Here is a 54,149-nt window from a genome sequence, read left to right on the forward strand (position 1 = left end):
CAGCTTAGGCCCAATCCCCTGGGGAGCAGGCCTAAGCCAGCAGGTGGTCATCCCCCGAGGGGTCCCAGACTGTGAGAGGGCACAGGCCGGGCTGAGGGACCCTGCCCCCCCTGCCGAGTGCACAAATTTTTGTGCACTGGGCCTCTAGTAACAATAATAATAGAGCATAATTTTGCTTTTGTAATTCAGATCTACTAGTGAGAAGAAAGGAATTTTATTCAAATGATAACGTTGCTTAATTGAGCTTCAAGGTTAGTGTTCCCAATCATCAAATTATTGCAAATGTAAAAACCTCTTTTAGCTTGTGGGCCAAACAAAAATAGGTAGTAGGCCAGATCTGGCCCAGGCCACAGTGCACTGACCTCTGGCCTAGATAATTTACATGTTGTTATGGGCTCAGTCAGTTCAAAAATCTTTCTGCTTTCTTTACAAGCCCTAACTTAAAGACTCCCCACTAAAATACAAACTGCAAGGTAGGGATTCACTTGTCTATTCATTGATGTATACCAAGCACCTGGCATATAGGAAGCCCTTTGTAAATATTCCTCTTATGAAGCAATGAATAAAATATTTTCTGCTATTTTATGTATAGACATTTGGGTTAGGTAAAACCTAACTAACTCTTAAAAATCAAGATTCTGGGAGTCCACAGCAAAAAAGAACAAGGAATCCTATTTCACTTACTTCTGGGCATTCCAGTTGTTTGGCCCACAAACAATCATGACCACTAATGACTGGTCTACTCAAGTGAGAGCATGCTCCATGTCTAAAGAAAATTTAATAGAAGGACATTTTAAAATAGGGGTAACTCAATGCATTTAATTTTTTTGACAATTAACAAATGACCATTTGTTTTTGGTGACATCATATTGGTGATTCAGAGAAAATTAATTTCAAAACTATTATTCTAAGACATTAGCCACAAAATGCTATTAAACTCACAACTTTAGCTTTGACCTCATTAACAGAAGCTACAATCTTTATACTATAAATATCCCCACATCTTGTTACTCATATTTTATCACTGGAACAGAGGAGACTTACACCTGCCTCCAGAACAAATAGAATTTTTAGAATCAGAGGATAGTTCAAATATTTTTCTAGTTCAATCTACTTTAAACACAATGAAAAGAAGAGAGCAAAAGTAGGTGATTTGCCTGTGTGTCTCATGTCAGTTAATGGCAAAGCTACCATTAGACCAGTTCTTAGTTCTCAACTCCAACTATGTTGCCATGAAAGATGAGTTATAAGGAAAATTAGTTTCATTCTACTAGTTATTAAGTTTATGGGTTTAATAGCTCAGACAAGGATTTAGCAAACCCCTTATTTTCATGATTAATACAACCCCTAGAAAGATAACATATACAACTGTTTCAGCAAACACTAACAAAACTTTTACATTTGGGCCAGTGATAATGTTGTCTGTTTTACATTCAATACGCCAATAGTCAGAAATTGATTAATTTTTATGAAACACTTGGTTGGGAGCAGGGTGCAGATGATAATTTCCAGAGAACAGACTGGGCACAGTTTGGGAACCAACTTGATTACAGAGGCAATAAGGCTATCCAAATATTTGTTCCTTGTCCCATCTGTCTCCCTAAGGCAGCACATTGCAAATGAGAGGGAGAAGGCCAAGTTCACACACCCAGTGTGGCATTTTTTAAATTTAGTTATAACTCTCGCTGTCATACTGATGATATAACATATTACCACTAATCTGATAAAATGATAACGCCCTAGAGTGAATGCTGTTTTAATTGCATAATGTTGTAGATGCTTTATATGTGTCTGAATTAAACCTCATAACAACTATATAAAGGAGCAGGTGCCATAGATCACATGAATGGCCTAAATTCTTCATCTCTCCATGCATTCATGTCCTTGTGCCATGTGACTTTGCAGTTCTCACTAATGAGGTTGTCTATTTCCTAGCACTTTAATCCTGCAGTCACAAATATGCCTTCCTTTGGCTAATAGAATCGTAGTGGGTGTGATAAATGCAGAGTCTTCAGAAGGTGCTTAGACAGTTCCTTTTCCTTTCTTACTCTGCCATGGCCATAACACGTGGCGGCTAGCCTACTGGAGCCAGAGTCAGCAAAGTTTTTCTGTAAAAGACCAAATAGCACATCTTTTTGGTTTTGTGGGCCACGTGGTCTCTACCGCAACTATTCAACTACTCAACTCTACCATCGTGACACAAAAGTAACCATATAAGATATGAAAATGAATGAACACAAGTGTGTTCCAATAAAATCTTATTCATAAAAACAGCCCATGGGCAGGATTTGATTGATGAGCCATGGTTTTCTGACCCTTGGGCTACAGAATGAGACACATAGAGTTGAGTTGCCACAGTAATACTAGTTGAGGTCCTTTGGAATCAGCCAAGCTCCAGTCAATTCCCAGCTATGTGAGTCAGCCAGATACCTCCAGGAGCACTGCCTGGCCAACCTGTAGCTTCTAGCAGACACATGAGCAAACCCAGCCAACGTTAGCTCAACTTTGCAGAATCTTTTGCAAAGCCATTGAGTCATGGGTGATTGCTACATAGAATTATTATGGCAAACGGTTATTAATACACTTGTTAAAGTATTAATTTTGTCATTTTAGAACAAAAGATGGGGCTTAAAGAGGTTAAATACCTTGGTCATTCTCTCAGGCACAGAAAGTGTCAGAGCCAAGACTTTGGAGTGTTCTACTATACTAAACTGTTTCAGCCCTTTACTTTTCCCTTTATTTTAGGTGGTTTTGCTTATACAGAGGTATAGGTATAAATAATTTAGGTTAATAGATTAAGAATTTTAGACAGCTACATCTCACTCTCCACTGATTCCCCTCGTAGCTTTTAGCTATTAAGTCATGTCACCCTGGCTTAAAGTTTGGAATATTTTCTTTAAATTGCTACCACAGACCCCCTTGTGATGTATCATAGTCTATATTGTCCTGGTTCATATTTTCCAAAACTTCAGTAAAAGGAAATAACTTAAATGGCCCACTCTTGCACACAGCTCCTCTCTCTCCATTTCACTGCTCCCATTTTATGCAGGGCTGTCAGGGATTTCTGAATTAAATGTGACTTAGGGCCTGCGCTCGCTGACTGAGGAGGCTCATAGGTCCTATAGCTCATCCACAATCTTGTACTTGAGCTGTCAAGCGTGAGAGATTGGTGCCAAATTCAACCCAACATAGCCCCTTCCCAGTCGTCTGCCTTCAACAACTCCTCCTTGTCAAACCCAACAGTTTACATAGGATATATAGTGAATAAAATGCCCTGAAAGATACGAATGTAGAGGTGCTTCCTCCGCTGATAGCAGGAACACCTATCAGCTTCCCACAGGGCTGACAATTCCGGCTGGCAGGGGAGAGATGATCATAGGATTTTTGTGCTGCTGTTTCTAAATGGATTGTAGAGACTCCCAAGGCAAATTGCCTCACTCCTCACCATCTGCCTCCAAGAAGAGGGGTGTGATGCAACTAACTATGCAATTCAAAAACCTTTTTTTTTTTTTTGGTATTTATAAAGTAGAATCCTCAGGTGAATGGTTTATAGAATCCATGCAGGATTCCTTAGGCTTGAGTTGCTCTCTGCCTTAAAGTTTAATGTTTAAGGCACCAGAAACTTCATGCCCCTCTAACTGCTGGAGAAATGTCGGGCTTTAGAGTCATTAAATGTTAGTGGGAGGGTAGCTGTTGGTGGTGCTTAGGTGTTTCTTGAGGAACCAGAGATTCTATAATGACTCTGAGTTAACCTCCTAGCTGAACACAGCATAGACATGCCAAGTCACTAGCAGCCAGGTTAGTACGATCCAAGAGATAGACTCTTTGTGTTTTAATATGATAAAAGGAAGCATGTTTTAATCAAAAGAGAGATTATATAGCCAAGGAAACAGCGAGTAAGAATATAAAAATACGCATTGACTGTGTCTGTCTAAAGCACACACAATGTGAGGGGGCTCGTGTTATTGTGATCTTGCCAGTCCCATTTGCAACTCTTCCTAGTGTGGAGATGAATGCAGGGTGCTACAGACAATGGACTGTATTCTGCTCACATTCATGAGATCACCTATCTTGAAATGGATGTGTCAGAGTATCTTAGTTTTATGCCATTTAATATTTGACTCATCAAGCTCTCTTTGGTTGAGACCCATACTCACCAAGCATGCTTTTTTATCACATGAGCCTACCTGCAATGTGCAAAGCACTGAGTCATGGAGTAACTTTGGTTCCTTTGGTCTCACTCCCTCAGAGAAAATCAACACAGACTTTCTGATCATGATTTAGCTTCCAAGGCAGCTTGAACACAGGGGCAGAATGGACTGACTTGGGATATAGACCATCAGACCATGGAACAGTTACAAGACAGTTTCATGAATTCCCTGCCATTCCTTTTTTTAAAAAATATATATATTTTTTATTGATTTCAGAGAGGAAGGGAGAGAGATAGAAACATCAGTGATGAGAGAGAATCATTGATTGGCTGCCTCCTACAAGCCCCACACTGGGGATTGAGCCCACAACCTGGGCCGACTAGGAATTGAACCTTGACCTCCTGATTCATAGGTCAATGCTAAACCACTGAGTCATGCAGGCCAGGCCAACCTATACTTTTCAAAAAATGTGAAGTCCATAAAATGCAAAGGAAAAAAAAAAGTTAAAGAACTCTTTCATTTTATTAAAAACTAAATAGAAATGATAACCAAATGCTTATGTGGCTCGTGTTTGATTCCTGAATCAAAAATAAAGCAGTTATAGAGGACATTATTAAAAAATTAGGGAAATTTAAATATGAATTACATATGTATATATATGAATTAATGTTATTGCATTAATATTAAATTTCTTGGGTGTGATAATGATATTGTGGTTATTTAGAGATTGTCCTGTTCATAGGAAACACGTGGTGAAGTATACTGACATCTGCAACTTACCTTCAGATTGTTCAGAAAAAACACTGAGTGGTTGAGCTAAAGCAAATATAGCAAAATGTTAACAATTAGTAAATCTAAATGAAAGACATATGAAGGTTCATTGTATTACTTTACACTTTTCCATAGGTTCAAAGCTTTTGAAAATACAAGTTGGGAAAAATAAAAGCAAATGAAATTACTCTTTAAATTCTTTATTTCATACGTCCATTTCAGCAATATTGAAATAGGTTTCTCATACATGCACTCACTCTCTTTATAAGTTTAATATATGAAATGGTGAACAAATGTTACAAATTACAATCAAAATGTATAACCAAGTACTTTTAGAATAATTAATAGATTTAAGAATTGCGTTAAATTTCTAGTGCAAATATAACACAAGAGTAAAGGACATTGGTGATGTTAAGATTCAGTCTAGGTTTCTCCCATCTTAATTTCTCTGCTCCCTCCCACTTAAAATCTTAAAAAGTTTTCATTATAAATTGGAAATACAGAATTCTTAGAAAATAATAGGGTGATGAGTTGTATGATTCTCCTTACAGGTACAATCTAGTCTTCAGCAATCTGTAAGCCATTGACAAAGTAACTCCATATCCAACGAAAAAAGCCAAAGCACGATTTGGCTGGGGAAGGGGTAACAAATATGAAATTGTGTGGTAGATCCGTGCTCCAACAAAGAGTCTGAAGTGCAGGACAGCTGTAGAGAGATCTGGACCACTTAAGGAATAGAGAAGGCCAATCCCAAGAAATGGCACAATATTTTCAAGGTCATTCAGGTGGGCCCTGTGGACAAAGATGACTGGTAAAACACTACTTTCAAAATCAACAGAAACATATTCATTTCCCCCTCTTCTCTACAACTAAGCGTGTGTTAGTGAAACTGAAACATGCAAAGACAGATTCATATTATTTCTCTCAAATTGCCTTGCTTCCTTACTTACCTGGTTTTAATTTAGAAGGTCTCATTATATTTGTTTCTTTTTATTTTTAGTGTATCTCGACATATAACAGAGAAGGCACTTCCCACTCTCAAGAATATTAAAACTGTATCTATATAGTAAATCTCACTTTATTTTTGTAGATATGAAATACTGTTTCTTCCAGGGTTCATACAATAGCAATTCAAGATTCTTCTTATAAAAACTCTTCCTCCCAAAGCAAGATAATCCTTTTGGTTATGATCTTTCTAAAGACTCCTCCCTCACTTCTGCTCGTCTTACTGAGACAATCCTTGCTCACTCGCCCTAACCACAGGTTGCAAAGAATTAATTTACCAATTTAATACCAAGAATTTCATGCTCTCAACATCCAAAGAGCAGAATATATAACTAGCTTTTCAACTATGGGTAAGATCTGAGCCAGTGTATCCTCAAATTACAAAAAGAATTAGCTAAGTGAGGGGGCAAAGTAGAAAGAATACACAAAAATGACAATAGAGAGAAAGATGTGTTTCCTAAATTTTATCTTTATACCACAGCTAGAAGAAAAAAGTACAATTTAGCCACAATTTTCTTCCAATTCATGGCACCTTGGGTTTCTCTGGCAGGAATGTGAATACAAGGCACATCTATTACTGACTTGATATTTTTTAAGCACTTAATTTTAAAATCTGATGTTCCTGTTTAAGTCTCCAGAATTAAAAGTTACTGCAGAATCTAGAGTAAAAATAAAGATTTTATAGAGTTTACCAGCTATTGATACATATTTCAAAATGAAAAATATTTTTGCTTTATGTTACTCTTTTCTTTTAGAAAAAAAATAGAATAGTGGCCTATTGTGTTCTAAATGATCTTCCCGTCTTTTCTTTCCTCCTGTTTTCCATAGATTGTATCTAAGGTTGCCTGACAGAGATGATGACACATAAAGGTATAAAGAAGGTGACAGTAATCAAGAGAAGTAATGGTTTTGAAAGATTTAAATTAAGAATTGCTTGTTCCTAAATAAAAGCAAAGCCAGAAAGATATGAATGTTCCTGTCCCCTTTATCATGGAACCACCCAATGGCTCCTGAGAGTAAAGTGGGCAAGAAAGGATGGAAATACCATTTTCTACTAAAGAAGGGCCTGCTTCACCAATGACATCAGGGGTATTTATTTCACCCTCTGAATTCTGCTGAAAATCTTCACCTTCAATCATGAGCATGTTAGTTTTCTCCTTCACAACATTCCAAAAGGACAGATATTTCAAATTTGGAGAAGACACTTCCCCTGCCTTTACCCTTTAGTTGCTCCAAGTCACTGGTATCTTCTTGGAGGGAGCTAAGCATATATCTGTGCCCCAGCGTTATACCTGCTGCATAAGGGACAGGGCCCTGGGTCACGTGGCTTCCATCCTATAAACTGTTGGGAAAACACTGGATTTTCAAAGGCAAAAGAATGAAACTAGACCTTATCTTACACTGTATAGAGAAATCAACTCAAAATGGATTAAAGACTTGCATGTATGATCTGATACCATAAAACTCCTAGAAGAAAGCAAAGCATAGAGGGTAATCTCCTTGCATGGCAATGATTTTTTTTTTTGGGGGGGGGGCGGGGGGGAACACAAAAGAAAAGGCAACTAAAGCAGATAAAACAAACAAACCCACAGGTGGAACTATATCAAACTAAAAAATTTCTGCTCAGCAAAAGAAACTATCAATAAAATGGAAAGGCAACCTATGTATTTGGGGAAAATATTTGCAAACCACATTATCTGATAAGGGGTTAATATCCAAAATACAAGGAACCCATATAATTAATAGCAAAAAAACAAAAAACAAATAACCCAAATTTAAAATGGGAAAAGGACTTGAATAGACATTTTTTTCAAAGATACAAATGGCTAGTAGGTACATGAAAAGGTGCTCAACATCACTAATCATCAAGGAAATGCAAATCAAAACCACAATGAGTTATAACCTCACATCTATTAGGATGATTATTATCAAAGAGACAAGAAATAATAAATGATGGTGAGGACGTGGAGAAAAGGGAAACCTTGTACACTTTTATAGGGAATGTAAACTGGTATAGACACTATGGGAAACAGTATAGAGGTTCTTCCAGAAATTAATAATAGAACTACTATATGATCCAACAATCCCACTCCGCATGTATATTCAAAGGAAAAGAAAGTATTGTCTTAAAGAGATGTGTATAGTCCCATGTTCATTGCAGCATTATTCATGACAACCAATTTATGGAAAGAACCTGTGTCTGGCAATGAAGGAAAGGATAAAGAAAATGTGATATACATACAGTGAAATATTATTCAGCCTTAAAAAGGAAAGCCTGTCATTTCCAACAACTTGAAGAAACCTGGAAGGCATTATGCTAAGTAAAATAAGCCAGACAGAGAAAGACAAATATTGTATGGTGTCACTTTTATGGGAAAAATCTAAAAATGAAACAAAGTCAAACTTATAGAAATAGAGTAGAAGTGGTTGCCAGGGGCTAGGGGTGAAAGGGAACAGTAAGGGGAGTTTTGTAAAAGGGTACAAACTTTCAGTTACAATATGAATAAAGGACCTAGCCAATTTGGCTCAGTGGATAGAGTATCAGCCTGCAGACTGAGGATCCCAGGTTCGATTCGTGTTGGGGGCACATGCCCGGATTGTGGGCTTGATCCCCAGTAGGGGGCATTTAGGAGGTAGCCAATCAGTGACCCTCTCTCATCATTGATGTTTCTGTCTCTCCCTCTCCCTTCCTCTCTGAAATCAATAACAGTATATTTAAAACAAAAACGATGAATAAGTTCTGAAGATAGAATGCAGAATGTATTACATGATGACTATAGCTGATAACACTGTACTGCATAATTGAAATTTGCTGAGAGTAGGACTTAAATGTTCTCACCAAAAAACAAACAAACAAACAAAAAACAGAGAAGGGTAACTATGTGAGGTGATAGATGTGTCAATTAGCATAGTGGGGGGAATACTTGCACAATAGATATGTATATCAAGTCATAATGTTGTATATCTTAAATGTCTTCCAATTTTATTTGTCAATTATACCTCAGTAAAGCTGAATTTTTTTATTTTCCTGACTTTATGACAAAAATTAAGAAAAATACCCCCAGAATAAAATTCAATGTGCTTTTTAAGATCAGTATATTAATTGTATTGTTAGGAAGCTGTGTAGATGATATCTTGGCTTATTGCTTTTCATTGTTCACTGCATTCTCAGTACATTAAACATAATATCTATAAAGGAAAGAGAGAGGAGAAATATATCCCTCATTTATATTTTGTATCTTATGCAAAAGTACCTAGTTCTTCATCTTTTTACATAAGTTGACAATTTCACCTCTGGAGAAAGACAACAAAACTGTAAGAATCTACCATTCTCATTTTACCTCCTACCCATCATTAGTTTTGATATATTCCTGCACAGAGCAAAATCATTAATCCCAAGAAAGTGCACAGAAATATAAAAAAATTGGCAATAGGTGTAACTGCAATGGTAGTTGAAAACTTCTAGATTCCTAATTTTCTGTAATTATTATATGGACTAAGTACGATGATTGACTTTTCATCCTTCTTCTTCAAAACCCCAACACCCTCACTGAATTCCTTGACCAAAATTCCTTGACCAAGTAAACAATTTCAGGGATAGTGGGTTTACCTTCGTACACGTTCTACTCTGTCATCAACCCGAAGGTACTTCTTGGCATTTTCTCCTTTGCCGAAGCTTGCACAGTCTTCCGGGTTGGCAAAAACCTATTACAAATACCAAGAAAATATCCTTCAAATACCAGATAACATTGTGGTATTCTAAGTTATATTCATTTTAACATTAGAAACAGGCATCCAGGATGGCCCTATGGAATGAAAATTTGGAGCAATCGATCAAACACAGTAGGAGATGAGAGCATCTATAGCTTAAATCTGAATTTTTATTAACAGTGCAAAAATTTTTTGAAAAGAGAGGCATAAATAAGAACTTTAATAAAAACCAATATATAACAATAGTGAAAAGGAAGCAAAATGGAAAAGAGGGCATAATTCTAAGTCATCTAGACTATTATTATGGTGAACTGGCACTTTTTCATAGTGGTATTCAGGCACCTTCTCTCAAGGGCATTAACACTTCCAACTGATTGCTCACCTGGAAGTCATAGGTTTACTTGCTAAAGATATTAGAAGAGCAAGGGGCAATAAATGTATTCTATACTTTGTTAGAATATGTGTACCTCTTTTTCTTCTTCTGAATTAACTAAAACTTCAGGTTGAATAATATAGTGAAATATAAGTAGCTGATTACATTCCTACAAATACATGATCCAGGGCATATGTTCATGTATTCCTTTCTATAATTATTACGCTATTTGAAATGATTTCCCCATTCCTTAAAACTATGTGCACTTTAAAAATACTTAAGTATAGTCGATTGTTTAATAATTTATAATAAATTAATGAATAAAAAACAAAGTATAAAATTAGCCTTAATTTAAGCTCAGAAATCTCATAAATATTATAGTATTTTTCCTAATATGATATGAGTATTTATTCCAGATAAAGATGCTGAGGAGATCTGATGGGCAGGAGTGTGATACAGCATCAGCTCCTGAGGTCAGGGCTGCCCATCTTGCTCCTAGCCAATATGTGAATTTTGAGTCAGTAAATAATTGTATTATAATGGAAAGTATATGAGATTTGAGTTTAAACAAATATGAATTTGCACCTCAGCCTCACTGCAGGGATGTGAAACCTTGGGTAAGCTTTACTCCTCTGACTTTCAGCTCCTCAGCTGTAAAGTGAGGACACTAATGAGGATCTCACATGATTATGTGAACTGATTCCATGATCTGTTACATGTAAAGAGCACCATGACTCCTGCCACACATCAGTAGCACTCTACAAATTCGAATTCCTTGGTCCTTTTCTCATAAGACAGGGTACCTTTCTGCTATCCCTGGTGTCACTGTGCTTCTGGAGGATGAGGGGACCTGGTGGGAGGCAGCTATTTTATAGCCAGCTGCTCCAACACCTTGTCCCATTAGAGAGTTAAACACAGGTTAGTTGTCCCATTAAAATGTAAATATCCTTGGGGAAGGAATTACACCTAAAGACAGTACAAGGAAATACCTTAGGAAGGACTATGACCTCTAGATAAAAGCAAGGCTCTGGAGGGCAAAACCCAGGACAGGCGCTGAGAAAGAAATAGGTGGTTTTCCTGAAAAAGAAATTGCTAAATAGGCACAGGGACCACAACAGTGAAATTCATTTCGCTTTGTCAAGGTAGATTTGCTCAACTCTCCTTACTGTGTTGTCATACTCCTTGCTTGAATACAGGATGGTGCTCCAAATTTTTCTACCACTTTCCCCCATGCCTCCAGTTTTGCTTTGTGGTTTGTTTGTTTTTAATCATAATTATAATGCTGGGTATTAATAGTATTCATTTAAGAAATCAGAAATATACAAAATTCAAATGCCTTGTCCCACAAGAAGCTCTACCATGGGAATAACTTAAATTTTGTCCCCAAAGGCATATTATGACCTGTAACAGAGATGAAAATACCAGTTAATTGTCTGAAAAATGACTATTTTTGTTAATGCTAGTTGGCAAAAATAACTTCAAAATCACAGAGAGTTTCCTTGAAAACTTTGATACTCCAGAAATCTCAGATGCTGAAGCAGCATGACAAAAGGTAAAATCCACAATGAAAAAAACCATTTACTAGTTCCTGGGGGAAAACACCTGTTTCATAAATACATAAAATCCATCTGTAGCAAATGACGGCATACTTTATTTGCAGCATTAAACAATGTGCTATGGGCTTTACCAAGAAAAAGGGAAATTAAGAAAATTGCTTTTCAGAATTCCAACTCTTAAAAGTAAAAAAAAAAAATTTCCTTCAGATTTCTTACCTTTCTTGTCAATCTATAGAATGCAGTTGCAGTACTCATGAACATCATTTTTGAAAGAACAATCGTCGTATAGGAGGCAAATGCCATCAATACTTCATTTTCCATTAGCTGGGCAAGGTCAGCCATTTTTTCAACTTTGATCTGGAATAATAAGCAAGATTTTAAAAAGCAGACATAAATACCCCAAATACCTTGATGAGCACTTGGTATAGAGTACTAACCACACTGTTCTTTCAAATATCTTGGGTTATTTACAGAAGAAATAATCATTTAATTTTTCTAAAATTTCAAAATAAGCAGTATTATTTTTTTCTAGTTCTATGTCATTAAACTTGAAGACACCAAATGAGTGGAATGAAAATGAAAATGTAAGGGCATTATAAGACAAAATAAACAGGCAAAAACACTGTAAAGATAGATTAAAGTCATATTTTTACATCAAGATGAACCACAAATTGGACACAAAAGACCACAGTTCGTGGACTAAGCTCTTTAGAAATATCAAATTATGTAATAGTAATACCATTAATGTTTGATTAGGAATGCCTAACTTCTTATATAAGTTTTGCTTTAGAAACCAAACCTACAGCTTTTTGTCATTTCAGTAGTATTCAGGATCTCAAGTTCCAAGAATTGAATTCCAATTACACTAATTTCTTATTAACCTTGGTTGAGAGATTTGGCCTCTCTAAGGCTAAATTTCTTCACTTATAAGATGGGACTTGTAATAGTTCCTAACTTACTGGGTTGTTGTCAGGATTTAACTGAGATAGCATATACTTAGGCCAGCACCATTAAAAACCCTCAATAAAATTTATTACAGCCTTATCATGATCATCACTATCACCATGATCATGGTCATCATTATTACCAACACAAATGAAGATAAAGAGGCAGGATAAGGGAGCCAAACATAAGATAGGCTTGCAAATGCAAGGGGGAAAATTGGCATTTATGCTACTTTCATCGAAGGAATAAGGGAAGGAGGATTAGCTTTACATAACTCTTTAGGTTACTTCACATGCCATATCTACTTCTATCTAAAAGATGTCAAGAGTAAATTGAATGTATCTATCTTAGCCTAGAGTTGAACCTATAATTGGGAGTGTACTTAGGAGGAAAACTAAGGCACACTGGTGATACTGAAGTCAAAGTGGGTACGGATTTAAGGTAAATCTTAACATTTAAACTCCTCACATGACCTGGTAGTCATAATTTTTAACCTCTTTGTGTTCTGTTATCACCCTGCTATCTGCTTCTTCTATCTCTTTCACATTAACACACATCTTTTCTCATACCCAAGCTTAGACACTATTTAATGGAGTGCATTCTCTTCTACACAAAGTTCATTCCTGTCTTGAAAATTCAACCCCTGCATGTAAATGTCCTATACTAACCTCTGTCAAACTCTAATCATTTTCTCCGCCTACCAATAATCTATAAATTTATATATCTTTCTCTATTCTGTTACTGGTCATATAGTTGTCTATGCGCTACTGAGGAATGTGATATATACAACATACACAGATATTTAATTTTATGTGTCACTGTGAGTCCAACTATGCCATGTACTTTATGTGCATTGCCTTCCATAATCTTTGTACCTATAATATGAAAATCCTCATAACTAGATCCATTTTACATTTGAAGACAATGGGAATTAGATATGTTAAGCAGCAAAGTGGGAGTACAAATACACGTCTCTGACCTCACATCTCATACCTGAACCACACCGTACTGTCTCCTTCAAGAGATGGCAAACTGCTTCATTCTGATTCAACACTGACTGAATGTGTACTCTGTGGTTGGCACTGTTGGTTCCCCTTAACATCTGTTACCTTCTTTCCTCTTCCAATTATGTTACAAGGGGGCATTTTTATTCCCATTGTGCAGATAAACCAAAGTTGCCTAAGTAACCCCTATTTTAAAGGGTAAGCCAAAAAAGTACTCAGATTTAGGCAAACAGAAATGATATATTCTAGTTAAAAAGAACAAAAACAAAATACATATGATAAATTAATTCACCTCCACAAGTCAGTAGTCTTGAAAGCACAGTATGTGCGATAAATTCTCTGTGCAAGGTAATACTTTTAGTAACATTCAGCTGCACTTGTTCTAAGGGCTGAGGGGTGAAAACCATGAATAGACTGCTCTATCCTTCAGAGCTAAGTAATTAGCTTAATAAGAGAACCCGAAGTCCTATGCTTCTGGAAAGAGATCTGAAATATTGAGGAAGTTCATTTCTTAAAAAATTAAGATAATTTTATCCAGTAGAAAGTGTTCCTATTTAACAATCATTTTAAAACTATAACAGCAGGTTTCTACTAATGTTCCCAGAATGAAAAAAAATTATTTATCAATGAATATCAGAGAATGTTCTCTCCTTGGTGAAAATTGGTATGGGAAGAGAGAAAGTGGAAGCCTTCCAGAACTGTTGGGAAAAGAACACACAAATGTCAGCAGTTGGAGCAAACAGGCAATGGGAAGCTTCTTTCGATGTGAACAATATATTGAGGGTGCACTTCACACAGTTTCTCAATCACCAAAAATGTGGCTTAACTCCCCAGGCCTGTGGTTTTGGGAGAAGGGCCAACACACAGTCTCTGATGCCACACCCTGTTTATGTAAGTCTATGACAACATCTTCTACTAACAACACACCCGAGGGCCAGGTGAGGAGGAGTAAAGGTAAGACACAAGAAACAGGAGTCACTGATAGCATGAGAGAAGGTGCTGCTGGTCTAGACTTTTCTTTTTCTTTTTCCAAAGCTGATTTGCAATAAGTTGCCTTGAGCCTACATCATGGCTGGGCCCTGCACTCAACGCAAAATTACTGAAAAAGTTTTGCCGGAAAAAGTCGCCAGGAGAAAGGAGGGCAGTATACAGTAGTAGTAACAAGAGGGTAAAATGTGAGATGATTTTGAGTATTTTAGGAACGAGGTAGAAATAATCTAAGTAAAGTAAGCAGAGCAAAATATGAAACTTGGTTATAAATGACAGAAAACAAAGTATTACAGTGTATGGTGTGTTCCTTTTATTGGCCATCATTGGTTGACATAATAGAGAATATCTCAATCTGTCTCACCAGAGAGAGGGCTCAGTCCCCTCATATGGCTGCGTCTGCCTTTGAGAGGACAGAGGGCAGAGAGAGTGCTGAGCACACACAGACTCTAGAGCCAGACTGGGGTTCAGGTGGATCTCGGCTCTGTCACTTCCTAGCTGTGATTTCACTTCTCCAGGGCCTACTTACCTTACCTGTAAAATGAAATCAGTAGTACTTCTTACCTCACAGGAATTTTGTGAGCATTAAATGAGTCATGTGTCAAGTACTGAGGAAAGTACTGGACCTGGGAAGTGCTCTAAAAGCATTGGGTAAATAAGCTCCTACTTTGGCGCTGTTCTGGGCATCGAGCATATAATTTTAGGGTTTTCTAAAACCTTTACATTATCTCACTTGATTTGGAAAACTCTACTACAGTCAGAGCACCTAATATTTGTCTCCACCTTTAACATATAAGGGAAATTGAGGCCCAGAGAGGTAGAGGGACTAATTTGACCCAAATTCACAATTGAGGAGCCCACACTGAAACCCAGTTTTCTCAAGTGTTTAACTCGGGGTTGGTTAAACACTTTCAGGCTGACAATTCAAGATTACTCTGGTCTTTTGGGAGAATTTTTCTGTCAAATGCCACCCCTATCCCAGGTGAGTCTTCATTTCTCAACTGAAAAATATTCCGCTTATCTTTACAGGTTCTTAGCCAAAAAGAGCAAAGTTCTTATATTCATGGTCGCCTCTCTATGCCAATATTGTGAAATACGCGGAAAAATCTGGGAACACATCCTCAGGGCCATGACTCTGCAATTTTATACTTTCTGAAACCAACAGAAGGCTACCCACAAGATAAGGCAAAAAGATAATTGAGGGCCCTCCGTTACTGTTTATATAAGTTCTAGAATTTCCTGAAGGATTGAGGTGCCTGCAGACTTGGTCTCCTAGGGATCAGAGCCCAGGTACTGGGAGGAAATTGCTGGTGGCTGGGGGGTGGGGGGAAATGTGGGGTGTTCTGGGGGGGGGGATAGCTTCCTTTTCCAACCTCAGAGATTAAAAAGCTCCACTCCAAAAGCAAAATCTTAGAAAAGTGGCACTTGTTTGTCACAGAGAGCAATATGCAAATGTGGACCAATTGCCATTTTAAAAAGTGACTCAAGATAGTCAACATGCAATAGTCCTTTGTTTTTGGACACAGCAAAGGACAGCAAAGCCCCCAAACAACCCAATCTCCCAGGCCAGAAGCCCGCAGGGAATGCCAAGGAGTGTCTAGCTTGGTATTCGCAGCAGGCCAGGGCCCTGAGAACTCCAGGCTGCGAGCTGGACGCCTGGGAAAGTTTCCCTCTGACCATAAACAATGCTTGATTGCAGCCCACTTGGCGCTCCCTCGGACAGAAAGCAGGGACAGGAACAGGACAAAGCAACAGTGGCGCCGGCACTACCAAGAGGCCTCCAGACTATTTCAAAGGAAACGGGAAAATGGAAGTCACTCTTCTCTCCACCCTCCCTCCTACACACCCCCCCCCCCCCCCCCCCCCCAGAAACAATAATCTCTGAGGCCTTCACTCCCAAAGAAGGTCCCCTTCTCGGTTACTCCTTCCACATGGCTTCCCCCTCCAGGTTGGGGGATGGAGAGCGCCTGCTGGGAGTTCCAGCCTTAGCCTTCCAGTTAACCGGCCATAAAAATACCACAGGGTCTAGCTCAGGTCCTCCTGCACTTTACAATTTAATTATTTTTATATCACAGGGTCTAGCCCAGGTCCTCCTGCACTTTGTGGTGGTTATTACCATTTTAAACGTGCTGACGTTTCTCTGCCTATCAAAGTGAACGGGGAGCACAGGCCCTATCTTTCAGAAGGTCCAAAGGCCAGTTTGACCACGAAATAGAGCCGCTGTGGGACTTTACACCCTTGGGGTGAACAGAAGTTGCTTAAACTGCGGCGACTTCATATGCATTACTACAACTTGCACGTGCTTTTTCTGCCCCCAAAGTCCAAGGCGGGGGGCGGGGGGGCTTTCAAAGTGGATGAGGATAAGGAGTAAATCACCACTGAAACAGGAAAAGATGACTCCAGTTTCCTTCCTGGGGTCTGACAACGGGACTCTTTACCTGCAAGGGTACAGGAGCACGACTCCCTTTCAGAGGGACCCACTGAACAGCACAGAGTCAGCAGCTAAATGGAGCAAGGAAGTTGCAGGCTGGCGCAGACGTCTCCAGCCTCCAGCCGCCACCCACCTTCCCCTTCCGGCCCCCCACCCTCTCCAGAGCCTCTCCCTCCGCACCCCCACCCGGCCCGTACCGTGGGTCCCGTGGATCGCAGCAGGAGCGAGGCAGCAGACCTGTCCCGGCAAGCGGGTGGCTGAACTGGGGGGACTTTCACTGCGCTCGGGCGGACCGGACGCCGGCGCCACGCCCACTCTGGCTAATTTCCTATTAATTTGCTCTCCAGCGCTACAAGCAAGACTCCCAGCCTCGGCAAGTCCCGCCCCTAAATCGCCTGACTTTTCTTTCCCAGAGTAACCACCGCCTACTGGTTCCCCTCTTTGAACACTTGTATTTGGCGCCTGAAGCCAGCAGCTCTCCTTCTTGAAATGCCATTTGTCCTATTCCGTGGGGCGGGGACGTTAGCGATTGAGTGGGAATGGGCAAGCAAGGTAAAGGCGGGTAACTTTTATTTAGCTGGAAACATTGTAAAAAGATCGCAATGTGGAGTCTTGAAAACATTAAAAGCTTTAGAGAACATTTACATCTCCGGGGGGGGGGGGGGGGTAAACATTGTGTTCCCTTGAACTTCACTTGTCCTGCACCCCGGCAAGGCAAAGGCTAGCTTGGACACATGTAAACATTTAGTAAATCTCATGGATATTGTTCCAAATCTGTGATCGCAGACAACTTGCTTCCTCACTCAGTCCCCTTAGGTTCAGAATCCAAAGCGGAAGTGGAGATTATGGTAGTTCAGTTCATTACACAATCAGTTTACTATGCCTTTTACAGGGACATTCGTGGAATGCATTAGGAAGGCAAAGCTATTCTAACATCCACATCTACATTAAGGGTATTTCCAAGCTTCCTCACCCCACAATGTTTATGGATCTAGCTCCCAAGGTTTATCTAAAAATGTTTAAGGATTTATGTTTTCAATCTATGTTACTTCTCTCCTGTAATACTTCTCACACATTTACCACCTGCTATGTGTAGTATGTTACCTTTTTCTTTTTAGTCCTAATGTTACCTCCTTTAGGCTTTAAGGAGTGCTCCCATATCTAGCTGTCTTGGATTTGATTGACAAGTCCAAGCTCTACCCCCCAAAAAATAAATTAATGAAAAAGGAAATAAGATTTAGCAATTTGCTTTAGGACAGAGGAATTAATCACAGACCTGAGAACAATTTCTATATAAGCATATCCGTAGATAATGGGAAATCTAGCATCAGAAGACATTAGCACTTCATTTTCATGTCTGGATCTTTTGAAAACAGTATTTATTCGCCTATCTTGTTAAAGGACATGGGAACCTGGCTGTGACACTAACTAGAATAGGGCAGGATTTGAGATAAGTATGTTCAGAATTCTCACCACAGGAGTTTAGTACTAGAAGCATTAAAAGACTCTTTTCATGCATTTATTGTAAGGTGATATGACCCAAATGTTATGGATAACTTTACAGAAAAGGTACAGGCAGCTAAAACAAATAATTGGCTCAGCAAAGTTCCAGATGAGGAGTTTTGTTTGTTTGTTTGTTTTAAATATATTTTTATTGATTTCAGAGAGGAAGGGAGAAGAGAGAGATAGAAACATAAGTGATGAGAGAGAAAATCATTGATCGGCTGCCTCCTGCCCACCCCCTACTGGGGATAGAGCCAGCAACCTGGGCATGTGCCCTTGACCAGGATCAAAACCGGGACCCTTCAGTCTGCAGGCCGACTCTCAATCCACTGAGCCAAACCAGCTAGGGTTCCAGATGGGCAGTTTTAACTGCTTCTGAAAAGAAAAGGGGCACCTGACTCATCTGATGCTCACTTATAACATGTATTCAGACTTAACAATCAATGAATAAATACTGAGTTCCTGCTATCAGTGAACAATGATTGCCTATCTGTTATATATCTGACACTATCTTTGGTATAATATTAGCACTTGACTGTAATCAATTTACTACAACAGCCATTTATGAAGTAAATACAAGGTGCTTGGCTTGATGCTAAAATCTGAAACCAAGATAAATAAAATCAATTAATTGTGCTCAAAGAGTTTCAATTGAGTAAACACAGAGCCAAAAGAGTAAACAGTTGCCACTGAACTTGAGGAAGAAAAGATTTCAATTTAAAAATGAGAGTGAAAATTGGGCATAAACTAGGGCAATAACAGGGAAAAGGTTGTAAAAGAATTTACACTTCCTATTCATCTTTGATATATGCTCTTTAATCAGTGAAGAAGAGAAAGAGTTATTACTTGGCTTGCTTTAGTTTGGATAAAAGGAAAGGTTCAGACTTTGAACCCTTTTCCTCACCACCATTTCAAGCCTATATGGAAATCTATCAGGGACACTGGATCCAAGCTTTGGGACAAATAATTCCCTGGTAAATATTAAACCATCTCAAAGGGCATTGATTTGGGCTGGGGATAGCAAAGGTCATTCATTCAGCAAAGAGTAGCTGCCACAACAAAGAAAAAGGAGATCAAATCCAAAAGGTCTGGAAGAATAAAGCATTAGAAGTTTAGTAGTTCTTGCCTTTTCAAAACTAGACAAAAGAGAAATATCAAAAAGGAGTACCATCATCACTAGTCCAGGTTTCCAGTAAGTAGGAAGGCCTCAGGCACTACAACAATGATCCTTTTAATTATCTTAGATCTTTATTTCTCTGAAATACACAGATTAGGTGTCCCCACAATCTGAAACGAAGAGTGCATACCCTTCTTTAAGATTTCAGAAAACATGTTTTAAGATTAAGGAAGACAAAAAGTAAAATAAAAATATGCAACTTTCTAAACATACAGTTATTGTTTTAGAATTATAATCTATGTTAAAGGTATACTAGATTGTTCATCTCCCCCAACAACCCTATAAGGGGGTTCTTATTTCTCTTATTTTAGAGATAAATACTCTGAGATCCAGAATAATTTGGAACTTGTACTAACTTCAAAAATAAACTCTGGCCCTAGCTGATTTGGCTCAGTGGACAGAGCATTGGCCTGCAGACTGAAGGTCCCAGGTTCGATTCTGGTCAAGGGCACATGGCTGGGTTGCGGGCTCGATCCCTAGTAAGGGGCATGCAGAAGACAGTCAATCAGTGATTCTCTCTCATCATTGATGTTTCTATCTTTCTTTTCCTCTCCCTTCCTCTCTGAAGTCAATAAAATATATATATTTGGGGGGGAAAAAGAATGGAAAAAATAAACTCTGAAACTAATACATATCTGCAGGACAAAAAAGTAGCCACATTGAGAGGACAAAGCTAGAAAAAAATATTATAAAACTCATGAAGTTAATCCAGAGAATATGGTGTAGGATAGACAAGTAAGTCAAAAGAATAGATTAGGAACCAGACACAGAATCACACCAATTGGTCAATTGATTTTCAGCTAAGGTACCAAAGCAGTTCAATGGAGAAAGGAAAGTTTTCAACAACTGGATAGCCATGTGGAAAAATACTTCAAACCCTAGCTCACACCATACACTAAAATGAATTCAAGATGAACCATAGACCTAAAAGCTAACATTATAAACTTCTAGAAGAAAATATCTTCATGACATTGAGGTAGGCAGATATTTCTTTTACCAGATACAAAAATAATCTATAAAAAAATGATAAATTGGACCTCAGAAAAAAATAAAATCTTATACTTAGGAATAAACTTAACCAAAGAGGTAAAAGACTATACTAAGAAAACTACAGGATGTTGAAAAAACAGATAAAGAAAGCTATAAACAAGTGGATGAATATACTGTGTTCATGGATTGGTAGAATCAACGTCATTAAAATGTCCATACTACCCAAAGCAATCTATAGATTCAACGCAATCCCTATTAAAATACCAATGGAATATTTCACAGATCTAGATCAAACATTCCAAAAATTTATATGGAACCGAAAAAGACCCTGAATAGTCACAGCTATCTTGAGAAAGAAGAACAAAGTTGGAGGGGGTCACAATTCCAGATATCAAGTTATACTACAAAGCCACTGTACTCAAAACAGCCTCATACTGGCACAACAACAAGTATATAGAAGAACAGAACAGAGAATCCAGAAATCAACCCAAGCCAGTATACTCAATTAATATTTGACAAAGGAGGCAAGAGCATTATGCTAAGTAAAATAAGCCAGTCAGAGAAAGACAAGTATCACATGATTTCACTCATATGTGGAATATAATCCTATGTAATAAAAGCATAGCATGCAAATTATCTCCTCCACTGGGAGTTGTCTGAGATTTCGACCAGGGGGCTGGGCCAGCTGGGGAAAGGGAGGGAGGCCCCGGCTGGCAGCTGGCAGCTGCTAGGAACCCTGCCAGTGCACAAAGTTTGTGCCCTGGGCCTCTAGTGAAAAAAAATACACTGATGAACAAAGTAGATCCAGTGACATAGAAGCATGGAACAGACTGGCAAATCTCAGAGAAAAGGTGGAAAAGGGTGGGTGAGTGGGAAGAGATAAACCAAAGAACTTGTATGCATATATGCATATCCCATGGACAATAGGGTGATGAAGGTATAGGGTGGGGACAGGGGCGGGCTGGAATAAATCAATGAGGGGGAGAAGGGGGACATGTGTAATACTTTCAATAGTAAAGATTTTAAACAAGAGAGAGAGAAAAAAGAAATCATTAAGAAAATGAATAAGCAAGCCACTGAATGGGAGAAAATATTCTCAATACATTTATCTGACAAAGAACTTATATGCAAAATATACCAAGAACACCTATCACAATAATTGAGACAAAAATTACAGTTAAAATAGAAAAATATACAAAAGATTTGAACAGACACTTCACAAAAGAATATATATTAATGGCTGAGAAGCATATAAAAAGGTGTTCAACATCTTTAGTTTTCAGATATAATGCAATACAAAACCACAAAAAGATACTTTTACTCGAACATTAGTATTGCAAGAATAAAAATTGAGACAGGATAAGATATTGATGAGTCTGTGAAACAAATGGGATTCTCATGTGTTGCCTGTGAGAGTATAAAATGAAACACACATCCTAGGTAAGTTGTCTCCTAGTTTCTTATAAACGTAAACATAGACCTAGGCTATCACCCAGCAAGTCTACTGCAGGGTATCACTCAAGAGACATGAGGACATAGAGAAATAAAAAGGATAGCTTACAAATTTCTTTGCAGCTTTATTCATAATTACCAAAAACTTGGAAAATGTAAATGTCCATCAGCAGAAAAATGGAAAAATAAATTGTGGTATATTCGTATATGAATGTTAACTACACCACAATAAAAAATAATAAACTACTGATACACACAATAATATGATCAAGTGTCAATACTATTAAGTAAAAGACTACTAGTACATTCTGCATGATTTCATTTATAAAAAGTTCAAAAACAAGTAAAACTATGATAATAAAAGTGAGAAAGATGGTTATTTCTAGTGAAATGGGTAACGATGGGCTACAAAAGAGCATTAAAAAACTTTTTGGAGTGGATGGAAATGTTCAGGATATTAGTTACACATAAGCACTGTATACATTTGTCAAAACTCATTGAACTCTGCACTTAAAATCTGTGTACTTCACTGTATACAAATTCTACCCTGATAACAAATGAATTCTTAAAAATTCATTAACTGTGGAAGTTGGCAATGAGCTATGCCTAAAATAGTGACATATTCACCTTTATACACTCCATCTTACTATTGCATGGGGAGTATTAAAGGGCAAATGTATGTAAATATATTTATTGAGGATCTGATAAATCCTAATGTGTTTCTGTGTTTCTCCCTCTTCTAAGGAAGTGAAAGATTGTTTTTCCCAGAAGAGGGATATTCCCAAATGCAATTGCCTTCCAGGGTTAAGAAGGGCATCATCCCTTTCATTTCAAGCAGTCAAGCAACAATCCCTGATCTTGCCAAGAGTCTCTGGCAAATGTTTCAGGCAATGTGGAGACGTAATTCTTCATTTGTGAGATTAACGTTGACTTTTTCATCATACACCACTACACTGATTCATGGACCCTACAGTCCCAGGAGGCATCCTGACACTCTTCACAAAAATTTAGTTTCAAACTCTGGTTAACTTACCGTCATCTGGTGCCCTGAAAGGTTGCCAATTCAATTCCAGGTCATGGCACATGCCCAGGTTGTGGGCTCAACCCCCAGTAGGGGCCCAAGATTAGGTAATCAACCCACTCAGTGTAGGTGATATATTGGAGACTTTAAAACAATGTATTCACAGAAGCAAACCTGAACCTATTATTTCAAGTTTAGAAAACAAGCAACATGCACCATTTGTTAATATCTCCATAATTGCTTTTTTTGACATCAGATAAGCTCACTGACAACAATGACCAGGATGTACTGATAAAAGTTACCAGCGTTTCTATCACAACCCCCTTTTGGAAATAGTAGAGCCTCCCATGTGCTGAGAGAAATCTTGGCAGATCTTGTAGAAGCTATTCTTTTCTGCCAAACCGCTTTAAAATTCTTCCTTTTCTCAGTCTCGATTTAGTAACTTTAGATCTCTGCATTATGTTGTGTTTTACACGGAGCTATTGACTTTAGCTAAGGAACCGTGAACAAGAATTATTTTGCATGACTAAGCTCTGGTACACCATTGTCAGACAGGCACTTTACAGTACCACCGGCTTCAAAATTTAGAACAGAACTGTCAAGCAAGCACATGCTTACACCAAAGATTTCTATTTTCAAGCTACAGGCATGAGGTCTATGATGTGCAATAATAGAGTGAATCTTTGAATTCTTGTGAAAGCTCTTGATTTGACAGTCCTGGAAATGAAAGCCTGTTTCTTTCTAGAACAGATATATCAGTGGGAGCAACAGTACAAATTTTCAAGCAAGGCTGATGTATGGCATTAATGCTAAAAAAGGGAGACTCGGCCACTGAGATTTTTAAATGGTATTAAGAAGGATTGTATTGATGGTGCGCAGAGAAAAACTTAACCCAAACTGAGAACATCTGATTTTGCTCATCTGAGTTGGACATCTTTCCAATCATTCAATATAACTGTTACGGAGTTAACAATTTATATTATCTAAAAATTTTATCCTAGAAGTAATATAAAACTTATATAAATGTTTCTCAACAAAATAATGCAAAGTCAAAGAATGGAAAACATTTTAGCAAACATTAATACATTTTATATAAATTAAATGTATCTTACCCTTCAGCATGGCCAGGTATGGCCCATCAGGAACATAGGGCCAAACAATTTCTGTTTACAAAGTTGACCTTTTATCCCTTTAAATTTTTGTAGCACTTCGCTTTTTTTACAATTTTTTTTCTACTGATAATTTGATTCTTAACTTTTGGACAAATATTATCTTCCCTGTGTAGATTAGGAAACGGAAGAATAGAGACTAAATGTCCTTGAAAGGCCATATGGCAATGAAACAATAAAGTGGGGGAGAGAGAAGCATGGTTGACCATGCTCACAGATACCTGTCTTTAAATATTTTATATTTAATTTAATATTAAAATATTTTCAATATTGCTCTTTTTTTTTGGCCCAGGAAAGTGTTTAGGCTCTCCAAATGAATTCATACTAATATATTTATTATTGATGATTTATAAATCAGAATTTCAACTTATTAAATTAAAAAAGAGAGTTCTGCCCTGGCCAGTGTGCGTCAGTTGGTTGGGCGTCATCTGGTGCACTGAAAGGTTGCCAATACAATTCCAGGTCACAGCACATGCCCAGGTTGCAGGCTCAATCCCCAGTAGGGGCCCAGGATTAGGCAGCCAATTGATGTTTCCCTCTCACATTGATGTTTCTCTCTTTCTCCCTCTCCCTTTCTCTCTCTAATGTTGACTTTTCAAGCATACACTACTACAATCATAGTTTTTAAGCACTTCCATTGATCAAACTACTCATATCTACTTCATAAATTACTCCCATTCTAGGTGGAAAACCAAATGAGAAAATAAATTGTCAAGAAAAATAGAAATGCCTCATCCAGCTGCATTAGAACTTGGAGAATTATCTCAGGTTCTCTTCAATGAATACCTTCCAGGTGACCACAGGAATATTACCACAAATTTGTTTTAGCCTCTCTCCCCACCAGTACAGCACTGCCTATTTGGACTTCCTGAAGCACAGCTCTGATCAAGCCACACTTCTACTTGCAACTTGTAGTAGAATTTAAGAAACTTAATGATTTCAACCAGTATATATTTCCAATCTCAACTATCGGATCATAATCTTGTAGTAAAAGTGAAGTACATGGGAAATTGAATGAGTCTTCCTGCCTGCTTTGGACAACTTCTGGGTTGGCACTGTTACCCAAAGGAGTACTTACGTTATTAACTCAAGCTTCTCTCTTTGAAGAGTTTGAAAGATTTGTTGGAAATCATTAAGCAAACATTTTGGAAAAAAACAATAAATCTTAGTATATTTTTGTAAACTTGTAAAATGTGTAATTTACCATTTCCTGACACCCTCAAAAGAAGTAGGCAACTAAAAAAGAGAGTTTAAATAGATCTCCGGTAAATAAAAGAGAGATAAAAGGAGGAGAGGGTTCTTAGAGCAAAAACCAGACCATTAGGTCACCAGGAGTAGTCGAGGAAAGGGCTGAGAAAGAGAGGAGCTGGCTGGTGAAGAAGAGGCGCTTCAGAAGAAGACACATAGTTAAGTGAAGATTTTTATCAAGATTTCAGGGATAGTGTGTATTGTGACCATCCTTCTCCTTTCCCATACAGTCTTCAGTAGAGTATCCAGCTCTTTCTAAAGTCTTAGGGAGTTGATTTTCCTTCAGGATCTTATGAGAGGTTTTGAGTTGGGCTCCTACCAACAGGTTGAGGATGTAGGGGCCCCTTGAGCACAGCCATGTCTTTCTTGAACAACTCATAAACAATGAACATCCAGCAGGCTCTGATCACAGTTCCAGTTCCTCCTTGGGAAGAAACTGGCAATGATTAAATTCAATAACTCAATAATTGGGAATGACTTGATTTAGATGGATTTTTCGCCTATATGTTCTATTCTAGTTTTGTTCAGCAAATCTATGCTACATCTTGTTTTAGAATCCTTATTGTTGGTAAATGTTTCCCTCCACGTCCCGCGTGGTTCAGGGTTCAGGATCTGGAAGAAGAGCTGCACACAAATGAAAGAGAAAAGACACGAGATAATTTGGGAATATTGGGGGCCAGGCGGGCAAGTAAGTCCAACTCAGGAGGAAGGACTTCCACCGGTGCTCAGGCCATACCAACCTTTTATAGTCAGAGGTAAACAGGACAGTGGTCACCATAGTTACACAGTTCTTGTGAGTTTCACTTGTTTTGACCATAGTTACACTTCCTGCACTTCCCTCAGCCCATTAGCTTCCCAGATAAGATCTAGGGAGTGTTATAAGGTCAAGCCTAATTATGCTAAGAGGACCCGTGCCCTCTAAGCTGGGACTTGTTTGTGACTTTGCCAACAGGTCGGTCCGAGGCTTAACCCTATATCTGTTCCCCACACCTTATTGTGAAGTTTCAATCTTTACTTGGACAATTGCTCATAGTGCAATCTACATAGATGGAAGTCTATCTCTGACCTCAGTGGGAAGGTTGTTTTATTTTTTTTTAATATGATCTTTAAGTACTGACTGGCTATGAATGATGATGCTCTCCAAGTCTGCCATCTCTTTGTAAGATCAATGACTTTCAATTCTCTTACTCACCGGGGATGGTAAAGATAGGGGTGAAGTGTAAACTCCTATTATGAGTTTGACAGGAGTCAAAGCTCCTCCTTTGACAGACAGTGAGGATTTGTTTGAACCTGAAGGTACTTACATCTTTCTGTCTCTGGACTGATTTTGCAGTTGAAAGCATTCTAGCCTCCATATGCCTATCTCTAAATTTACCACCCCCAGCCTGAGCAGCACATCTAGATTCCCCGCACCCCCCACCCCTCCATTCTGTTTGCTCTTTCTTGCTCAACCCATAGGGAAAATTTTTGAGTACATCCTATCTTGGTCTTCTAAGAAAGAATTGGAGTGATGTGTCTCTCTCTCTCTTTTACTTTCATGCACACAAGTCTACAGGTAATGATGTAAGACAACAGATAACTAAGTGCTCAAATGAGTAGAACAGGCAATACAAGCTTCAATGGTTTAGAAAGGAAAAATCAACATGGGTTAAAATAAACAGAAAAAGTGCTTTTGAAGAAGACAGCACATTTTGGTAACTTTGGATAGACAGGAGGGGGACAATGTGAGTAAAAGAATAGACAGAAATATAGAAAGATTGACCTGGATTGGTAAGAAAGAAAAGAAAAGAAGAGAAAAGAAAAGAAGAGAAAAGAAAAGAAAAGAAAAGAAAAGGAAAGAAAAGGAAAGGAAAGGAAAGGAAAGGAAAGGAAAGGAAAGGAAAGGAAAGGAAAGGAAAGGAAAGGAAAGGAAAGGAAAGGAAAGGAAAGGAAAGGAAAGGAAAGGAAAGGAAAGGAAAGGAAAGGAAAGGAAAGGAAAGGAAAGGAAAGGAAAGGAAAGGAAAGGAAAGGAAAGGAAAGGAAAGGAAAGGAAAGGAAAGGAAAGGAAAGGAAAGGAAAGGAAAGGAAAGGAAAGGAAAGGAAAGGAAAGGAAAGGAAAGGAAAGGAAAGGAAAAGAAAGAAAGAAAGAAAGAAAGAAAGAAAGAAAGAAAGATTTGTATCCCCTGATTCTTGTAAGATTTTTACCACTGGAGTTAAGATGAATTATTTTATAGGATTTATGAACATAATTTTAGTCACAAATCCTTCAAAAATTTCTGGTTTGGGTTTAATTGGTATATGGCCACATCTTTCTTTTTATTTGTTAGCCATTAAGTGAGCTTTAGGTGAAACCATGAAGTAGGCAATAGCTCATTGGCAGAAAAAGTCAACCAAGCTTTTCTCGATACCTAGAAAACATGAAAATGCCTGCAGTGCTATCCTGGATCTGTCTAATAGTCAGTTGCCCTGGTCCTGTTATGAAAGAGCACGGTAGTTGCCTGCAACCTGAGGTTGATCTAAAAATGTTTGGGCTCCTTCACTATCTAACTTCTTTCTAAATACTTGATATAACTTTTTTAAAAAAGATTTTATTGATTTAAGAGAGGAAGGGAAAGGGAGAGAGAGATAGAAACATCAATGATGAGAGAAAGTCATCCTTTGGCTGCCTCTTGCACACACCACACTGGGGATCGAGCCTGCAACACCCCGCATGTGCCCTGACGGGGAATTGAACCATGACCTCCTGGTTCAACACTCAACCACTGAGCCATGCCAGCCGGGCTTTGATATAACTTTTAAAGTTACACTTATAAAAATACCCAACCCAAATTCAACTAGACATGATCTATTAACTCACATAATTGGGTAGTCCACAGGTATACCTAGTTTCTATAAGGGTTTAGATCAAGTTTTATAAAAATAAAATTGGGATCTTTCTCTATCACTCTGCTTTGCTTTCTTAATGTCTTCTAGATTCCAAGAAATCTCTTCCCTGATATTTGCAAGACAGTCTTTTCCTTGGAAACACATTAAGTCACACAGATAATCTTTCTTGGTCCTAATTGGTTTTGATTGGGTCAAGTATCCATCTCTAAAATCAGGTAGATGAAATACATTGAATGGCTTATACTGCCATGGTGGTTAATTTTTTGTGTCAACTAGGAAAGTATTTATGGATGAAATTAATATTTATATTAGTGAACCTTGAGTAAGAAGATTGTCCTCCATATTGTGGGTGGGCCTTAGTTGAAGAACTAAATAAAATAAAAAGACGGACCTCCCAGAACAGAAGGAATCCTCTAGCAGACTACCTTCAGTCTTCATCTGCACCATAGGTCTTTATTCACACCATTGGGTTTCCTGAGTCTCCCAGCTGCCAGCCCACACTGAAGATTTTGGACTTCCTAGCTCCCATCATCACATGATCTATCATTTTCTCTATCTATCTGTCATCTATTTATATCTATCCAACTAGTTCTGCTGCTCTAGAGAATCCTGATTAATACAACTGCTGGGTAGGTAAACCTCCAGTATTGTTGTTATTGTTATTTTTATTATGATTACTATGGTCATCATCATCTGCTTTCATCTATACTTCTTCTTCCCAATGTATTGAGTTCCCAGTTTCCCAACATTACATGGTTCAGGACTCTCAACTAAACTTTCCTGGACTAGTTTTTACAGGTTCTTCTGTCCCCTCTATCATAATGTGCCCATGCCAATAAGATTTTCAACAATACATTCTTTCTATAATTTATAAAGCTGAACAGGTGACCTAGAATAATAGATCTTGTGGAGATCATCTAATCCAGTAGTTTCCAAAGTAGGGTGCACAGAAATCTTGATTCATGCAGTTGAGGAGAAAATACATTAGGTTTTATATGTTTACATATTTTTAGTGTAAAACTTAAGAGTGAAATGAGCTTATTATTGAATGATTGAATTCACAATAGTATATATCATATATATATAGTGCATATATATGTGCATGTGACATCATAAATATATGTTAGAAAGTAAAAGCTTAAAGATTTGATTCACTAATAGAATAATATAATTTTTTTTTAAAAAGTTGAGAGACCGGTGATCTTACCTGCTCCTCTACTTCACATGGAGGAAGCAAGTGACCTGAAAGAAGGGAACAGCTTTCAAAGCATTTTCCAAGGATACAAATGCAAAAATAATAATAATAATAATAATAATAATAATTCTTCAAGTAACACAGTAGACTGCTAGCTGAGGGATGTAGGGATAAGAGTCTCCTTTCTACCCTCTCCCACATCAAATCATATAAGTCAACACCACTATTTGTACCAGAATTCTCTGCTGGAGGAGTTAAGGAGCAGTGATCTCTTTGGAAGGGGAAGCCAGGGACATGTCCTAAAGCTGGTTGCGTAGAAAGAACGGTGTTTACTTACTATATATTTATTTGGAGAAGTATTTTTAAGCAGGTTGTTCTATTGCGCGACCCCCACTCCAGCCATCACTGACTGCTGCCACTGGTTGTCACATCTGTCTGTGTTCTTAGCCAGCAATATTTCCATTCCTTCTCAAAATCCTTCGCAAACAATAGTAAATCTTTTTCATATTCATATGTGCTGTAAATAGCTGCTACACTATGTGAACTGTTCACTTCAACTTAATAAGACTTCCCATCCCTAAATCAAAACTAATTAGCTTTGTTTTTCAAATTGCTGACACTGGGGGTCTTCGCTATAACAAACCTGTGTGTGATTAGTGATATAACGGCTGGTGCTGAGCTTGGGCAAATATTTATAGAGTAATCATATTGGATAGGGTTGGATAACCTCTTGGATTAAGTGTGAGCTTCTGCCAGGCGATGCTACAAAATTGTGCTAATTTAATGGTACAGTCCATTCTTCTGTCTGCTGATACAACCTCTACAGACACTGATACAAATATAATCAGGGACATTAGGGGACGGTATGGTTCCTTTATTGGCACCCTTGATAGTAATGTGCCAGAAAAATCCAAGTGTAACTTTGCAAATATAAATTATGGGATAGGTAAATGAAATCTTACACAGGAAGATTATATATACCTAGCACTGTGATGAGCCTAAAGTAAGTAGTCAATGGATAAATACTTGCTATGTTATCAGTATATTAGATACCAGAGAAACAATTTTGCTTTTATTTACTTTCAGGAACAGTAAACAGGTCTTAATTAGGCAAGCCAGTTTTAGTGTTAATTGAGGATTTCTTCTATATCAAAATGTATTGTTATTAAGCCAACCCCTCACAGAGACACAGCAAGTAAAACTGAAAATATACAGTTAATTTTAATACGTAGTCTTTAACCTGTAGTCTGAAAGGAGACCGAGACCTTGGGAAGGAAGAGATGAAGGCAGTCGTTTTTAAAGGTCATGCCGTTAAACAGTGGCCAAATGGAGACTAGGAATTCCATTTTCACGCACCCTGCCCAGTGCTTTCCCAACCTGGGCATATAGACCGATTAAAACAAAATAGTGCAATATCATTATACAAATGACTTTAGGAAACTGGGTCATTTCCTTACGCATGTTCCTTACTCATAGTGTAATATAATGTTAATTTAATAAAGATTATATATTTATTAAATATATATGCTTTTTATTTGCATTGATTAGTTGCAATTGCACCATTTTAAAAATACTGTGGAGCTATCTTTCTTAGACACACCAGCCAACTGGTTAGCTATATTTAGATGTGAGGAGGAGGCAGAGTAATTGTTAAAGAGTTCTATGTTTTTTTACAACTGACTTGACTGACAGGCCTTAAGAGCTATTTCTTTCAAAGCAAATATGACTCATAGCCCTTAGGTAGAGTGTGCGCACAGGCTAGAAATATTGATCTGTCCACATCCCACAAACATTAAGACACAATAAAAAGAATTTTTAACTTAATTCTGAATAATGCAATAGCAAAAGCATACGAACAGTACACAATCAACAATGGTAATGTATGTGTAATGTTTTGTGATGTCAAGGATGTAATTTAGACTCAAGAAACGTACGCTGTCTTTCCAGCTCGAACTCACTCCCTTCAGCTTAACTGTAACACTTCTTAGAACAGTAGGTGCCTAAAGAAACATACTTAAAGATATAAATAAGTATGTATTATTTAAGTCATCAAGTATAAGGCACCCACCTTGTAAGTAACTAATCACCAGCTCAAAACTTAGAAATGAGAGCAACCTGCAGGCAGTTCGGTAAAACTTCTCTTTGGCGTTTGCTAATAATGGAGTGAGGCAATGCCCCAGATTACTCCACATCAACACTGGCAAGAGGGAGATAGAGGTAGAGGCAGGTTATGAAAGGTAGCCAGTCTACAGATGCTCCCCTCCCTGGTGTTTCCTGAACTACTTGAAAACCCCTTTTTTTACTTGCCTCTGGCCAGCCTTCTGCCGCTTCTGATTTCTGGTTCCCACCAAAGACAGGAGAGAATAATCAATACTGCTGTGGGTTACAAAACGCAGTTTTCTTAATTTTGGCTCTGGTGGCTCTCCCAGCTCCATAGAGGTGCCTGCAGCTGGATTCTTCCTTCCAGCCAAGTTCAATGACAGGGTTGCAGGCCACACTGCTGTCACCACCTTAAGAGCAGTATTTTCAATTAAACAAAATAAACAAACAAGCAGAGCAGAAACAGATGCATAGATACAGAGAACAGTTTGACAGTCGACAGATGGGAGAGGGTTGGAGGATGGGTGAAAAAGATGAAGGGATTATGAAGTACAAATTGATAATAACAGAATAGTTGTAGGGCTATAAAGTTCAGCATAGGGAATATAGTCCATATTATTCTAATAACTATGTATGATGCCAGATGGATATGAGATATATTGGGAATGATCACTTCATAAGTTATATAATGTCTAATTGCTGGGCTGTACATCTGAAATTGATTTAATATTGTACATCAGCTTCAATTTAAAAATAAAAAATAATTAAAAAATTAAAATACAAAGAGTGAGCCCTAATGCAAACTATGGACTAGAGTTAATAATATGTATCAATATTGTCCATCAATTGTAAAAAACTTAGCACACCAAGGCAAGCTATTAATAACAGGGAAATGTGTAAGAGAGGAAGGAGGGGTGTATGGGAACTCTGTCCATTCTGGTTAATATTTCTGTAAACCTAAAACTGCTCTAAAGTTAATAACAGGGAAATGTGCAAGAGAGGGAGGAGGGGTATATGGGAACTCTGTCCATTCTGGTTAATATTTCTATAAACCTAAAACTGCTCTAAATAGTCTATTAATTAAACAATACAATTCCTAAAATAACAGTTAAGTTTTCTACAAATAGTTCTGTTTCCACTTAATATACTAGTATACATTTGTATATAGTACTTTCCCAGAGCACTGGAGATATGCTTCCACACAATTACATTGTTTGGGGAGCAAATACCAATAGATGAGAGAAATATGGGTGAGAGGCAGAGAGAGCTGGTGAGTGTGGGAAGAAAAACAGGGACATATCACCAGAGGACATTTCCCATGCCTGCTGACTTCTCCTGTTGCCCAGGACTGCCCTGCTGCAAATCTTCACCGCAGTCTCTCTCCCATGCCTTTCTCAGTAACTCCCTGGAGTTTGCAATGATGTGCTTGGCTCTTGCCATGTAGATCAAATTATTGCTTGGAAAAATGTTCACTTAGCATTTATTTATGGGCTAAAACTTGTCCATACAGTGCAATCGACCCAGTCCTTAGGCAGAGGAATTTAAGGGTTCATATTTAAGAAGTTTTAGCTCCAAGTTAAATTAATTTGTTTGCTGTTATAACACTGTGACTAGTGCAACCAAGTTTCTGCAAGGCTGGGTTCCTGTCCCTGAGCCATCTTTCTTACCTGGTCCTTCACCCACTTTGAGTCCCATCCCTGCATCTAGGTTTTGACATCTCCTACTGAATATCTGAATACCTCGCTTTGTGGATCTCTGCCAGATCTCTCTACAGAGTTGGGGTCTCTGTAGACACTATAATCACTACCTGCTCCACCTCTGCTTAAAGCGACCCGTGAGATTCACTCTAACCGTGATTCATATGCAGGCTGTTCTTTCCTCGTGGCGTCATCTCCCAATTTTATATTCTCTTTCTAGAGTCCCATCCTGTCCTCCTAAGGCTAGATCAATAATCTCGTTACAATTCGATTTCAGAAGCCCTCAGGTGTCTATGGATTCCTGATTCTTACTTTCTTTGATCTGATTCAGCTCCATACCCCAAGTATAACCGATGCCATATAAGTCATAAAAAAGCATTCATGAAAATAGGAATTTCTATTTGTTGAATACTTGCAAAGTACTGGACCCTGTGTTTTCAAGTATTATTTTAATATTCACAACCACCTTTTAATTTTTTTCAGGGCAGTTAGTCTGCCGATAAGCATACGGATCTAGCCTTCCCAATCGTGAAAGTACTGTATTACTTTCTCATGGGTTAGTACCTAGGCACTGCCTAAGTCTTCCAAGTGCCCTCCCCTGACGCCCCAGCCACCCAGTCTCTCTTGCTACCACCTGCCCTCCCCTCCCCAGGACCCAGCAGTGAAATGGTTGACGTCCAGCACCGTGCTCTGGCCAGTGGTGATTCTGATCGGTGCTGCCATGCCATCTGACAGTCAAATGTTTTTAATATCAGCCCCTGATGATTAGTAGCTCACCCACGCCTCTCTGCAGAGATTAGACAAGTGAGGCCTGGAGAGATTTACTTGCCAAAGGCCTTGTAATTAGTAAATGATAAAACAGAGACTCAAGCCCATGTCGGTCTATCTTCATACCCCATTCTTTTTCCCCTAAATCAGTAGGTCATAGGCACAGAGAGGTGTTTCCCAAACTTTTCTGATAATAAGAGTAAGCTTTTGTCAAAATTACAGATTCCTGGGCCCCTCCCTTTTGGAGAGTCTAATCCAAACCTGTCTAGTTTCAGGCTAGAATCTATATTTTCAAGAAGGTGATTCTTATGATTATTCAAGCTTTGGAAACACTGGCCTAAGGCTTTTTTTTTCAAAATCATTGTAATTCAAATTACTGTGATATCACCACGTCTTAAATGAGTAAGTAAAGACATTAACACAATTCCTGAATCATAGGGAACATTTTATGAACAGAATAGGATATGTGTTTCAGGTGGGGGGCCGCTTGCTGGTTGTCTTAGGTCAGGTGGCACAATTCAAAAGTAGAGTCATTCTTTGATATTTCTAGAAACATCCATAGAGACAGGCAATATTAGATTGAAGCAAATTATAGTTTACCAATAGGTCAAATGAAAAGGACATGGAAAGAGGGCTTTAAAAAAATAACTTCATGAAAAATAGCACCGAGCTGAGTAAGAAAAATGTTAGGGTTCTAAAACCTATCAATTTACTCAAATAGCATTCCAGCATATGCTTTTTCCCAGAACCATAATCTATGAATAAAGAACTTAAAGGAAATTAAATGTATGCTGTTATCTGTGGTGGTCATTGGTGCTTCCCCTGCACCTTGCCATCTTTCTGCAGCCGTGTTTTTTCAGGAAATGTCCATTATGGATTGTGACATAAAGCCTTTGCAATAGCTCCTCTATCGCGACTTTCTCCCATTTCTGCCGTTAGCAAAAGCGAATTGTGAAACATAAAGAGGATTCTAGAAAAAGGCAACTATCACATATTAATTGCACACAGCAGGTTTATGATGCAATTGTCCTTCTCAGGAAAGTGCTTCGAAAGAAGCAGGAAGAAAGGGGCGAAATAGACGAGCAGTTGTCTCCAGCCTGGTCTTATAATGGGAATTGGTTCATTAAATATTTCTGAGGATGGCAGTGTCACCTAAGTCAATAGAACGTCCTAGATGCTCCTCCTGACATGTAAATCATCCCTGCACAAGAGAAACCGAGAGTGGAGCTGAAATTTACTACCGCAGGACCTGGCCCAAGCTGGGTTGGGTCTCTTCCAAGTGTCAAACCCTGCCAAACGCTTAAACACCTGCTTCAGTCATCAGTGCACATATTCCCTGAGACAACCGAGAAACAAGCCCTCGGAAAAACCAGTAAGTAAAATCAAGTGCCAAATATGCCCTCCGCAGAAGCTGATAAAATAAAACATTTAAATAAATTTAACCGGATGCTTCCAAATGGCACTCCTGACGATGAAAAAAATGCACAGTAGTGGAAGCCACCTCGAGAAAAACAATATTGAGCCACTTTTCTGTAATTCTAAAAAGCCAAACCCGTATCTAACCTCACCCTCATCATCTGCGTATAATGTGACTTCCTACCCCACAGCAAAGAAAAATGAAATAAAATAAATAATAGCAACCACAACAAAAAGTAAACCTTAGAATTAGATGGTACAAGGGACTTGAAATAAGGAACGCTGCCCCCCACCCTTATTTATTGAGGTAAAGAATGGAGCTTTTCTTCATTTACTTGGGTTTTTTCCTCCAGTACTTAACACCTGTAGGACAGTCCCTGCCTTAAGAGGTAGGGCTCAGCTAATGAGGTGTGTCAACACAATTGGAAGCCCATTTCTAAATGAAAATTGCACTGTGCTGTGAGCACAATCCCTTCAGGTTGAAGAGAGCATTTATAAAGCAGCAGGGGTGGTAGCTGGTGTTTTCTCTGGAAGAAGCGCCTGTAGGGTTACCACAGCTGGGGGAGAGACAGGCTGACCTAGAGCGATGGACTAACATGATCATTCTCCCCCAAATTAGTCATATTTCTCCAGGTTACGGTGGTAGATAGAGAATAAAGGCAGACATAATCCCTCTCCTAATTGTAAACCAGCACTAGCCTAATTATATTCCCATTTACCCCAGATACTCTAAAATCATAGGCTTTCTGTTTGCTAATTCCTCTTATTCATGGTTTTATGACTCCAGAGGAGGCTTTAGGAAGTACGAATTGAAAAGGAGTGCAGTGAGTTAGTTCCACAAAGACATTAACTATGAAAAAGGCCTGGAATGGAGCAGAAGAGGGGGTGGGAAGGAAAAAACCTTATATTTAGTTTAGACTGATTTCAATCAAGGCTAAAGGAGGATTTAAGGCCTTGCCACATAAGCCTGGGGGGCCAGGTCACAGATGCGGGAGTACAAAGCAGTGTAATAACCAGCAAGCTTGTGTTCCTTATCTATGAAACTGAGCCATTCTGTGATAAACTCCACTCCCTTTGTCTTAGAATGTGTTTCATTGTTATCCTAGTTGATACTTAAGATCTATGTAATGGTGAGTATTTTGTGTCAACTTATTAACATTAGCCTTGGGAGGGATCCCCGCAGAAAGCTCAAGGGGTAATGGTGAAAATTGTAAGCTGTTAGCAGCCACAAATAGGGCAAAAGGTGAAGGTCACAGTGGTAAACAAATTCATTCACATCTTTCAAGATAACGCTATCTACGTGCTCTTTTACCAAATCATCACTCCATGTGATTCGTTTGATTCTAGTCTGTGTTAGGGGTATAAAAATTGGAAAATTCTGTAATGGTATGCTGGGAGAAGGTGTGTGTGTGTGTGTGTGTGTGTGTGTGTGTGTATCACACACATGTATGAGAATAAGAGAGTTATCAAACTACATGATTCTTGATTGAAAATGAACACTCTCAAAACAGGCTTAAATGTGTTATTCTTCTGTGATTTTCTGATGCAAGTAAATGATTTAAAAAATTGTTTAAGTTATTGCAAAGATCACCCAACCTTTGTCTCTTAAGTTTTCCCAAGGCCACAACTCAAAAGGGATGATGGCACCAATATCATGGTGCCACTATGAGGGAAGGCCATGTATTATCTTAGTTTATAGTTGGGGAAATGTTCATTGCTGGTTCACAAGGTCAGTACAATTCACAGGATAGAGGAGGAGCAGGAATGAAGGTCGAACAGAGCTAAGTGAGCAAATTCTCTGAAAGGGAATGTTTATGTTCTGCAAAGAGGAGCATTTAAGGTGGAGACATATCAATCCAAGCAATATGGGTCCAGTATTTGATTCTCCGCTGCTACAGGTCAAGGAATGTAATGGTCAGCTCCTCCAGATGATAATAAGGCTGACATTTATACCAAAAAGAAAGACAATTTGGCCCTCCCAACTTTCTAAGTTGAGAATAGGGATGATGTTCCAGTCAGCTTTATACCACGCCATGCTCTGGAAGAGTTCCTTGTATAGATAAAATGTTCAAGCAGCATTGCTTGAATTTATAACAAAGAAAAAATTTAATAGTTTTCCATGAAAATTCTGCTGTAAAGCAGACAGGTTGTTTGTGGGTTTGGTTTTTTGTTTCTTAGTGCTTTCCTATCCAGGTCAGGAAACACTGAGAAATTGAATTTAAATTCGAATGATGCTTGGTAAATATGGAATCAGAGAAATGAAAATTGCATGGCCTTGAGAGATGATATTTTCATCAAGCTATAAAGCCAATGAGTCATTCCTCTCCACTGAAGGGCTGTGTTTGACAATTTAATCATATATATGTGTGTCCTACTCAAGTTATCCTCTTTCTTTTGAGTGCATTTTCCCCTGTAAAAACATTCATTCTTACACTACTTTTTTTCCTGGGTTCCATAAGAACCTGATTGTTTGCATTTATTATCACCATGCTCACCATTTTTATTTAATCATCATTGCTTTCTGACAATCTCTGGGACATTCTCCCAACTAACTTGTTGATTTTGAGCATCAACTTTAATATCTTTCTTCCCTCACCTATCTGCTGACATTTCCAGGAACTTCAATATCTGATTCAATTTGACACATGATCACCACAGGTAAGGCAATGGGCTAAGTGCTGAGTGAACATAAGCATGGGTAATGTATGGTTCTTGATCTCATTAGTATCAAGGTCACATGGTTGAGCCTGGGAGGCTGCATTAGAGCCACAGAGAGGGGTGGTCATGTTTGTGGGCTCGGGCACTAGACTGCTTGGATTCATAGCCTGCCCTGACACTTCCTAACTGTGTGATCTTGAGCATCACATTTCCTCACCCATGAAATAAGAATGTTAACAACAGCTGCTACTTTGTGGGGTTATAGTGAGAGTTAAAGAATTAATATGGCTAAATTTCTTAGAACACTCTCTGGCAAGTAAACTAACAAAAACAATGTGCTTTCATCTCTCTTGTTGCTTCCTTCTCTGAGTGCTGGTCTGGAGGCTGCAATTTCCCTAACATTAGTGGAAGTGGGGTTCTTGGGGCACCACTGGAATGAGCCCTTCCAGAGGCCTTAACGGGAGAATGAATGTTTTTTATTGGCATGGAATTATATTTCTCGGGTTGCAAAGTCCCATGCCCCTTAACCTGGTCCTGAAAAGGATGCAGCTGGGGTTCCAGCAGAGCCAAAACTAGGGTCAGTGTCCAAAGTGTCCATTCCATGATGGCGTTGAGTCTGGCAGAGCATCCGGCTAGATTTAGTCCATCAGTCCAGTGTGTGGTCCACATGGCTGTGAGCTAAAAAAAGAGTTAATATGGCTAAATTTCTTGGAACACTCTCTGGCAAGTAAACTAAAAAAAACAATGTGCTTTTATCTCTCTTGTTGCTTCCTTCTCTGAGTGCCGGTCTGGAGGCTGCAAGGGGATTTTTTCCAGACATTCCACAGGTCCATTCTCCCAGTTCTTATACTCCTGCCTGGCTTGCTAATCTGTTGCCAGAGAAACCAGTGGGTGCAATTTCCCTAACATTAGTGGAAGTGGGGTTCTTGGGGCACCACTGGAATGAGCCCTTCCGGAGGTCCTAATGGGAGAATGGATGTTTTTTATTGGCATGGAATTATATTTCTCGGGTTGCAAAGTCCCATGCCCCTTAACCTGGTCCTGAAAAGGATGCAGCTGGGGTTCCAGCAGAGCCAAAACCAGGGTCAGTGTCCAAAGTGTCCATTCCATGATGGCGTTGAGTCTGGCAGAGCATCCGGCTAGATTTAGTCCATCAGTCCAGTGTGTGGTCCACATGGCTGTGAGCCACACGAGTGGATGCAGGGGAGCATATGCCCTGCAACAGGAGAGCCAGGAGTCTGGCACCTCAGAGAGGAGGCCAGGAGAGAGCTCTCCTTTGTCCAGGAGTCTAAATACTCAGGTTTTCCACCTTTGCAGTGGCCATGCCTATTCTGGCCATTGACTTGTTCTCAGGTGTGACTGACAGATAAGCACCTTCCCACATCACCCAGACCTTACTGGGCATGCGCCTATTGCCCATTCCCTTCCCCCAGGTATCTGCAGGGAACAGACCTGGAGGATGTTAACTGCAGCTTCTTGGCATGCCTATATTATTTAGTCTTCCCTTTATGCCTTTCCTGTTAAAGAACAACCAGATTATTATAATGGTAACAGCATCATGCACTGCTTTCTCAACTGTTAAATTCTCCATATTTAACTACCTATAGGCTCACAGATACCTTGTATATCATCGTCATGTGGGTGGCCTTCTTTGTAACCTCATTTTCTGATGTCATAGAGACATGGATGGGCAATAATACCTCCTTATGTGCATTCACTAAACAAATATTTATTGAGTGCCTACTCTAAGCCAGGCTCTTTTAACACTGAAGATACAAAGATAAATAACATAAGAATAAGGTATCTGGCCTCATGAAGTTCTTATAGAATAGAGAGGCTTTTGCAAATGAAATAATAAAGAAACAAGATAATTACAAAAAAATGTGATATAAGAGCTATGAAGAAAATGAAAGGCATGTTGTGATGGCAAATTACAGTAGGGAGATCACTTATAAACACAAATTTCTGACACATCATGAGCTGTGAGAGAGCAGTTCAGGCAAACGAGAGTAATAAAAAGGCCCCTGAAAGAAAGCAACCAAAAAAGAAGCAAAAGGCTTGATGTTTTGAGAAAGAGGTTGTGGCTTTATAACGTGAGATTAAAGATTGTCAAGAATCTACTAATGGGAGGCTTTGGATGCTATGGTTAGAAGTTTTAATTTTACTATAATCAAAACAGGAGTCAAAAGAACGGTTCTAAATATGGTGTCTGTGTTGTAAAGAGAACATTTTAGGGAAAAAAATGAAACTTGGAGTCCCATTGTCAAGATCATGTCAGTATCAAGAGGTGGGCAATTTAAGGTGTTTTAGAGATATGGCAGACAGTACACCTTCCAAGAGTGAGCACCATAACACTGAGTAGCTGCTTCCTCAGTGAGCCAAAAAGTGAGGCAAGTAGATGAGATTTCCACAGAAGTGAAGGAGGGGAATAATTGGTACCAACCTGTTTATTTAAATTATACAGTAAATAAATTAAGAGAAAAAATTAGATCCCACATCTAAATTTACTTGCAAATGACTATACATGATCGAGAATGCCTTTTCCAGACAGAATTTTAAGGGAGGTAATGTTTGTGTTTGGCATCACAATCCCCACTTTAAAAATATTATTAAAAATTTTTGAGTGCTTACATAAACCAAGTGTCCTTCATTTTCTCATTTAATTCAAATAACAGCTCTATCAGCATTTACTATATTATGCTTATTTTTACAGATGCAGTGAAATCAAATCTCAGTGAGGTAACTTTCCCAAGGTGATAGAACCAGAGAACAGAAAGCTAGGATCAAAGACAGGTGCCTGATACAAGAGGGTGAACTCTTAACTATTAAATAGAACCATGGTGTTCCACCATTGATGGCACCTCCCATCTCTCTCTCTCTCTCTCTCTCTCTCTCACACACACACACACACACACAAAATAAATAAATAAATAAATAAAAACCTTCTCTCAGGGAGAATCTATTACCCTGTATCTCCAAACCCACTAATGACCTAGACAATTTTGATAAATTACACCTTTCATTTCAATAGTAGAACCACTAATTGTGAAAATCAAGCTTGAGCAAGGCAGTAGAAGAGATACTTCCTGAGACAGAGCTGCCTTAATGGTACGTCTGATAGCACATCAGATCCAGCCCTGTGGATAAATGAGACCTTAGCCAAGAAAGGATAAATGATAGATGATTTGGACAAAGTAAATGACAGGAGTGTAAAAATGTTTTAGGGCAAGGGACATTCAAATAAATGCTATTGGATGATTTATTTTCCAAAAGGTGTTATATTCACTGCTGAAACACACCTACATGTCTGCTAGAAATGTGGCCGTAAAAAAAAAATCTATGTGTATAAAAAATTTACACTGTAGCAAGCTGACCTCAACCTTTTATTTACTAAAGCCACCATCTTAGCGCCAAGAACACATTTCCAACTTCCTCCGAGACTTCAACACCTGGAAGTCCCACAGCTACCTTAAGTAAAATGTATTCAAAATTCAGCTCATTACCTTCTCTCTCAACTTTTAATATTTTAAATCTCAGTGAATGCATCATATCAGCAGTTGCCAATGCTATAAACTTCCAAGTTTCCATAATTGCTTCCCTTACCCTCACTCAGCTCTCCAATTCTAATCCAAGGCAATAGCAAATACATACATGTTTCTTCCCTTAATTATATCACACATCTCCCACTCTTTTTTTTTAATCCTCACAAGAGGATATTTTTTTCCATTGATTTTTAAGGAGAGTGGAAGAGAGAGGGAAAGACAGAGAAAAACATCAATGTGAGAGAAGCACATCAATTGGTTGCCTTCTGCATAAGCCCTGACCAGGGCCTGGGCCAAAGAGAATCTTGCAACCAAGGTATGTGCCCTTGACCGGAATCAAACCTTGGACCCTTTGGTCTGTAGGCCAACACTCTATCCACTGAGCCAGGGCTCCACCACTCTTTACCATCTGCAATGTGGCTCATGTAGTTCAAGTCTTCAACCTGTCACAAGTGCAATATCTTAGCTCAGGTTCTCTAAAAATCAGAGTTAAAGCAAAGCAAGCATGAGGGGAAAGGAAAAGTGAGGCAGACAAAAAGAAACACGCAGGCAGAAGTCATTTCTTCTTCTGTGTTTCCCAATAACCTTGCATAAAAAAACCTAGACCTTGAAAGACCCAAGTCAAAGTGACATCTATCCAGAAAATGCAGCTGTGATATAGTAGAAAGAACACAGTATCTGAGTGCTTCAGTTAGAATCTGTATTGGTTTGCCAGGGCTGCTATAATGTAGTCCCATCAACTGGGTGGCTTGAAAGGCAGAAATTTATTGTCTCATAATTCTGGAAGCTAGAAGTCCAAAATCAAGATGTTGGTTCCTTCTGAATATTGTGAAGTAGAATATATGCCACACCTCTCCCCTCGTTTCTGGGGGGTTTGTTGATAATCTTTGGAATTTTATAGTTTATAGAAATATCACCCTGAACTCTGCCTTTATCTTCATGTGGCATTTTCCATGTATGTGTGTCTGTCTCCCAATTCCCTATTTTTATAAGAACACTAGTCATATTGGATTATGAGCCCCTCAATTTAGCTCATCTCAACTCATGACATCTGCAATGACCTTATAATTCCAAATAAGGTCATTGCATCTATTGTCCATTCCCTTCTGAAGTGCTGAGAGTTAGGACTAATGGCCATGAAATTGAGTGTAGGAGTTGGGGGCACATTTCAACCCATAATCCCAAAATCCCAGCGACTTTGGGAATGTCTCATAAATTTTCTGGGCCCCATTCTTCTTATCAGAAAAACAGTAATAATGATACAGATATAGGCCTAGTTTAACTGGAGATCAATAGTAATATTGTAAAGCTTCTAGATGAAATAGCAGAGAGAGACAAGGGATCAAAACAAAAGGAATTTTGTCTATTAGATAAGATAATCTGCATCTGAACAACTTACTATTTTGGAGTAGGATTTGGGGTTATAAGGTTAGCCAGCAAATAGAATAGAGCAAGAGTATGAAATATATGAAGAGTATAGAGTAATGAGTTCCTAATCCCCAAGGAGTTTCTCTTTAAATGGTGAAGGGAGAAAGAGCAAAAGCGAGAGCATATTACATGATCTTTCTAGGACTCCATTTCCACATTGGAAAAGATGCTTACTCTCCTACGTATAGATATGAGAAAAGCACCCTGAGCAGAAACATGTTAGCAAAGGTACATTAGCACCACTTAGAATGTATGGGCTGTGTGTTTCAAACTCATGTTGCCTTTCACTTTTTTCATACTTATCTTTCCTTTTACAAGTACTGAATTCAAATTTTCTACCTATATCCATAGATATTCTGCTCCATTCCTAAATACATTTCTTGTATTTATCCATCGAAACTGTTGGAAAACTTGTACATCGGAATCCCCAACAAAGGCATTTTTCATTATTCACAAGGTTTTAAATTAGGTTGTCCTATATAATAAAAGCCCAGCGACCAAATGGCAGAATGACCAGTCAACCAGTCTCTACGACGCGCACTAACCACCAGGGGGCAGATGCTCAATGCAGGAGCTGCCCCTTGATGGTCAGTGTGCTCCCACAGTGGGAGCGCTGCTAAGCTGACTGGGATGAGCGACTGCTCCCACAGCAGGAGCAGCTGCTCAGAGGGCGGGTCCACAGCCACTCAGCTGACCGAGATGAGTGGCGCTCCCACAGTGGGCCGATCCCTGCAAACCATGCCCCCTAACAGTGCATGAATCAGTGCACCAGGCCTCTAGTTATCCTATAATTAAGAAGGGTATAATGGTTTTGCATAGGCACAGCTATTAATGCTTTTAGCAGAGACTTCCTAATCTTAATACCTTCAAACACAACACACAACACACACACATACAGAAATACATACACACACGCAACAGAAAAAGTAAGAGAGAGGAAGATTCTTCAATCAGTCCTACAGCAGAGAAAAACTCAACATCTCTCCTACACTTCACTTGTGTCTTGATTTCAAGTTTCTCACTACCAGCTCCATCAAGCATTTAATTTTGTTTTTGATCACTGTTTTTTATGGTCTTACATTATGCTAGTTGCTGTAAGAGTAGTGCGGGAGGGGGGGAACAAAAGTTGAATACAATAAGAATCTCTTATAATTAAGGAAGTTAAAAATATATATGTACATAAATGATTATAAGGCATATATGTACATAAATAATTATAAGACATGTATGTACATAAACAATTCTAAGACACTATAGAGAGAAATAAGTTACAGTGTGTACTGAGGTGAGAAAGGAATCCTACTGTGGATGGGGGTGAAAGAGGACCAGGAAGAGCCTCCTAGAGGAGCAGTATTAGAAAAGGGCTTTTAACAACAAGCAGCATTTTTTCAAAAGACACAGTAACAATAAAGGAATCAAGCTTGACTAAACTTGATTATATTTGTGGAGCAGGGAAACAAAGTTACATGGTTAAAACATACCAAAATGCTATTTTTGTCGGTTGAAATTGTGTGTTGGGGCCAACCTGTAGTAGATCTCAAATGTCAAAATAAGAAATCTGCGTAGATGCAGAGAATAGACTGATGATTGCCAGATGGGAGGGGGCGGGGGACTGGGTGAGAGAGGTGAAGGAATTGAACAGTACAAATTCATAGGTACAAAACAGTCACGGGGATGTAAAGTACATCATAGGGAATGTAATCAATGATATTGTAATTGCTAGGTATGGCACCAGGTGGGTCCTGGAAATATCAGGGGGATGCCTTTGTAAGATATATGACTGTCTAACCACTATGCTGAACACCTGACACTAATACAAATTATAGTGAATGTCAACTGCAATTGAAAAATAAAATTAAAAAAGGAGTAATGCAAAAGTAAAATAAGGAGTCTGGGAGACCTTTGAGAGGAGCGCACAAATGTGCTATATTTTGAAGAAGGTTTACTTAATAATTATGAGTTCAGGCTGGAAATAGAAAGAGCCATTGGGAAGCTCTTATAAACTGGATCCCGACCAAGTCCCCAAAGCTCCACCAGACTTCAGGCCATTCGATAAATTTCTCCTCTGTCCTGCTTCCTACCTCCTGTATGTTTCTGTTTATGTAACATCCTTGACCAATTCCTTTGATCTCACCTGGTATCCCTGTCTAGTCATAGGATTCTTGCTTCTCCATCTGGATAGGCAAAGCCCAGCTCAGCAGGGAGATGAGGTCAGTCAGGCTAAACTTGAAAGAACAGCTTTTGGGATGCTTACTCCATTTTACTGTTATATTTGTTAGCATGTCACCCTCTTTCCCATCTGACCACGCCTTCTGAAAGGCAGTCAGAATGCTTTGTCTATGTGCCTCGGGCATAGCAGGACACCTGGCACTCCCCAGCGCTTCATAAATACTAGTTCAGTGAGTAAAATTCTCACCATCTCAACTCAGGGGGGAAAAGCAACAGAACAACAACAAAAATTTGGCTGTTGTGTAGAAACTTTCCCTGACCTCCTATTCCACGTTCAGAATAGCATGCAGTTACTGAACCTATGCCCAATGTTTTGTGGAAAACTCCCAATCTAAGATACTTATCTCAAATAAATTTTAAAATCCAGTCCCTATGATACTATTTCATAGAGCCACATTTAATGCATTTAAAAAATTTTCTGTGCGGCTTGCCATGCACAATTCTGGTCACATGTAGGTGCTCAATAAACATGTGTTTATTGATTTTTAGATAAGCATTTCAGAAATATTAATTACCAGTCACTCAGAACCACTTTACAATATTAATGTAACATGTAGTCATTGGACATCTACTATGTGTGATACTCTATTAGGTACCGAGAGAGCCTTGGGTGGGCTGCGAAGCTGTCAGAATCCCAAAAGAAGTTCCAATTGCTGCAGCCTACTCACATCACTAGCCACATAAAACTTGAAAATTGACCTGATGAGGTGATCTAAAAGTCTCTTTAGGCTCATAATTTACAAGGCTCATTATACAATTTCACATTAGAGTTTTCAGCTCTTTACATCAAAAATTAATAGACCAAAAACAAACTAAGAATGTAAGCAATATTTAGACCACTGTTGGAAGACTCATCCCCCACTCAGCTAACTGACTGAACCAGAAAGTCTAATTAGTGCTACAATCACTTCATACTGGAAAGCATTCACTGTACTTTTAAAACAATCTCATGTTAATCAACATTGTACATTAAACCTAGCTCATGTCCATTAGCAAGGAAATCATTTTTAATAGGAGGAATTCAGTTTTAATGTTTTGTAATGGGCCATTTATTAGTATACAAGAGGGTCAGAAGAACTAATTAGAGACTATCTGAGCAAGTGTAAGTAATATGGTTTTCCCAGGTTGCCAATTGGGATTCTAAATCCCAGAACAGAATACTTAGATGCAGATATAGTATCAGCTTTTATATGCCTGTGGGATTACTTGAGTGCCCCAAAGCTTAATTTAAATGCCAGGTTGTGAAAATTTGCTTCAGTAAAGCAAGTTTAAGTCACATTCGTCCTTTTGATTTTTATGAGATCTGAACAGGTAAAAGCCTGCTTAGTTTTTTTAAAAATTAGCTCCATGGCATTCTTTTTTTCATTTTATGTACTTCAGTGTAAACATTAAAAAGAAAAATCTTTTCTCTTTCTCACATGGTCCAGCATTCATGACAGTAATTATCTGAATTGCTTACTTCCTGCTATCTTCCTGCCTGCGTGTAAGACATTTTACCAAAACTTCCCCAATGTGAGACCTTCCTAACGGTTTCTTTTTTCAGCAGTTGTGAGGAACGCTGTCGGAGGAGAGGGAGTAATTTTGGAATTTGATAGCAAGGCCCCTGAGGATATGAAAACTCACTCAAAATGCATTGTACAACTGCCTTAGGCAAGTAAGGTATACCCAAGCTATGAACATCTGGCTTGCAACTACTATTTACATAATGAACTCATTCTTTTCCACCCTCAGTATTTACCTCAGAATCCTCTGCTCTCTCCCTCGGGGAGTGCTCCAGAATTCATTGAGCCCTCCTGAGCCAATGGAGGCCAGCTGGTAGCCAGCGTGGCCTTCACTGTCTTGCTTTGCTCTTCAAGATGAGGCACATGCCTTGCTCCTCATGTTTATTTTATGACTTGTACTTTCTTTGTTTCCATCTAAGGGTGTGTTTTGTTTTTTTTCTGAATGTAGATCTTTATTCTTTAATCAACAACAAAACTCCCTTTTTTTCTTCTTTCTAAAAATAATTATTTACCAGTTACCTCTTTACTTTCTCTTTAATTTTGACCTGAAATTACAACCCATATAAAGCAAAAAGTATCAAAGTCAGGCTTATGATAAACTTATACACACACAAAAAAAAATGTGTTTAAGTAAATGTAAAAAAATAAATAAAACAAATGAACTGCATCCCAAATTTCCCCCTAGATTAATCCATAAAAAAACAATGAAATCTACAAATACAATAGAACAACATGGTGATCTCATTCTGAACGTGAGATGGAATAGCAAAGAAAGACTACCCAAGGTAATCTCCCATAAGAACAAGGGAGAGTGGGACATTAGTCCTATCTGACACGGACATTTTTGTTAAAGCTATAATAGGACAATGTGGCATTCACATGCGGTTAGATAAACAGAGTAATGGAAAAGATAGGATCCTAAAATAATTTCACACTCAGAGTATGGACTAGGAATTAAAGATCAGTTAGGTGAGAAGGGGGGGGAGATAATAGTTATTCAATCAGTGGGTCTGGGAGAATTGGTTATCTATAAGGTAATCAATTAAATTAGTTTCTTAACCCACATAATATTCAAAAATCAGTTACTAGCTGTAGATTTAAGACAATTATGAAAGGTAAAAATATAGAAATTATAGAATAAAATATAGAGTATCTTTGCAACCTCAGAGAGCAGAAAATTTCTTAAACAACCCGCACCCCATAAAGTAAAAGATAGGTATGGTATATCACTACATTGAAACTAAAATCTTGCATTCACCAAAAGACATAAGGATTTAAAAAGACAACTCACAGAGTGGGAGGTTTTTGTTATACGTGTTTTTATATGCAGAATCAATAAGAAAAAAGACAATGCAACAGAAAAATGAGAAAAATGTGAATGGGCATTTCACAGCAAAAAGCAACACAAATAGCCCTAAGCATGTGAAAAGATCCCTACCCTCACTGGTAATCAGAAAAACGTAAATTAAAACCACAGTGAGAAATAAATAATTAATGTTTGAAAATTAAAATGATGATTAAAAAATAAAAATTCAATTGAAAGCAAGGTAAGAATCGTTAACACACTGCTGGTGATGATTTAAATTGTTACAGCCATTTGCAAAAAAGTTTATCCTGTCAATGCTGACGAAAACTGAGCATAAACACATCCTATGATTCAGCAGTTCCATTCCTAACTACATACGCTATAATCTAAATGTTGTATTCCCCCAAGTTTATATGTTGAAACCCAAACCCCATGATATTAGGAAATGGGGCCTTTGTGAGGTAATTAGTTCAGGAGAATAGAGTGATCAGTGCCCTTTATCTACAAGCAGAATCTTAAAAAAAAATCTTTATTTAAAAATGGAATAAAAAAACTGAACAAAACAGTCATAGATACAAAGCACAAATGAATGGTTGCCAGACAGGAGGGGGTAGGAGGGACAGGTAAAAAAGGCAAAGAGAAATAAAGAGGTACAACTTCAAGTTATGAAATAAATAAGCCATGGGGATGTAATGTACAGCACAAGAAATATAGTCAATATTGTAATAGCTTTGTATGGTGACAGATGGTTACTAGACATTATGGTGATCACACCATAATGTATAAAAAATGTCGAATGGACATGGACAACAGTATGGTGATTGTGGAAGGGGGCAGGTAGAAGAGGGCACAGAGGGGATAAATGGTGATGAAAAAATAAAATAAAATAAGATATATGCAACTTAAATGCTAGGACAACCAAAAAACTTCTGGAAAAACAAATTAGAGAGTAAAAAAAAGTTTGGATTATTTTCACTAAATCATAACGTAGCTTGAAACAACCTAGAAATTTTGTTACCACTAGCTTTTTTACAACTTATCTACTCAATACTATAATTCACATAGCAGTTCATCCTCTCCTGGGTGTCCTATAGGATTTTGATCAAGTTGATTTCCTGTAGGCTTAGGTAAGACTACCAAGAAGTCCTTCCCATGGTATGAGGCTGGAATCCTCTTGCTTGATCCCCATACCACACCCACATCCTAAATCCAAAGATTCCACTGCTCTTATTAATTAGGCAATAAAGGAGGATGTACAGTAATACAAAACAAATACAAAAACTTTGAGGATCTAAAAAATCAGGCTGGAGGATCATGAAAGCTTGGGAGACAGGATCAAGTCAAAGGGCATAATGCTTCTTTCACTTTTTGCTCAATATTCTTTCTCACCCCCAACTCTCTCTCTCTCTCTCTCTCTCTCTCTCTCTCTCTCCTTGCTCTAAGAACTTAATGAATATTATTGAACAATTAATTGTAAATGAGAGGGGAAAACATCTTCCAGAATGTATGAAATAACTTTTTATGAAACATTTACATGCTATTGACACAAACAAGCAAGACTGAGATGCCCGAAATATTCCAGGATAGAAAGATACACTGAAAAAAATTTTTAAAGGGCTTTATAGATCAAGAGGGAGTTATTAAGGGGATGTGACTGATCACTAAGTGGATAATAATATTAGCAATGGCAGTAAAATCTTGAATTTATATGAAACTTTCTATTTAATGTCAGTTGTAATGATTTATTAATAATTAAATATGAAGTGTACCTAGATTTCCTATCTCTATAAAATGCATGTTAAATTCATCCCAGATGTTCATCTACATTTTCCAACACACCCTCACTGATTTGTGTGGTAGAATAGTCTTCTTAGCAAAAGGGACAAAAGAAAGAAATCAAAATTTTATTGAGTGCCTGCCATGTTCCAAGGCATATTACATTCATTATTTCATTTAATCCCCACAACAATCATATAAGTATTACACGACTAATCCTAACTTATAAATCAAAATTAGGTATTTAGAAAAGCAAATAACTTTTTTAATGTTTCACAGGTAGAAGGTGAGAGGATCAGTATTTGAATAGAAGTCCATCTGGCTTCAAATCCCAGCAAGCTTTCTTTCCCTTGTGTTAAATTCCTCCCTAATAAATGTAGTTTGTAACTGTGAAGCGTTAGCAGGGGGGAAATTTCCTGTATGTCCATAATCTAATTTCCAGGATTATTTTAATGAAGAAAATGGACATCAAGCCTCATAGCAAAGCCTGCTATTAGTAAAAGCCTTCCTTGGAATACCAATCTCTTTAGTTAGTTAGGCAACATAGCTTTGCCTCCTACTACTAGGTCATGCATAGCCTAAGCCTTTCAGTAAAATGCTGCTGATTGCAAGTGACTTCCAAATCCAAACAAGTGTTTTAGGTCTATTTAATAGATCAATACAATAATTCACTCGGGGGGCCCTGAAATCATTTGTTTGGACCTGATGTCTATGTAGTCAGATTGAAATATATACTTTAGCATGTGCAGGGAATTAACACAAATAAATTGCATGGAAAGATGTTAGACTAATTTAGGTTGTGTGAAGGAGGTAGTATTTAACTCATTTCCAAGTGACTGGGATTAAATAGGTCACTATAAAGGCAATGCCTTCAAGGAGTATCACAAAGGAAAATAAACCAAAAGGCCAAAGGATAGACTCTGTCAAGTTCAGATGCTTCAAAATTCAACTGAGCAGAGGCTAGAATACGCACCAATGATGAACTTATTGATGGAAGGGGGGTGGAGCAAATGAAGAAAACTTGATATAAATTGAAGGGGTTTTTTCTTCTTTTGTTTAAATCACTTCTATTTGACAGTGAAAGACTTTCCCAAGGGAAATGTTGCTTGATTCACTTAAACTCAGTGGACACAACACCAGAGGGGAACAATTTTGCCTTAACTCCCCAGAGGAACAGGGTATATGTGGAAGTAATAATAAGTTCCCATCTCTAATATTGATGACATGAAAACCAGAGTTTATATGCTTGTTTGATCTAGTGTTGGATTGGATTCTAGCAGCAACATTTCATACCAACTGAGGTCTCTTGATTATGTGTGCTGGGACATCAGCCAAAAGACCATTACAATAGTCTGAAGGGAGTAAAATAAAATTTTTTAACATGGATCCTTCCATCAAGAACAGAGAAATGGCTATAGGAGGAAAATTTCATTACAACTGAGGTGTGACTCATTTGTCAGGTGTGCAGTAAAAGATGATTCTCCATAAGAGAAACTTTTAAAAAGAGAATTAAAGGAGGCACTTTGCTGACCAATGAATGACTTGAATGTGCCCATCAATGTAATGCTGAAAACAGTAAAGTCATATAACCATTCATTCATTTACTTGGTCATTTAACAAACAGTTGTTTTATAACCGAGCACTTTGCCAGATGTTGTCAATGTGAAGAATAAGACTCCACCCACATGTGCAGGATGGAAGGAGATGTAAGTAGACAATTATATTTAATTCCTTGAAGTATGGTGTTACAGAAGCATGGACAAAGAACACATCACCTGCCATGGACTAGAGCCTGGAGACATCTTCCTACAAGACAGGAAACCCAAAATAAATCTTGAAACATGAGTAAAACTTAGCCAGCTAGAAATGATGGTATTCATGAAATAAGAGGCAGCACAGGCCAAAGGAAAGAACCTAAGGCCAGAGCTGTGTTGAGAACTACAAGTAGTGCAGTGCTAAAGCAGAGAGAGTACTGAAGGATGAAAAACAGAGGCCAGATTAGGGGAGCAATGGGAGTCTCCTCAAGGAGCAAGGGCTTCATTCTGGAGAGTGACATGGTAAACAGAGGACTATGGCAGATGAATAGAGAAGCGATTGGAATGTCACCAAAGTGGAGACTGGGTAATCAGTAGGAAATCTCTTACAATAATTATGGCAAGGGATAATGAGGGACTGAATAAGGAACACTAAGGATAGAAAGGAGAAGACCATCTGAAAAATATCTGAAGATAAAAATGGTACAGCCTGATAAATGATTGGATGTGGAGGATAGTGAAAGAGAAGGAACATCCAAAACCTCTCAAGTTTAAATGAGAATGGGGAATTGGGATAATGAAAGGTAACAACACTCACCCATGGTCCAGGAAATAAGCTAAAAGAAACCATGTTAAAGACATGGAGAGAGAGAGAGAGAGAGAGAGAGAGAGAGAGAGACTGACTATCTGAGTAACCCTGGTAAATCACACCATTTCCTGAACAAAGGTCCTCATTTTTACGTGGAGTACTTGGTGTGAGGCCATCTAATATCATACCCATCTCTATTATATTTGTTTTCTGGGGGGTGTTGGGTGTTTTTTTTTTTTACTGTATAGTATTTATCTGTATGCTACATATAAAAGTGCCTAAGCACTTTTGATTGATTGAATTTGAATCTAAATCTGCTTGTATTTACTGTGCTATGCCTTCTTTATGTCAGATGCCAAGCTGGTTTTATAATGCTCTTCTAGGCACATCATTTCCTTCTCTTCTTTTTATTTTTCTATCAGTGTCTCCAATGGACTGAGGCACAACTGAAAGTTTCCATCCAATCTGATATTCCTGCAGCACAATTCTGATATGAATCAGCATTTTCATTACATAAATCTCAATTTTCAGCTCAAGCTACAAGTATATAAGGCATTATATTTCCTGCCATTTCGAATCTCTGACTCATTCAGAGTTGACCTGTAAGTATGGGTTAGGAAATGATAAAAATCAAAACATAATTGTGGTAGCTATTTGGACAGATGGAACATCAACATGGCCTTTCGATTCTGATTTTTACTACACTGCCAGGACATGTACAGTTTTTATTCATTTAACAAGTATTCATTGGGCACTATTTTGAAGCCCTTAAATGTTTCTGTGGGAAGAAAAAAACAGTAAAAATTCCTTCTATTATGGAATTTAATTCAACTACAAAGCAACATTCAATTAAATGTGTGTATGGAAAGGGGTATATATGTATAAATGGATAGATAGATGATAGATGATAGATGACAGATGATAGATAGATGGATAGATAGAGAGATAGATAGATAGATAGATAGATAGATGATAGATAGATAGATAGATAGATAGATAGATAGATAGATGACAGGCAATGACTTGGTCAGAGTTAGGGATATTGGACTGAGAAGTTTCCTGGCATGTGGCACTTACAGGAAAGTCATATGAAAACCAGGACAAGTTGGTCACTCTAGAGTGTGAAGCAGGGACACAGTAAACAATTTTAAAGAGGAAGCTCAGTAACCTAATTGCGACAATGGTGTCTAAGTAGAATCTTAAAGGAGGTGAAGAAGTTGGGCATGAGTATATCAGGGGGAAAGCATTCACGACAGAGGAAAGAGCTTAGGAAATGGCTCCATAATAGGGACATGTTTGGTGTATATGGACATAGTGAAAATATATATTAGACAGACTGCCTACAAGGTGGCAAAAATAAAAGAGTAAGGTTTAAATCAGAAGAGCTGCATTTAAATTCAGGATCTCCTACTTCTTAATATTCTGATATTGGACCTCTCTAAACTCTCTAGGGGAATAATTATACATTACTAGAGGCCTGGTGCACAAAAATTTGTGCACTAGGTGGGGGTCCCTCAGCCCAGTCTGTGCCCTCTCACAGTCTGGGACCCCTCGGGAGATGTCCACCTGCTGGCTTAGGCCAGCTCCTTGGGGGATTGGGCCTAAGCTGGCAGTCAGACATCCCTCTGGCAGCCCGGAGCCCTCAAGGGATGTCCACTTGGCAGCGGGGAGCAGGCCTAAGCTGCAGTCGGATATCTTTAGCACTGCTGAGGAGGCGGGAGAGGCTCCCGCTACCACCGCTGTGCTGGCAGCCATCAGCCTGGCTTGTGGCTGAGCAGAGCTCCCCCTGTGGGAGTGCACTGACCACCAGGGGGCAGCTCCTGCATTGAG

General features: G+C 38.5%; 1 protein-coding gene across 1 annotated transcript; it reads right to left on the reverse strand.

Annotated features, from left to right (window-relative positions):
• Positions 1-5,106: 5,106 nt before the first annotated feature.
• Positions 5,107-17,239, reverse strand: MGST1 (microsomal glutathione S-transferase 1). The gene is made up of 4 exons (XM_005866771.2): positions 17,132-17,239; positions 11,784-11,924; positions 9,538-9,632; positions 5,107-5,714 (listed from the first exon to the last, which is right to left on the reverse strand). The coding sequence occupies exons 2-4, from the start codon at positions 11,907-11,909 to the stop codon at positions 5,468-5,470; spliced, it is 468 nt and encodes a 155-aa protein (XP_005866833.1). The 5' UTR covers positions 11,910-11,924; positions 17,132-17,239; the 3' UTR covers positions 5,107-5,467.
• Between the last annotated feature and the right edge of the window lie 36,910 nt (positions 17,240-54,149).

The sequence above is a fragment of the Myotis brandtii genome, unplaced genomic scaffold, assembly GCF_000412655.1.
Source record: "Myotis brandtii unplaced genomic scaffold, ASM41265v1 scaffold237, whole genome shotgun sequence".
Lineage (NCBI taxonomy): Eukaryota > Metazoa > Chordata > Mammalia > Chiroptera > Vespertilionidae > Myotis > Myotis brandtii.

Bases quoted from the DNA above. Each gene is read 5' to 3' on its own strand.
- MGST1 (XM_005866771.2), bottom strand. From the start codon at position 11,909: ATGGCTGACCTTGCCCAGCTAATGGAAAATGAAGTATTGATGGCATTT. The intron at 9,633-11,783 runs GTAAGAAATCTG...TATTTGTAATAG, and splicing joins TCTATAGATTGACAAGAAAG to GTTTTTGCCAACCCGGAAGA. The intron at 5,715-9,537 runs GTAAACCCACTA...CTTTGTCCACAG, and splicing joins AGAGTAGAACGTGTACGAAG to GGCCCACCTGAATGACCTTG.